Source organism: Rhinolophus ferrumequinum, chromosome 21 (assembly GCF_004115265.2).
Source record: "Rhinolophus ferrumequinum isolate MPI-CBG mRhiFer1 chromosome 21, mRhiFer1_v1.p, whole genome shotgun sequence".
Classification (NCBI taxonomy): Eukaryota; Metazoa; Chordata; class Mammalia; order Chiroptera; family Rhinolophidae; genus Rhinolophus; species Rhinolophus ferrumequinum.
In genome coordinates, this window is record NC_046304.1 from 22,337,051 (window position 1) to 22,407,886 (window position 70,836).

Below are 70,836 nucleotides of genomic sequence, written 5' to 3' on the forward strand. Positions count from 1 at the left end.
TCAGCCCTGGTCCCCAAACATTCAAGAGTGTATCTTAAAATCCCCGTTGATGCCGTGGAGTCATAAAGGCCAAGAATAGACATACTGGATAGTCTGTTAAGTCTCAGAAGATCCTCTGTGCCGGGAAACTATTAGAGATGGAGTAGGGAATGACGATGTGCTGAGCCACAGGTCCCCAAGCCCAAACAGAACCTGTTCATGCTCTTCTTGTTATGACATATCAAGTAACCCTCCTTGAAATCATTTACATTCCAGAGGGGACTACAATCACTTATCCTTGCAACATGAACTTATGGACGCAAAACATTGGAGAGGCTGGGACTTCTGTGAGAATGAAAACCCTGCCCGAACCAGGGACCACACAAGGAGGCCCGATGCATAACTGGGCACGTGGACTGCATCTGTGGGTTCTGGTTTCAAGTCTTTACTAACTCGTCCAAGTGACTCTGGGTGAATTATGTTCCCACCCTGTGCCTCAGTTTTCATATCTGTAAGTGAGGCATTTGAACGAGGTTAATGGCTCCCAAACTGGGAGCATGGTTAAAAATCCCCCGGACGACTTCAAACACAGAAAATGCGCAGCACCATCTCCACAGCTTCTGAGTCATCCTGTCGGAGTGGGTGGAGGCATAGCTTATTGATATTGCCCAGGGCATCCTGATGCTACAGGCGCATCAGGGATCAAAGCATGGAACAATCTGGGGTGTCCGTGTTGTCGTTTTCTGCCTGCTTCTTGTCTTCTAACTTGGAATTGCATAATGCTTTGGTTCTGAAACACCCACTCACCAGCTCTCCACTACCGATGACAAATCGTTTTGCCTCTCTAATTTTTTTCTCTCATTTGTAAAGGGAAAGGGTTAAATAAATTAATTGCAAATGTCTCTTCCAATGCAGCCTGTGATTTTCCAATGCAGCCATTGAGGATGCTTGGGACAGAGCTGAAAAACAAAAGCAAGTATCCATATCCCTTGCATGCTCTCCCACCTCAGCACATTCCTTGAAAACCACTGTAAGAGGGACTCCAGGTCTAGTTCCACAGCAGGGTACCCATTTCCTGCCTTCCATTTACACATAGTTGTGTCTGACCTCCAGCTCCCCTTCGCAGACATTGAGCCATAGGCGAGTTGTCAAAACTACTTTAGAAAACAGCTCATTGGGAAGACACCAAAGAGAAAAGAGAGAGAAAAAGCAGAATGACCACTTCCTTGAACAACACAGCCAGGCGCCTGGCCTAAAGTTTCGTTTTAACGTTTTCTGTCAGGATTTCTTGAATTCAGTTTTTAAAAAAAACTGGAGAGGGAAATTGCGTAATCAACGTGACTTAACAACTGAGATCTCTGAGCTCCTTGCAGAAGTATCACAGAATTGTACACCTGAAACCTATGTAACTTTACTAACAATTGTCACCCCAATAAACATTAATTAAAAAAAAAAAAAAAACAACTAGGACCCTGGTGCCCCTTGGCATGTCCTCATTGGGATCTCACCCCATTCCTTCTGAGGCCCCACAACATTCTACTCTTCCTGGCAGGATCCCAGCACCTCCATTCTTTTCTGTTTCTGAGACACTCTTTGTCTTTCTTCATCTACACACAGACATTCCCGGAAGTCTATCCCTACCACATATCTTCGCTTGGAAGCAGTTTTCGGGAGAACTTTTACAAGAGACCAAGAACTATACGCTGGGTCTCTTCCTAGTGCTAGTTCGAGACAGCATACCCACCTTATGGATAACAGCTAGCTTATTGATCACTTACCATATGCTACTTACTCTGCAAAGCAAGTTATCAGTACCGGATGGTATTTGCAATAAACCCCATTTCCACATTCAAGAAGTAAAGAATAGGTAAGGAATTTGAAGTGTGAAGAAGTTCCATAACTTGTGCCTTCTCTGACATAAATATTAACTTGTGTTCCCAGTATCCAAATTCAGGCTTTCAACGACCATGATATTCTGGTCTCCTCGGGCTGACAGTTAAGAACACGTCGCTGCCCCTTCCTGCCATCCTAGCCTCTCTGGTCACTGATTAGATCTTTTGCAGGATCTAAATCATAGATGAATAAAGTTACAGAAGAGCTTAAATGTTATTTAACCCAGAAATATTACAGTAACTATAACACGTAGGTTGTACCACCTCTTATTACTGTACCGATGGCAGATATCACTAATAAATCACAGCGTTGCGTTCCATAACCTAAGGTAAGACCTCACGTTGCTTTGTTTTTTCCAACAAAACTTCCTAGTCATCGGTCATTAATTCTACATATTAGAATGGCTAAAACCCAAAACACCGATAATAGCAAATGCTGGCGACGATGTGGAGCCACAGGAATTCTCATTCATTTCTGGTGGGAATGCAAAATGGCACAGTCATTTGGAAGTCCATTTGGCAACTTCTTACGAAGCTCAACATAGTCTTACTACATGATCCAGCAATCACACCCTTAGGTATTTACCCAAACGAGTTGAAAACCTATGTCCACACAAAAGCCTGCACGTGAATGTTTACAGCAGCTTTATTTGTAATTGCCCCAAACTGCAAACAACTAAGATATCCCTTAATAGATGAATGGATAAACAAACTGTGGTACATAGAGTAGAATATTATTCAGCAATAAAAAATAAAATGAGCTATCAAACCATGAAAAGACATGGAGGAAACTTAAACGCATATCTTCCAATGAAAGAAGCCAGTCTGGAAATGCTACATACTGTATAATTCCATCTATATGACATTCTGTGAAGGCAAACCTATAGAGACAAGTGAAAAGATGAGTAGCATCCCAAGATTTGGTGGGGAGGGAAGAAAGGATGAATAATTGGAACACAGGAGATTTTTAGGGCAGTAAACGGTCTAGATGATACAGTAATGGTGGTAGACACACGAGGAGAGGGGAGCAGATAAGGTCAGTGGTTTGCAAACCTAGTTTCTTCCCTTTATGCCCCCATCCCCTGCCCCACTGTGTGAGAATGAAGAGAGTTGGGAGACCATTCTCAAACAGACCTGTTCTATCTGAATCTGCATAAAATATTGGGCTTCTCCATACGATTTCACTTGGAAAGAAACTTGAGTGTCTCAATAAACTATTTGGAAAACACCACCTTATAAGAACAGCATGTGCTGTCCAGTTCTTATGCTCCGTGACATAAAATTCCAGGGCACTACGACCTGACGACACCTGATTCTACCATTCTGCCAAGGTTCTATCAAACTACCTGTGTGGGTTTCAAAGGAGCCTGACAAGTTTAGGATGTCAGGGACCTGAGTCTGATAGAGAGTACAGGTAAAGCCCTATCTCAGGCCTCCGGGGCGCTGGGGAGGGTCAAGCCTTTGATTCTTCACTCCACTATGACCGCAGCTTTCATTCTTCCTTTCTGGCAGATCATTTCCCATTTCAAAGAAACAATAGCCCTTAATAGCCTAACGAGGTCACTTCTTGCACTCCGCTGGGCACAGCCACATACACTTCCACCTCTCCACCTCATAGTCTAAGCAAATAATAGAAAATGACACAGCTTCCTCCTCTCGGTGTTTGGAAATCACTCTCAGGATCTGGTGCCTACTCAGCACGTTCAGAGTCTTACTTCATCCTTTGTTGATAACCCTGCCCATGCTCTCTGCACCCTATAAAAGGCAGGCAGAACAGCCAGAGCAGTCAGAGAGCAGAAAGGTGCTGGCCAATCTAGAAACCTCCAACTCCCGCTGAAGCTCACGTCCTCAGCCTCCAGCATGAAGGTCTCCGCTGCCCTTCTGTGTCTGCTGCTCACAGCAGCCACCCTCAGCATCCAGGTGCTGGCTCAGCCAGGTAAGCTCCCTCTCTTCCTAAGGCTCGACATTTTGATGATTGCGGGTACTAACATCCCAGCGTGAGTTACCCCTTGCTTGCTGCATAGCCTCTATGACAAAGATGGAGAAAAGGAAACCAAGAGGGGAAATGAGAAGAGCCATCACGTCCCAGCTAGACAGAGGCAGAGTCTTAGTATTATTAATAGATGCGCAGGCCACTGTGGCCAGTCCCCACGACCTTTCCTCATCTCAGCTTTGGGACAGTAAATACAGCCAGGACCCCAACAACCCTCACGTTGTTTGGGAGAAGGGCACAGAAAGAAGGACCATATCTCATTGTGAATGTGAAGGACATTTCAGGAACTAGTAATTTAGGGAAAGAAACTATTACTTGAGGTTTCAAATGTTGGATTATGGTCAGTGTCGGTTTCAAAACAGTTGCTGTGTCGGGAGTTTAAGGACCGAGAAACATCTCAGCATGTGACGTTCTGGCTCTAAAGCCATGGGGACAAGTCACTGGGAAGCAAGTTCTGAGAACGTATCTTCTCAGTGTCAGAAATTTTGGACCAGAAGACCCTTCTAATGACACTACAGGATTAGACTTGTTACTCAAGATTTCTCCTTCCCCAGTCAATAATGAGGGGCCCCATAGTTCAATAGAGGAAACTGACCCACAGTTTATCTGTGGGAACTGGACTAAGGCACTGATCTTGGGCGTGATGGACCCGAGTTAGAACTCAAGTATTTGCTTTTTGTCTCCTACCTTCTCCTCCTTCCCTTACAAATGCATGTTACAGCACTTCCTAACTGTCTTATTCTTTGGAAAATGTTTTTTCAGATTCAGTGTCCATCCCAATCACCTGCTGCTTCACTGTGGTCAATCAGAAGGTTCACATCCAGAAGCTGAAGAGCTACACAAGAGTCACCAACACCCGGTGTCCTCAGGAAGCTGTGATGTGAGTGAACCATGCCCTGGAGCCCTCAACCAAAAGTTCTGAGTTCTATCCAAGGGAAAGACGTCAGGATTCACGTCCAAATGAGTCAGATAAATATACCATCTAATCCAAAGGGGCCTTTTCCCCCATAGAGAACCTCAGCCTATAAGAAAGAATCCATAGTCCCTCCAGGCTCCCCTGCTAGAAACTTGGTCAGATCATCTACGTTCCTTCAGCCAGGTGCCTGAAGGGCGTCCCCCCACCAAGGACAGCAAGAGTGAGCTTCCTTTTGAGGCCACTTCCTCCCATCCTTCCCCTTCCTTTGGTCCCGATCCAGGCCCCTCCCCCAAGGAGCAAGGACAGATCAGGTTTGGGGGCCAATGGGCTCGTGCTCCTGGGCAAAACCCTCAAGGTGCTCCATCTAATTGCTCTCTCTCCTGCACAGCTTCGTGACCAAACTGGACAGGCAGATCTGTGCTGACCCCAGGCAGAAATGGGTCCAGAGTTCCATGAAGCACCTGGACCAAAAATCCAAAACCCGGAAGCCTTGAACATATGCTGAGAGACAGTCAGAGCCTGAAGAAAACCTTATTTATTTTCCCTCAACCTTCCCCAGATGCAGAGTATTATTTTCTTATAATGTACAAAAAGAAGCACTTTGGTTTAATAATTTAAAGCTTAATATTTCTTACGTGATATCTAATTATATTTAAGTTATTGATGTTTTGACTTTACCTGCCATAAAACCTAATGAATGTGAAATGCAAAACCTGGTGTTGTGTTTCCTTTCCTGTGAGCTGAGTTCACGGCAACATGTCACTGTTCTCCCTTCTACCTGCCTGTAGTATTGTGGTCCTTTCATGGATCATCAGAGTAAAACACTTCCGTATTTACAGGAAATCAGTGTTTTTGTAAATATATGCTATGTAGTGTTGTTGTTGACATTAATGTTATTACATAACTATGGAATTTTCAAATAAAAATATATATGATTTTAAACTACCTGGTCTTACTTCTTATGGGATGACATTTAGCTGGGAGGGAGGAATGGTGCCACCGGGTGGCAATTTGTGGTATAGGGGCCATCCTCTGAGAAGTCTTTTGGACTCACCTGAGGATTGGGGTACCTGGCAGGATCAGACCAGGCTGGTCCAGCCCTTCGGCTCTAGTTCCTAACATCCCCTTCCCATTGAATCTTGATTCTCAGATCTTTTCTTACCACCTAACTTTGCCCAGTCTCTCTCGTGATCTCTTGCAACAGTCTCCAACCCTCCCCGTATCACTCCAAGTTTTCTCCATCTAATTAATTCTCCAATCCAGAGAAATACCCCAGGAGTGAAACCCAACCAAAGAGTAAAACTAGAGGTCCACTTAAGGCTTTCCACTGAAGATGAGTCTTCAACAGGACTGGTCTTGGGGATGGGTGGCCTGCGATCGGTAACGGAAAGGGTTCTTCAGAGCTGGTACAGGAGAGAGAGAAGGGGAGTGGGCCAGAGGAGGGAATCCCATTTGTCCGAGTTCTGGAAAGACAGAGGAGTTTGGGTTTTTACCAATAAAGGTTGGAGCCAGATTGTCGGGACTCTTGAGTTTCAGATTGGGAAGTCAGTGGGTAACAGGGATGCACTAAAAGTTTTGAGAGAGGGGAGAAGGAAAGTGTCACATTCAGAAGCATCAGGAAGAATACCCTGGCATCTGAGTACAGGCTAGAGCGGGGAAAGGCCTGAGAGCAGACCATCGCAATGGTGCAGAAGGGATGACAGTGTTCTGAAGCAGGGCTGTAGCAGGGTGGCGTTAGGAAGAACAGGCCCGACAGAGTGACATGCTAAATGTTGTAGAAGGAGGAGAATAACTGACCCAGGAAATAGACCCTTCTCTTATAATCTTGCAAAACAACAGGGTATTTAGAGGGCTGGCACGCTTGAGACACAAAATGAATTTATCTCCATGACTCTATCCCCCGCCCCAATTCCAAGAACTGGAAAGCCTCCATTTGAAGCCATGAGACTTCCTTTCCCTAATAGCCTTTTAAGATCAAAATTCCCTTGTATGTCATAAACACAGCTGGCTCCTCTTTCAGACACGAGGCCCACTACACTGAGGCACAAGGACCAGACGCCTCACTAAGGAAAGGAGGATTACTCTCTTGCTGACCCAGCTCCCCCGGAGCCTGTCATTGGTGATCGTGTGAAGATTCCGCCATTCCAGTGCACCTGGAAGTATGGCAAGACCAGCAACGTGGCTTCTGATCCTAGTTAGAACTGACCCTGATTCCCTGTTTCACTTAGGACAAGTCAATATCTTTCTCTGGCATCAAGATGCCCGTACATAAGTGGAGCTAGTATTGTGTCACAGGCAGGAAGTGAGGGGATTTGGCAGACAGCCTCACAAGCTCCCTCCAGCTCTAGGAGCCACATCTTTTAAACTTGGCCATGTCTGTTCACTAGTAGTGTAGGGTGAGGAAGTAAACTGCATAGAATTAAAACGTTCAAGTCAGGCAGGTGCCCCATCTCTTGGCAAATACCTGTAAGTCAGATGCATCACCTGTCTAGAGATGAGCTTTCCATTAAAGTCTGAAGTAGCACATCCAAACCCCAAGAGCCACACGGTAGCTAGTAAGTGTCAGCCTGGTAAGAGGTGCATTTCCCAGCCACAAAGACTCCATCTAATTCTAACCTCTTTCTTCCACAGTCTCAAGGTCAAGTTGTCTATAGAGAGCTGGGTCCAAGGTTTCATGAAGTACCTGAACCACAAACCCCAAAGTCCAAAGGCATGAAGGCTCACCCTAAACTGCCACCAGGGCACAGCACAAGACACAACCCATTTGTTTCCCCCAAGCTTTGCCCAGCTAGCTGCACTCTGGGATGATGCTGTTACATTTTACATCACAATGAACTCAATGACATTAAACATAATGTCCTAAGTGATAAGTCATCTTATTTAAGTTATTGATGTTTTATGTGTCCTAACTTGAATACTAGTGTTTTGAAAATCCACCTCCTTACATTAACTGGTTTATAAATGTGAGCTCTTATTCACTCCCTGGTCAACTGTGAGCAAAGAACCAGGGAGGTCACTTGAGCGGACAGCCATCGTCTTGGGCTCACCTCTGATTTCACCCTCTGTTGATAGTTTACTGCAGGCTATGACTCACTAATCTTTCAACATCTGTGTCTCCTCACTTTTTTCTGTCCACAGGCTCCTCCTGTGAGTGCCATGGCTCAGCTGGCACATTTGCCTGAGGCTCAGAAGTGTGGGGGAGGAAACACTCTAGGTGACAACCTTCCACCAAGGAAGGGTGGGGGTAGATGTTTAAAGGCTTCTGCCACCCTTCCTTCCAGTGGTTGATTCCGAGAGTCATTCTGTAGCTATCGCAGATAGTCCCAGGGTTCCCCTTGCCCAAATGCTGACTTTGATTATAGATGCTTGTGTTAGTTTCTCTTCCTTCCCCATGTCATTCTACTGCCTCCTCATTCCTGATCCCTGGAGTCACTTCCCAAATGAACTATTCTCACACAGGTCCTTGTCTCAGGCTCTGTCTTACTGATTGTTTTGTACAGTCTATATTCGTTCTCCTTCCCATGGTCAATGTCTGGATCTCAATGGGCAAGTTCCCTGGACCAGAGCCAGGGATTCAGCTGGGCATTTGGTGGTATCTTCATCAGGGCTGGGCTGGGAACAGGAGCAGAAACTTGCCAAGTGTGTTCTTTCGAGCCAGGGCTGTGGTCATACCCAGAATGCATACTTCAACTGGGGTCCAACAGGGCAGCTCACAAGTGAGGGCCAACAGGACTGAGACTGGACTAGCCACATAGCTAAGAGAATGGTGAGATAAAAAGGGATTCAGCAAATAAGTAAATCCATTGAAGATAATAAAAGCCAAGTCACTTACAGTTGAAGTTTCCATAGAAAAACAGAATGTTGGAAAGGTAGAAAAAAATCCTGTTGGTCTGTAATTGGAGGTATTGGTGTGAACTCAAGGTTTCACAGGTAGATAGATAGGTAAGGAGGTAGGTAGGCAGAGAGCTAGGTAGATAGACAGATAGATAGATTATTGATGGATAGAAATTCACACGGATCATAGGACATGCATATGGTGAGCATATATTCAACCACCAAATGCTTTTCCAAATACCAAATATTTTCCAAAGCTGTTGCACCAATTTATATTTACTCCCACCAGCAATTTTTGAGTTCTTCCACATTTGGTATTGCAACACTTCATACTGTTATTCTTTTAAAGTTATCTATTCTGATTATAATTCCAAATAATCTACAAGTTTAAACTTGTACTTATGACAAATGAGGTTGAGCATTTATTTAATGTTTGTTGAATATCTTCTTTTATGAAGTTCCAATCCATGGCTTTAGACCATTTTTTAGATTGTTTAATTTAGCTTTTTGTTCATTTTCAGATGTCTGTGTTTTCATTATGAATTACCATGTTTCCCCGAAAATAAGACCTAGCCGGACAATCAGCTCTAATGCATCTTTTGGAGCAAAAATTAATATAAGACCCAGTCTTATATAACATAAGACTGGGTATAATATAATATAATACTGGGTCTTATATTAATTTTTGCTCCAAAAGATGCATTAGAGCTGATTGTCCGGCTAGGTCTTATTTTCGGGGAAACACGGTAACAGAGGTATTTTCTATATTCAGAATAGGAATCTTTTGTCAGGTATGTGAATTGAAATATCTTCTCATAATCTGTGAGTTTCCTTTTAACTTCCTTAAAAATGCCTTTTGATGAAAATAGCTTTTTAATTTTGAGATAGTTTATTAATATGTACCTTTATGGTTAATGTTTTTGTTTTATGTTTAAGAAAACTTTGTTTAACCAGATGTCATGAAGACATTTTCTTACGTTAGCTTCCAGAGATATTATCATGATTTCTTCTTTAATCCATGAGTTATTCAGATGTACATGGTTTAATTTTCATGCTGTGGGGTATTTTCTACTAATCATTTTGTTAATTGGTTTTAATTTAATTCTAAGTGGTTAGAGAACATATTGTATATATTTTCAAACCTTTTATATTTGTTGATACTTGCTTTATAGTTCATAATATAGTCAATTTGATATATATGTATACATTCATACATACATATTTCACATTTCTCCAGAGAAACAGAACAATAAAATTTCTATTTCTATGGAATTGTCTCATGCAGTTATAGAGGCTGACAAGTACCAAGATCTGCAGAGTGAGTTGACAAGCTGAAGATCCAGGAAAGCCGATAGAATAGTTCTAGTCCAAGTTCAAAAGCCTGAGAACCAGGAGAGTGGATAGGGTATTTCCAGGCCAGCAGTCTCAAGAACCAGGAAAAGCCAATGTTTCAGTTCCAGTGTAAAGGCAGGACAAAAGCCAATGTATGAATTCCAAGGCAGTCAGGTAGAAGAATTCTCTTACTTAGGGGAAGGTCAGTCTTTTTGTTCTATTCAGGCCTTCACCTAGTTAGATGAGGCCCATCTACATTAGGTAGGAAAATCTGCTTTACTCATTCTATTAATGTGTATGTTAATCTCATCCATAAACATTCTCACAGTAACACCCAGAATAATATTTGACCAAATATCTGGGCATCCCATGGCCTGGTCAAGTTGACAAATAAAATTAACCATTTATAGATAAATAAGTATAAATAATATGTGTATTTAATTTATATATAGATATATTCATTTGATTATTTGACTGTCTGTGAAAGTAGTCAATGCAATGAAGAAAAAAGAAGGTCTTTCAAATAAACGATGTAGGAACAACCAAATATCCAGATGGAAAAAATGCATTTCTCTGCCATATCACACTATACACAAAAAAGAATTTGACATGGATTATAGACCTAAATATAAAATCTAAAACTAGGAAACACCCATAAGAAAACATAGGAGAATATCTTTATATGGTAGGAAATAAAATGATTGTTTTAGACAGAACACAGAACACAGAACCACAAAAGAAGAAAGTATAGAGTTCTGGTCAAGATAGCAGAGTAGGTAAATATTATGGTTACCTCCTCTCATGACCACATCAAAATTTCAATGAAACTACAAAACAACCATCACTGATGATCACCTGAAATCTTGCTGAACCAAATCCCTACAACTAAGGACATACAGAAGAAGCCACCTCAAGACTGGTAGGAGGGGCAGAGGTGCAGAACGGGCTGTTCCCACACTGAGTGTGACCGTGAAAAATTAGGAACGACATCTTGGCTGTGAAGGTTCCCCCTGAAGGAACAACGGGTCCCAGCGCCACGCCAGGATCCCCTGCTCAAGGTTCCAGTACCAGCGAGAGAAGTCCCCATAAATTCTGCTTGTAAAACCAGCGGAGATTGTGGCTGGGGAGACTAAGGGCAGCTGGAGTCCCAGGTGCTCCTCTTAAAGGGGCCGTGCATGGACTGACTGACTGACGGAATCACTGGCTCTGAGCTCCAGCACTGGGGCAGCAGCTGGAGAGGCGACAGGGACATACAGTGGGTGTGTGGGGGGTGCTCAGTTGTCTGGTTACAGGACAAGGGCATTAGGAGCAGCTTTGTCTCAGCTGGAGGAGTTGGAGGAAGCCATTGTTTCTTTGTTGAACCCTCTCCCTTCCTGGTGTGCAGATGCAGATGGCTGCCATATCTGAGTCTCCATCTAGTTGGCTGACACCATTCGTTGGCCACTCCCTGGTAATTCTGAGACCCCATCCCATCCAACTTTCCAACACATCGAAGCCACTTCCAGTGGCTTTTTCATACAAACTGCCAGCCTTGGCTCATACCACAGAATTTTCTAGGGTCTCTCAAGGGTTCACAGAACCCAAACAAGCAGCATCTGTCTTGAGCATGTCCCATCCCTCTGACTGAGCAGCCCTAAGCCCAGCACTAGTGGCAGCCAGCCTTGGTTCACAACTTGGCCTCTCTATGCACCACCAATCCAGTGTGAGCAGCAGCCAACTCCGGATTGCTTTGTGGCTCATGCCAGGTGGCCCTGGGCAGGCTATAGGCTGCAACTGAACTTAGCCTGCATTGGGGCCCCTTTCAAGAGGTCCCAGGCCTGACATGCCTGGCGGCCAGCTTCAGACCCATCTGGAGCATCACCTGGCCACTTCCAGGGATGACACATCCAAAGGGCATACTGGGCAGGCAACACAGCCCTGACAAAGTGAATCCTGCTCCATAGGGTCAGCCCCTGCACAACATTTCCTCCACTGTAGTCACAGCCAGTCCTCACAACAAATGAGCCTGGGGGTCAATCCCTCCCATTGATGTGCAAAGAGAAACCAAGGCTTAACTATAACAGGAGGGCAGACACAAACCACACAAGAAAGGTTGCCAGTTCGATCCCTGCAAGGGTCACTGTGAGCTGCACCCTCCTCAAAAAAAAAAAAAAAAAAAAAAAAAAAAAAAAATCGGGGGACATAATGGATAAGAAAACAAGACCCTTACACATGAGGTCTGACAATTAAGTTCACGAACTTGTTGCAACAAAGTTGCTAACCTTTTTTGGATATCGGAGGGATTATTCATTATGAAATTGTACCAACTGGACAAACAGTTAACCAAGTTTACTATTTGGAAGTGATGAAAAGGCTGTGTGAAAAAGTTAGACGACCTGAACTTTTCACCAAAACTTCATGGCTCTTGCATGCACCAGCTCACATGGCACTCTCTGTGATGGAGTTTTTAGCCAGTAAACAAATAACTGTATTAGAACACCCTACCTACTCACCTGATCTGGCCCCCAATGATTTCTTTCTTTTCGCAAAGATAAAGGAAATATTGAAAGGAAGACATTTGAATGACATTCAGGACATCAAAGGTAATACAGTGACAGCTCTGATGGCCATTCCAGCAAAAGAGTTCCAAAATTGCTTTGAAGGGTGGACTAAGCACTGGCATCAGTGAATAGCTTCCCAAGGGGAGTACTTCAAAGGTGACCATAGTGATATTCAGCAATGAGGTATGTAGCACTTTTTCTAGGATGAGTTTGCAAACTTAATTGTCTGACCTCGTATGCTGCCTACAAGAGACTCACTTCAGATAGAAAGACACACAGAATGAAACTAAAGGGGTGGAAAAAGATACCTCATGAAAAAGGAAACAAACAAACAAAAATCTGGGGTAACAATACTTATACCAGACAAAATCAACTTTAAAACAAACACTGTAACAAGAGAGAAAGAAGGACCCAGTAATCCCACTTTTGGGTATTTATCTGAAGAAACCCAAATGCTACTTCAAGGGGACATGTGCATCCATATGTTCATTGCAGCATTGTTTACAATGGCCACGATGTGGAGGCAGCCTGGGTGTCTGTCAATGGAAGAATGGATAAAGAGTAGGTGATACATATATACAATGGAACATTACCCATAAAAAATAACGAAATCTTGCCATCTGCGACAACATGGACGGAACTAGTGGATATTGTGCTAAGTGTAGGAAATCAGACAGCAAAAGAAAAGTATCATATGATTCTGCTTATAAGTGGAATCTTAAGAACAAAATAAATAAATAAACGGAACAGAAACAAACTCATAGATACAGAGAACATTTTGATGGTTGCCAGATGGGAAGGGGGTTGGGAGTGGGTGAAAAAGGGGAAGAGATTAAGAACAGAACATAATAGCTTCAAACAAATTGATAGTTACAAAATAGTCATGGGGATGTAAAGTAAAATATAAGGAATACAATCAGTAATATGGTAATAACTATGTATAGAGCCAGGTAAGTACTAGACTAGTCAGGGGGATCACTTCATAAATTATATAAATGTCTAACCACTACGCAGTACACCTGAATTTAATATAAAATAATATAAAATGTCAACTGTAATTGAAAAAATTTAAAAAGAGAGGAAAAGATAAAAGGAAATGACAGTTTCCAAGTTCCAGGTACAAAACAAATAAGTCTTGTGGCTGTAATGTACAGCATAGGGAATATAGTCAATAATATTGTGATAGTGTGGTACAGTGTCAGATGTTTGCTGGATTTATCATGGTGATCACTTCTTTAGCATAGGGAATATAAACAATAATATGGTAATAAGTATGTATAGTGCCATGTGGGTATTGTTGAATAACTATGATGTATACACCTAAAACCAATATAATATTTTATGTTAGCTATATTTTAATAAAAATTAATATATATATATATGGACTTCATCTAAATTGAAAGAATTTATTTATGAGAAGACACCATTTAGAAAGTAAAAGGACAAGCCACAGATTAAGAGAAAAATATATCATATTACACATAAAATACTTTAATCCATACTATATAAAGAATTGCTACAAATTAGTAAGAAAAAAGGAAAGAATCCAATTAGAATTGGGGAAAAAACTACCTTGAACAGATATTTCACAAAAGAATATATCAAAATACACTATAAACATATAAAAAGGAGCTCATAATAGATAGATAGATAGATAGATAGATAGATAGATAGATAGATAGATAGATAGATAGATAGATAGATAGGATTGGCAGATAGAAATAGACACATGAATCATGGAATATGATCACAATAATGCTTCTAGAAGATAACATAAGGGAAATGCAATTGAATACAACATGAAATACTACTACAAACCCACCAAAATGGTTAAAATTGAAAAGAATAATAAAGGCAAGTGTTGGTGGGAAAGTAGAGCCAATGAAGCTCTGATACACTGCTGGTGGGAAGTTTGGAAAACTGTCTAGCAGTCTCTAATGAAATTAAACATGCATATCGTATCACTCAGAAGTTACACTTCAAAGTAAATATTTACGACAAATTAATCCATAAAGACACACAGAAAAACTGAACAATGTTCATAACAACTCTGTTCACAATAGCTCCAAACTGGAAGCGTTCCCAATGTCTATCAATAGAAGAATGGATAAACAAACTGTGGTGTATTTACACAATGAAATGTTACTTAGTAATAAATACAGCAAACCACTGCTATACTTGGTTTAAAAGCATTGCACAAGACATTAAGGGCAAGACTTCAGATTCAAAAGAAAGCATACCACGTGATTCCATTTATATGAATTTGAAGACTAGGTAATCAATGGTGACAGAAGCCAAAATAGTCAGAAGTCAACATAGTGATTACCTCTAGGGAATGAAGCAGTTGACTGGGAAACGATACAAAAGAATTTTCAGGGATGATGAAAATGTCAGTCTTGATGTGAGTGGTGGCTGTGTGTATACAGATTAAAAGTTAATCAAGCTATACTTTTAAGATTTGTGAATTTTATTGTAAGTGTAATATAAGTAGATTAAAATAAATTTGAAAATGTTTTGATAGCCTGAAATCATTCATACTATTGATCCAGCAACTCAACTTCCATGTCTATGATGTAAAGAGTGATGCTGATAAAGATTTATTACATACATGACAACATTACTTAGAATCCCAGTGAAATAGACTAAATGTCCAAAAGCAAGCTTTGGTCTAGATAAATTATGGTGCTTCCATGTAATGGATAACTCTCCAGCCATTAAGAAATTAAGTTATTGAAGGATATATATGACTTTGACATAACATTAATGAATAAATCTGAGACTAACCAGTAGCTAGCAATTCCTAAAATTTTCACATGGAAAGAAAAGACTGACGTGTGTGTGTGTGTGTGTGTTTATTTCTTAATGCTGAGTGTGCAAATGGGGTATAATATCTTTATGCTTTTTAAGAAATATTTTCCAAGAATTCCAAGTCAGCATATATTATTGTTTTTAAAAATATATAAAAATGTCTACAAAACTGCTGCGTGAACAGAAAAACTTCCGTTTCTTGGTTCACAGCTCCACCATGTGCCAAATACAAGGTTTTCCTGTCTGCATTTTCTGTTTAATTATGGGAAGAGGTAGCCCCAGGCATTCATCCTGAGAGTTTCCCCAAAAGAAAGAGCAGCTGAAGCTAGAAACTGTAATAAGGACCTAAATTGGCAATAAAGCAACTGGTAAGATGCCAAGATCCCAAAGGGTGGGGAGACTGCTCTCCTCAGTTTGCCTGGGACAACCTGGTTCACCCCTGTCTGGTTTGGAAGATAAGTTATATGACAATTATCCTACAGGAGAGGGCCCCTAAGTCTTCTTAGGCCCCTCAATCATTGGTAAATATTTATTTTTTTACTGCATGCTGGTCCAGACAATGCTCAGAAAGATGACTCCATTTCCTAGGACACATTTCCTAGGACACAAGTAGTAGGACTTGCCCTGGAAAGTCATCTACTGTCCATTTGAGAGCAAGATATGGGCCCCTGTGAAATCTGTATAACCTGAGAAGGCTTCATTGTTGAGATACAATTTAAGCCAGGCTTCAGATTATTCCTGTTTGGGCCAGAGGGAAAGAGGAATGTTGCACGTGGATGGGATATTATAAGCAAAGACAGAGATAGGACAGTAGGAGGTATCAAAGAAGAAGCAAAGCAGTCTTGCAATGTTTATGGGGGAGGTGGATGGACTTTCCTCCTCTTGTAACAATGGCAATATTCTCTTCCTCTGCAGGCTTATCTTTCTCTGGAGAGACCTGGTCTGAGGAGCAGAGAACTCCAGTCAGTGCTGGCTCCCTCCCGTTCTCATCAGCCGCTCCAGCAGTTGGATATCTGTTCTATAAAGTGTAAAGTTTGCCCTCTGCCAATATTCCTTAGAGACTTAAACTCTAAGTGAAATGGGATGGACAGGGAGAAGTGTAAGTCCAGTTTTGATCTGATATATATCAGGGCTTCCCAACAAGTTATTCCTTGAGCATAGACTTCAGACTTCTGAAAACCATCACACTGCATAGTGAAGATGGCAGGCACTAAGATTGCCCAGGACTCTGGTGGCAGATTGCAGGACACTTGGGTGCTAAGACTCTACAGCAACATAATGATTCTAAAATCACAGCATTCTATAGTTCTATGAGACTTCTGTTGTATAAAGTTCATTGATATGGAAAAAAGCTGGCTGAACTTCTGCCCTGGACATAACTGAGTACCAGGTATAGGACCTCTATAAGTTCCCACACAGACTAGTGGGCCAGGATGGATTTTTAGGTCTCCACAGAGTATCATTTATTTAGGGCCATTATCAAATGATACCAGAGGGAGATCCAAGATGGCGGAGTAGATAAACACTGTGCCTGCTCCCTTCCATAAAGAAACTAAAATTGCAACTGAATTATAGAACAATCAACCTGGAGAACCATCTGAAGTCTGGCTGAACAGAAATTTTATAACTAAGGATATAAAAAGAAGACTGGTAGGAGAGGCGGAGATGCAGAACTGGCTAACCCCAAATCTCCATGTGGCCGTTGAGAACCAGGAGGGTTATCTCACCTTGGGGGTTCCCCCAGAGGAGAGAGGGATCCCAGACCCACACTGGCCTCCCCAGTCCAGAGTATTGGTGCCAGGAAGAGGAGCTCCCACAACATCTGGTTGTAAAAAACTGAGGATTCCAACCATCTGACCATCCAGGCGGGATGGAAGGCGGTCGGAAACCCAGTGTCCTCTTAAAGAGCCAGCGCAAAGACTCTCTCATTTCCATGCACTCACCTTGAGCATCCGTGGAGGGACAATAACTCAGGAGTTGTTGGAGACATATGGAGGGAAGACTGAGTTTTGAGGCTTTGAGAGGAGGGCTGGAGGACAGTCAGCTTTTTCCCTGTGAAGCGTCTTCTTCCCAGGAAGACCGCAGGCTGGCGCGATCTTTTTGTGTTGAGCCCGCCCACTACGCTTACGGCCAAATCTCTATCTGATTGGTCTGGTAAGCTCCTCAGCTCCACCCTGCTGACTCACTGGGGCCCCGCCCCACCCAACTCCCCCAACTCTGGAGGCACTTTCTTTGCAAGTAGCCAGCCCAGCCCACATTACACTCTTTCTTGGAAAACTATCAGAGTCCAACAGACCATGGATTGGCGAAACTGGCCTCGGTGTGCTCTGAGTCTTTTGCCAAGTAGCTTCAGGCTCACCACTGGCACCAAATCAGAATTTACGTTAACCTGGTAACCACAACTCTTCCCACTCTACTGACTCCCTGAGATCCTGCTTCACCCAACTTGCACACGACACAAGGCTTTATCAGTGGTGGAACCTTAAGGAGCTGGCAGGTGGCAGCAGGCCTTGCAGCGTCCTGGCTTTTTGCAGAGCTACCCCAGGCCCGGTACTGGTCGCAGACATCCTCGGTTGGCAGCGAGGCCACTCCCACATGCCTCCAGGGTTAGCACAGGCAATGAACAATCACAGATCACTTTGTAGCTCTTACTAGGTAGTCCCTGGACGGTCACAGGTAGTAGGTGACCTGGGCCTGCACCAGAGCCCCTAGCAAGAGGCCTCAGAACCAACATACTTGGAGGTTGGCTTCAGATCACAGCAGAGCACTGCCCAATTAGCCCCAAAGGCACCAGCGCTTGTTGTAAGGCTCTGCAGTAAGCCCCCTACACAGCAGCCTGTAAGCTATGGACATGGCCAAACCCCACAGCCAAACAGCCTGAGGGTCAATCCCACCCGCTGACATGCCAATAGCAACCAAGACACAACTATAACAGGAGAGGATACACAACCCCCACAAGGGACACTCCTGGAGAACCCAGGGCAGATGACCAGAGAAATTGTGCCACTGGGCCCCACAGGGCACCTACTACATAAGGTCACCTGGCCAAGCCTGGGAAACATAGCAGCTCTACCTAATACGTAGAAACACATAGAGAGGCAGCCAAAATGAGGAAACAAAGAAATACATCCCAAATGAAAGAACAGGAGAAAAATCCAGGAAAAGAACTAAACAAAATGGAGGCAAGTAACCTACAAGAAACAGAGTTTAAAACAATGGTTATAAGGATGCTCAAGGAACTTAGTAAGAACTTCAACAAAGAGATAGCAAGTAAAAAAAAAGGACATAGGAACCGTAAAAAAAGAACCAGTCAGAAGTGAACAATACAATAACTGAAATGAAGGGTGCACTAGAAGTAATCACCAGCAGGCTAGATAAAGCAGAGGATCAGATCAGTGATTTCGAAGAAAACATAGAATAAAATACACAATCAAAACAGCAAAAAGAATAGAACATCCAAAAAAATAAGAATAAATGGAGAGACCTCTGGGACAACATCAAGCATTACAACATTTGCGTCATAGGGGTACCAGAAGGAGAAGAGACAAAGCAAGGGATTGAGAACCTATTTGAAGAAATAATAACTGAAACTCCCCTAACCTGGAAAAGGAAATAGACATAAGAGCCCAGGAAGTGCAGAGAGTCCCAAACAAGATGAACCCAAACAGGCCCACACCAAGACACATTGTAATTAGAATGATAAAGTTAAAAGACAAAGGAAGAACCCTAAAAGCAACAAGAAAAAGGCAACTAGTAACTTATAAGGGAGCCCCACACAAGATTGTCAGCTGATTTCTCAACAGAAACTTTACAGGCCAGAAGGGATTGGCACAAAATATCCAATGTAATAAAAATGATGAAAAGTAAGGACCCACAACCAAGATTACTCTATCCAGCAAAGCTATCATTTAGAATTGAGGGACAGACAAACAACTTCCCAGACAAGAAAAAGTTAAAGGAGTTCATCACCAGCAAAACACTACCATAAGGAATTTTAGAGTCTTTTTTTTTAAGACCAGAAGAGTGGGGAAGGTCAAAATTATGATCAATAACTGGCAACAGCTACATATCAGCAATTACTTTCAATGTAAATGTATTAAATGCTCCACTCAAAAGACATAGGAGGTCTGAACGGATGAAAAAACAAGACCCTTGTATATGCTGCCTACAAGAGAATCACTTCAGATTGAAAGACACACACTGACTGAAAGTAAAGGGATGGAAAAAGATATTTCATGAAAAAAAAAAAAGATGGGGTGGCCATAATGTACCAGACAAAAACAGACTTTAAATCAAAGGCTATAACAAGAGACCCAGTAATCCCACTTCAGGGTATTTATCTGAAGAAACCCAAATGCTACTTTGAGGGGATGTGTGTATCCATACGTTCATTGCAGCGTTATTTACAGTGGCCAAGATGTGGAGGCAGCCTGGGTGTCTCTCAATGGAAGAATGGATAAAGAGGAGGTGGTACATATGTACAATGGAATATTGCTCGGCCAGGGAAGGGAATGGGTTCCTGCCATCTGTGGCAGCATGGATGGACCTGAAGGGAATTGTGCTGAGTGGAGTATATCAGACAGAGAAAGACAGATGCAATGAGATTTTGCTTATACGTGGAATCTGAAGAACAAAATAAACAAACAAAACAGAAACAAACTCATAGATACAGAGAACATTTTGATGGTTGCCAGATGAGAGGCGGGGGGTTGGGGATGAGTGAAAAAAGGGAAGGGATTAAGAAGTACAAATTCGTTGTTACATAGTAATTATGGGGATGTACGGTATAGCATAAGGAATGTAGTCAATAATATTGTAATAACTATATGTGGTGTCAGATGGGTACTAGATTTGTTGGGATGATAAATGGGAGGGGTTGGAGAGCAGGGTGTAAAAGGTAAAGGGATTAAGAAGTACAAATCGTAGTTACAAAGTAGTTATGGGGATGTAATGCACAGGGAATATAGTCAATAAGATGGTAGTAACTATGTATAGTGCCAGGTGGATACTAGACTAGTCAGGGGGATCACTTCTTAAATTATGTAATGTCTAACCACTATGCTATATGCCTGAAATTTATATAAAGTAATATGGAATGTCAACTGTAACTGAAAATTTTTAAAAGTGGGGAGAGTAAAAGGGAATAAGAGGTCAAAATTTCCAGGTATAAAACAAATAAGTCATGGGGATGTAATGTACATGGGGAATATAGTCAGTAATATTGTGATCGTATGGTATGGTGTCAGATGGGTGCTGGACTTATCACGGTGACTACTTTTTTAGGTATATAAATGTTGAAAACTATGGTACACCCCTGAAACTAATATAATGTTGAATGTTAGCTATATTTTAATTTAACAAAAAAAATAAGCAATCCCAGAAGGTCTGTATTTTTCCCCACTGCAGGGTTACCCTGGTTACATGGCAGCAGGCACCTCTGGGAAAGGCTTAGGGGACGATTTACAGTATAAATCTGGGGGCTTCCAGATTTACAAAAATATTGCAAGGGCATATTTCTACTACAAAATTACTCATTTTCATCTGAAATTCAAATTTAACCAGGTGTCCTGTATTTCGTCTGGCAACACGGCTTTGAAGGGCACTTCCGGAATGGGACCTGGTCTCCCTACCCATTCAGGGTCTTCAGGTCTGGGAACTGGCTTAGATGTGATTATCAGGTAGGAGGCCACGAAGCTCTTCTGTAGAGACTCACGTCAGGTTTCTGCCCATGAAAGCTAGAAGCCAAGCAGCACCTTAGCAAGCATCCCCTCTATTTCATATCTAGAGATCCCATAATCTTTGCCATAGAGCCCTGCTGGCCAGAGCACTCTGATTACCACTCCACCTCTGGGGCTTCTTGGGGTCCCAGTGCTCACCTTGCCTCTGCTGCTTAAGAAGCACCACCCTCCAGCCCCTGCCTTCCCCCTGCCCTCAGATCCCATTCCTCGCACTGAGATGCAAACCCAGCTCCAATAGAGCCGTGGTTCTCCCAACAGGGCCCCCACACCTGCAAGAGCATCACCCGGGGACGACAGCATCACCTGGGGATAGTTAGAAATGGGAATCCCTGGCACTGGGCTGAGCTCTTCCCATGCATTATTTCATTCGACTCTCACAACATCACAATGAGGTGATAATTAGCCATCAGTTCGTCTTAGAGGCTCAGAGTGGTAAGCGATTTGTTTCAAATTACACACTCAGTAAATGGTGGATGTCGGACTTTGAAACCATGTCTGGCTGACTCCAGGTGCCAGACTCCTACACACACTCTCCCATGAGACATTGGGTCCTGATGGAAGGACACACAGGAGTCCTTACAGCGGGAAGGGTTTGAATGTCCCCTCCCCCACTCAATTCGGAGGAAAGTGTGGGACGTGTGTGGGAGTGGATTTTAAGTGGAGAATAACATACAAGGATCCATCAGCCAGTTCATTAACATGGGCATACTTGCCCAGAAGTCAGAATTCCATGTGTTAGCACAACACCTGGGAGTGACGTGAATGTTCAACTGGATCGGCTGATTGGAGTCTAGACTGGCTCATCGCCAGTGAAGTGACATCCTGGAACTTCCCTGGGATGTTGGCAAGAAGTCTAAAGACTCACGGAAGCAGATCTATCATGTGCAAGGTGCTCGGCTGTCCCCTAACTGCACTCCCAGGGAAGAACTGGGGACACCTCCTGTCTTGAGGCACTGTGAGATGCTTTGATGTGGTCAGGAGAGGTCGCCAGTATCCTTAAGAGCTCTCTGGCGGCTACTCACTATAGATCAGACAAGGCTGTGGGGTAGCTGTAATTCCATGGTTCTCAAACTTTAGCGCAGATAAAAATCACCTGGAGGACTGGTAAAACAGTCTGTCATCTAACTCCTGGTGATAATTTAAGTAATAACGATGCCAACATAGGTCATTACTGCGTTCCTTAAACATATGAGCGCCTCACTTCTAGAATCCCATTTGGGAGATGTATTTCCAGGAACTGCTTCTGGCACGCAAACCTATGTGTCAGGGTCCCAGAAAGAAATAGAGCATGCTTAAATTCGAGTGATTTGAGGAGGGTTTGATGAAGATGCTATTTACCAAAATGTGGGCTTCAGTACTCCGAGGTTAATCACAGGGTTGTGACCACCCCTAGAGCTGAAGGGGAAAGGACAGGACATGGTTCCCCAAAACTGGAAAGGGTCATGGAGAGAGTCATGGAAAGGGCCACCTAGCGAGAAGTGGAAACCATTGGTTGAGGACTCCATCCAGGCTGAGGCACAGGGTGGAGACAGCAGAGAAATAAGTTCTTCACCTAAACTCTTCTCCCTCTCTCCAGTGCCCTTAGGGACTCCCCAGTGTCCGAACCCAACCCAGAGCCGGAGGATCTGCAATCCCATTAATATGATCCACAAAGGTTGGCTTCCCAGGCCACGCAAGATGGAAAAGAATGCAATGTGTGTCTGGAGGGACAAGCTTGCAATCTTCTTTTCCTCTGCGGTTGTTGACAAGTTTTTGTGTCAAAGTAATGTGAGACTCATAACACAAGTTAAAGAGTGCATACTCTTTTGATATTCTCTGGAAAAAAATTGTGTAAGATTGGAATTATTATTAGTTCCTGAAATGCTTTGGAGGAACCAGCTGTTAAAGCCCTTGCAGTCTGGAGGATATTTTGTGGGACGATTTTCACTTACCGATGCAATTTCTTTAATAGTTGTGGAATTACTTTTCTTTTTCTTTTTTCTCTTGCAATCTGTTAAGTTATGTGTTTTTTTTTTTTTTTGGAATTCATCCATTTCATCTAAATCATATTTATTGGCATAAGTTCTTATTTTCTTCTTGGTGTCTGCAGGCTCTGTGGTGATGCCCTCTCCTTCTATTCCTGCCGTTGGCTATTTGTGCCTTTTCCCCCATTTTTTCATGGTCAGTCTCCAGAGAGCTTTAGCTTCATTATAGGCTTGTCAGAAAATCAACTTTGGGTTCTATCAATGTTTTCTCATATATACTCTTCAATTTCACTCATCTTGGCTCTTCATTTTCTGTCTTTTACTCTCCCTGGGTTTATTTGCTGGAGTGGAAAGACTTGCAAGAATGGAAAGCAGAAGGGAGAGTATTCCAGGCAGGCACAAAAAGTAAGCAATATCTGGGAACCAGGAGTGAGCGTGCAAATGGGAACCTGAGGTAAATGGCCTCGCCATGTTTTCTACAGGAGTTCAGCTCTGTTCCCTCCCTCCCACCATTCCTTGCAGGGCTTTCCTCCCAGCTCCTGGCTCAGGCACACACCTCCCCTCCCATCCACAATTCTAGAAACTCAATATGTGTTGTCATTCCTGAAAACAAGGGGCCTCGACACATCAGTGGTTTTCAAATCCTTCAGGGCCCAAGGTGCAGAAGAGGACACCAATATGTGATACGAGGAGCCCCTGTCACCACAAGCTGGCTTTGATTTGTCTCAAATGTGGGACTTCCACATATAACGTGGCTTGGAAAAAGACTTCTGCAGCTAAATGGAAGTTTGAAACCGCCTTGGTGGTTATGTGTGAAGAGACTAGCTTTCTCTTCCAATGTCACTACTCACTTCCCATGGGACTTCGGTCAGGTTATTTCATCTCTCTGGCCCTCAGTGATCTCCCCTGTAAGTGGGCATGGTGATAGTGGTACGTGCAGACCTTGCCAGGACTAAATACATGACGCGTGTAAAGCCCTGACACAGTGCTCTTTCTCTACCGGAGTTATTTTTCATTTTGGACAGGGCAAGACTACGGAAAATCTTTTTGGATCACTTCCTATGGTGAGTGGCAGCACATCTGTGTCCTTCCCTGTGGTCAGGGAGGCTGGAAGGAAACAGTGCATACCCTGCCCTAGCCCGCAGCTTCCCTCTTGCATTTCTTGGAAAACTCTGGCAGCCCAGCCATCATTGGGTCATCCGATTCAGGAACCCCTTTCATCTTAACTTCACCATGACCCTGCCCAGGCAGCTTCCACCTTCTCTGTTTCCTATAAAAGGCAGGCAGAGCGGCCAGAGAAGCAGAGAGGTGGAGACAAGCCCAGACACCAACAACTCCCACCTGGAGCTCACGTCCTCACCCTCCACCATGAAGGTCTCCGCTGCCCTTCTGTGCCTGCTGCTCACTGTGGCCACCTTCAGCACCCAGGTGCTGGCTCAGCCAGGTAAGGCCCCTCCCTCCTTCTCTCCCTCTCTCTCTTTCCCTCTGTTTTTCTCTCCTTCTAGGAAGCCCTAAGCCAAAGTGCCCCACTTCCCAGCCTATCAGAGTAGCCAAGGGTCTTCAGAGCTTCATTTTAACGTCTAATTTTAAAGACAGAATGCAGATGCCCATGTTGGGGACAAGAGAAGTCCCATCCCTCCCCTCGGCCATCGCAGAGCCAGAATAAAACCCAAGCTGCCCATTCCAAATCCAGGGCCTTTGCTTTGGCCCCAGGTGATCCTCCCAAACTCTGCAGATTGGGGGCCATATCCAGGACCTGCCACATCCGGCTCCCCCAGTCAGCAGTGATGCGTTCCCACCACTCAGCCGAGAGAACTGACTTCAGATTTTTAGCCATATGTTCCAGGTCTCATCTGCCTCGGGGCTGAGGGCAGGAGCATTGGACCTGGGGTGGGTAAGACCCACTTCTACCTCTCGGCTTTCCTTCTCCTCCAGACACTTCCTGCTGCAGTCAATCTGAGAGAAACCGAGCAGCTCCTAAAGGGCTTTTTCTTTGTGACTTTATTTCTAGTTGCCCTCAATGTCCTGTCCAGCACTTGCTGTTTCACATTTAACAATAAGAAGATCGCGTTGCAGAAGCTGAAGAGCTATCGAAACACCAGCAGCCAGTGTACCCAGAAAGCTGTCATGTGAGTAGAAAAACACTGTTTACCTCCACTCCACCTCACCTCACCCCCAGCCCATTCTTCATAGCTCCCGATCCAAACTTCTGCCCCAGTAGACAGACCTCAGACTAATTTAGGAATCTTATAGTCAGAGGATAAGATCTAACCGGACTATGTAATCCACATCAATTTATTATTATATCAAAAACAGGCCCAGAGAGAGCCAGTAACGCCCCCACAGCCTGCTCCTTGAATGGGCACCATTCAAGGTGGCTTTAGTGGGTGCCAGGCCAGATTCCCCCAGGGTGGCAAAAACAGCAGCTACTTCCAGAGGCCCCTTCTTTCCACACCCTCGCTCCCTCCTGGAAGGAGAACGGGATCTCTTGGGGAAAACCCTCAAGTATTTCATCTAACTGTGCTAGCACTCCTTCCTCCACAGCTTCAGAACCAAACTGGCCAAGAGCATCTGTGCCAATCCAAAGGAGAAGTGGGTCCAGAATTACATGAAACATCTGGATCAAATATCTCCCACCCCGAGGACTTGAACTCTTCCAGTCACACTAAGACCAAGCCAGAGTATGAGAAACCACTATTCTCCTCTCGCCTTCCAGTCTATACCCTGGACGAATTTTACTGTAATTTTCAAATAAGGTGCTTTCTGTTTTGCAATGTAAAATGTACTATGTTTTAAGTAATATTTCATATTATTTGAATTGTTGCTGGTTGGGTTATTTTGACTATTGGTAATCTTTTAAAAAAACAAAACAAAACAAAAATCCAGAGCCTTGAGCCAGTTGGTTCCTGTCATGAGCCCCAGTTCCTTGTTCTGTCAGCTGCAGGCAGGGTCCCTCTCCTGCCTAACTCCCCAGGGCTTGTTAGCGTGCCGGTAAGAATCAGGGGACACTGGGCTACTGGATTCTAAGGAGGAAAGCGCCTTGTGAGTGCCAGGTGTTGCTAAGTATGTCATCATGAAAAGATGAATGCAATCGTAGGACTGCTGACTTTTTGCAGAAAATACATTTTGCTTTAACTCACTAACAGCAGAGTTTTCTTCAAGGGGTAACTCCCAACCAATAGGGGACGCTCTGAGGTGCAGGTGGGTGGCAGAGGGTGCTAGAGGAATGCACATGTAGCAGCCCTGGCCATGGCTAGCCCAGGCTTATTTGAGTGTCAGGGAGAGCCTGGTGTACCTGCCCAGGACATTCTAGAACAATGACTCTAGTCCCAGCATCAGCTTCTCACTGGTACCCCTGCCCCAGTGCCTCCCCACTGGGAGCAGTCCTCCATCCTGCAGTAATACACACATTATGTGCGCCGGACCCCCAGGGGAAAGCCAGATGACCCAGTCCTAGTTAGCACTGGACTTGACAGAGAAGATGGGACAAGATCAACCTTGGATGGAAAAGAGGGCAGAGGGGAGGAATATCCCCAGGTGGTCAGAGTTTGGTTCCAGAATGGAAAAGTTAGAGAAGTTTAGAAAGGAAGGTAGTGGTGTGGTTATAGAGGAATTGCAGTGTTAAGGTGGGAAGTTTGGAGTTAGTTCTGACGGCAGGACGATGATGCCCAAGGCTTTGGAGCCATGGAGAGGGCAGGAGCGTGCCAGGAAGTGTAGCCTGTGGCCATGGGAAAGACAATTGGCAAAGGAGAACTGCCAACTGCACTGGTCCAGGCAAGAGGAAATGGGGTGAAACGGGACACTTTTGGGGTCAGAGGGGAAGAGGTATTTTAAGAAGAATAGGCCAGATGTGTGACATGTTGAATGTTGGAGAAGGAAGGAGAAGCCCTGAGACACAGGACATGAGACCTTCTCCCCTACAGCTACCAAGCTGGGCTTTCAAGGGGTGCCAATGCCAAGATTCAGAACTGACAGCCCTCCCTTGCTATTCTCCCAAGAGTCAACATTACACAAGTTGGATCTATGTCCACGGAGGAGTCTCCTGCTTTTCCAAGCCTGCCTCCCTCCAGTTAAGCTGTGTTGGCATCTCTATTGGCCCTGGATCCAATCATGCCGGACACTCACCAGAACACTCTCCAAGGAAAAGGCCCTGCCAACCCACTCTGCAGGGTCTGTCTCGTGGAGAGAGGGTTCCTGCGCCCTGCTGTGTCAGGCACTTGGCAACTTGGGACCCAGGAAAGAGTTTTGTCCTGCAAGGCAGGAGCCCTGGGCTCTAATGCCAGATCTAACTCTGACTTGCTATGTATCCTCAGGCCTCTCCATGTCTGTCTTCAGCCCTCAGTCACCTCATCTATAAAATGGGGCTAGCAACATCTTATAGGCAGGTGACCTCACAAGATCCCCTCCAGCTAGAGCAGTTGTGACTTGGATAACATCAGCTCCTGAACCCTCTGGGTGGGACAGGGAGGGAGAGCGTCCTGCAACCAAATGTAGACCCAGGCCTGGGCACCAGCTTGCTGCTACACTGTACCTTCCCCCCACTGCCAAACCTGGAAGCAGAGAATCTACATTACAGCACGAATCAGCGCTTACTTCCCCAGGACAAAAATAGTCAACTGAGAGGTGTGAGTCATTTATTGTACCCTATTGAGAAGAAGTCAGTTCCCTTGGCACCAGGTCCAACACGTTTTCCCACTTTCCCCTCCTCAGCCCCTGGACCCCGCCCATCAATGCCAATCAAGCTTGTACCCTGAAATCCCTGAGGGGTCAAAGAGGTACAGGAAGGCAGGAATTAAAGATTTTATGATTTAAATCATAAAACATAGCTTATCAAGACCCACCAGATTCTCCATGACCCAGCAAAGTTGGAGCAGAAGGACTGGTATGGGTTTGGGGATCGGGGGGCCAGCTAAAGTCATGTGGTCTCTGGAGTCCAAGGTAGAAAGGGGTCTGATCATATTTTCGCTGGTCCGCAGAGGTCTATACCTTCTAAACTATCTTCAACCCATTTGTCTTTCTTCAAGGCACAGATCCGTGCGCCACTTTTCATGTTGAATCTGTGGGCAAAGAACAAAGGAAACACTGAGTCACCCCCTGCATGCCATGCACAAGTCCCATGTCACTTTCCTTGCTGCTGACTGTCCCTAAATTGTTCTCTCTGTAAAACATGAAGTCACTCTATCAGACCTGTGGCTTGCATACCAGGAAGCACACCCAAGCTTCAGGGAGAGTTTATTAAATTGCGTTTCCTGGACCTGTTTCCCTGAGTTTATGATTTGGTGTATCAGAGTAGGGCTGAAGACTGAAAACATTCTGAGGATTTGCTAGCATGGAAAATTCCCCTCAACGGGGCCTCTTTGCTCTATCTTTTCATGTATCTGTGTGCATCTGGGACACCAGTCATTCTTTGGATCTAGAGAGATCTGTTTCTTTTCTGATCTGTCCACCTCCGAAACTTGACTATTGTCTAAACTATAGACCAGTTATGCCTTTTATTATCTAGGTGGTCTTAGAAAAATCTCTCCACCTCCCTGATCCTCAGTTTTCATGATAATGAAAATGTGCCCCCCAAGAGGGTTAGCCAAGATAATATACATGACAGTGCCTTATAGACACTGAGTGTAAGCCATCTCCGTCAAGCTTCGTTATAACCCTATGATGCAGCGCTGTTTACTCCGCTTCACAGATAAGGAGTGCAAAGGAGTACCAGCACAATGCAGTACAGAAGAGTTAGGCACCTGCCCAGAGTCGCCCAAGACTACAGGTTGGCAAATCTACAGGCAGAAACTAATCATGACCCTCTCACTCTTTTTACTATGCAGTAATGCCTAGAGCTTTTAAGCAATTCCTTCCTCTGGGCATAAAATATTAGGATATAATGCTCGGCGCCTTGGAGCTCCAAGAAACACGAGTCAGGGCAGGAACACAGGTGCAGCTACTGGCACCAGCTAAGAAGCGCGGAGCTCCCCCTAGCGCCCACACTTGGCTCTGCACCCAGGTTTTGGTGGCTTCACTGTCCGGGTTTAGAAACCTTATTCTGGTGGGACATTGCCATCTAGCGTTCGCTATGCTAATTTTAGGTGAACTGGTCCCCACTCTCTGGAGGAAGAAGTCAGGGATTGAACAGGGGAAGACACTCACATTACACCATTGCTGTGGGAGCAGGAGGAACTGGGGTATTTGTAACAGTGGATTTTCTTCAGGGGAATCTTTTTCTTCGCAAATGCAAAGCAACAATGGGAGGTCGACACATGCACTAGAAGAGAAGCACAAAAATGGTTTATATCCATTTCTCAACCTGGACTTTGTTCCTTTCTTTCAGGATGGTTTTAAAAGCAACAACAGGGCGGCCAGGTGGCTCAGGTGGTTAGAGCGCAGGGCTCATAACACCAAGGTCGCGGGTTCGATTCCCACATGGGCCAGTGAGCTGCGCCCTCCACAGCTAGATTGAAAACAACGACTTGACTTGGAGCTGATGGGTCCTGGAAAAACACACTATTCCTCAACAGAAAAAAATAATAATAATAAAAACAACAACAAAACCCTTCCAGGACAGGCCCAGGCTTTGGGACCACATCCAGAGGGCCCTAGTGCAGTGCTGTCTCATCAGCTACCTAGTTCTGTATTTACGCAAAGAGTCAGGACCCTGGGGTTCAGATCCTAGCTCCCCACAAACCAGCTGGTGGCTTTGGTCAAAAATGAACCCTCACCTGGGCTCCAGACTTCCCATCTGTAAAATAAGACTTTTTAGACTGATTTATATTATAGCGTCTCTTCCGGTTCTGCCATCCTACCACTAGTGTGTGGTTCTGCCTGAGTATTGGGGTCCAAGGGCTCTGGATGCCATACCCCGGGGGGTGGTGAGTCTGACACATGCAAGACAACTATGGTCTGAAAAGCTGGGGAAGGATGAGAAACTGTTCAAGGAGTTCAAACTGACAAAATGACAAGGAAAGCACTTCAGGAACTAGCCGCCTCCCCAATGCACTCTCCAGAATGCCCTCCTCCCCTCTCAGCTCTGTCCTGACCCCCAACTCCCGATCTGCACCCCCTCCCACACTCCACCCTCTAAAGACTTGCATTCCAACCCTGGCTCCTTCCTCTCGGTTTTACTGTTTACAAAGCCCCCTTTCACGTGTTTGGTGTCAGGTCAGTATTCTGTCAGCAGCTTCAGAAGGTAGACATTATCAATTCCACTTTACTGATGGAGAAACCAGAGTCTGAGAGGTAAAGTGACTTGCCTAAGCTTAGCCAATTGGAACGGCCCCGGGTCCTGACTTCGGACTCTACCCATTATCTGTTACTCTGTGGAGACAAGACACAGTCCCCTTTCTGGACTTCAGAGCTCCCAGCTTGGCCTGACAACTTCACAGCTCCCCTCCATCAGTCTGCAGGGGCTGGGTGATGCAGGGTCTCCTTTTGCTGGAGCTAGCGGCTCAGCCGTGTGTGTTTGCCCAGACTCATGGTTCTCCTGCTGGCCCTCTGCCCCCACCCCATCCAAGTCCTCCACGTCTCCTCTTCAGGAAGAATTCATCCCGGAGCAGGAGAGATGGAGGCAGTGAGTCCACGATGAGCCCTGTCCCCTAGCCCCAGAGCGCCTGACTGCATTTCTACCCTCCCCAGGGAGAAGCAAAGGGACGCCAGCCACACTCACAGCTCCTGCTGTCCACAGCCTGCAGACACATCCCTGCCACCAGCAGGCACACCAGGGCCATGGTGATGAGCTTCATCGCGGGCGTTCTGCCTCAGGACTTCCTCGAGTGGTCTTGATGAGTCTGGTGAAGCTGAGAGCAGTCCCTTGGCCCATCTTGTAGGGCCCAGAGCTTTAAAAGGAATGGTATGGGGTTTCCCGGACCCTGGTGCAGAGGTGGGGAAGTCACCAGAAGAGGTGGTTGGTTACTCACATCCAGTGACCACATGGAAAACGCCTCTCCTTCCCTCACCGGGTGGGGAGGGGTATGCAGGTATGTGGAAACTCCACACACCCTAACCCCAAGTGCAGCAGCAGATAAGGATCTTGAAGAAATGAGTAGAAGCTGTAAGCAGGGCAGAAAGGTGAGAGGGAGTGGACTATTTGTAGCTTCTCTGATCCCACATCTTCCATCGAGGGATGCAACCACTGTTCCTAGAACATGGCAAAGCTGAAGAGCCTGGACCAGGACGGAGACACACCTGTGTTTGAATGCCCGCTCTGCAAATTAGCAGTTGCCTAATCGCATCCAAGTCACATATCCACAGCAAAGTGGAAATAGTAACGTGTATGGTATGCACGAAGAAAGCCTCACAGATATGCAATAAGAATTAAATAAGATCTGCTGTGTCAAGTGTCGGGCCCAGATATTTCCAATCTCACCTTTTTCAATGAACTCAACACTTTCCAACAACTTCCTCTGTTCTAGGCCCTTGGTTTGCGCCAGAGAAGAAAATGAGACGCCATGACCGACCTCCAGCCACTGTCCAGATACCCGAGTAAAGGCCGTCCAGTGTAATGACAGCAGTAGACGTGCCATGTGGAAGGTACCGAGGACTGAGAGCTTCCCAAAGGCAACAGACAGGCCTCCCAGGGGGATGTCCTCAAGCCGAGTCTCTTGCAGAGAGCTGGATGGAAAGGGCCATGCCAGCAGAGGGAGGCGCTTGTGTACAGACAGTGTGGCATGAAGGAGCACATTCATTCAGAGATGCCAGATAGAGCTGGGGTGTGGAGTGTCAGTCAGGAGAGTAACAGGAGTGAGGAAATGACTGGGAAGAGATGTGACCATACAGCTACAGGGTGGCCAGGTCACGAAGCCACTGGGTGCAGTGCTTGCAATAAGTAGTAGCATGTAGTAGGCGCTCAAGAAAGAGTAGCTGGGCTGAATCTGTGTATTAAAATCATGAGGCCACTGTGCGTTATGTAATCATAGAGCGTTGGCGAGGCTGATCTATTTTGAGTGTGTCCTCTCTTGCTCACAAACCTGCAATGGCTTCCCATTGTCAAGTGGATGAAGTCCAAGCTGTTCACCTGGATAGGCATGGCTCCTCATGTTATAACTCCATGGATTCCTGCACATTTGAATACTTGCAATGCCCTGAACGTGGCACATGTTTTCCTAGCTCCAGGATTTTGCTTCTGCTGCAGGACCCTCCTCACTGTCTTCCTTTGAACTTTCTGCCCATTTCCAATGCCTTTGTCTCCTTCAAGACCCTTCCACTATTCCCAGCAGATAGGCATTCAGCCTCATTTGAAGTGCCCCCTGCGCCTGGACCTCCCCCATGAAGGTAGGTTTTAGATCGCTGCAACCCCTCCGCTCTGTGTATTCTTCAGACGAACACCTGGGCGGGAGTCCTGGTGTGTCCGAGTTCAAAGGGCCTGGAATACCATCTGCAATAGTGGCTCTTAATGTTTCCTGGGAGAGTTTTTGAAAAAATGCCTTGGCCTCATTTCAGAAACAGAATCAAAACATATGTGCTTGTGAGGTCTGACAATTAAGTTCGCGAACTTATTGCATGATACCTTTTTTGATATCAGAGGGATTATTCATTATGAATTTGTACCAACTGGACAAACAGTTAACCAAGTTTACTATTTGGAAGCGCTGAAAGGCTGTGTGAAAAAGTTAGACGACCTGAACTTTTTGCCAACAATTCACGGCTCTTGATCATGACAATGCACCAGTTCACGTGGCACTGTCTGTGAGGAAGTTTTTAGCCAGTAAACAAATAACTGTATTGGAACACCCTCCCTACTTACCTGACCTGGCCCCATTGACTTCTTTACCAAAAGATAAATGAAATATTGAAAGGAGGACATTTGGATGACATTCAGGATATCAAGGGTAGTACGACAATAGCTCTAATGGCCATTCCAGGAAAAGAGTTCCAAAATTGCTTTGAAGTGTGGACTAGGCGCTGGCATTGGTATAGCTTCCCAAGGGGAGTACTTCAAAGGTGACCATAGTGATATTCAGCAATGAGGTATGCAGCACTTTTTCTAGGATGAGTTCACAAACTTAATTGTCTGACCTCGTGTACGTGTTGGAGAAAACAACTCCAGGTAATTCAGGTCCCAGGAGATAAGAATCACGTAACCAGTATATTCCCCTCAAATTATAGATGGGATAAAAGGAGTCTCAGAAAGAGGAATGTGACTTCCCAAGGTCACACTGAAAATTCATTGCAGAGATGGGATTACGGACAGTCAGGTCACGTTGCCATCTGACCTCCACGTCTGTCAAGTCCCGTTCATCCCACCGGCTGCTGCTGCCTGCCACCCAAAAAGTACTTGAAGTAGTAAAAATAACTAACCCACTGTTGTTGCTCTCCTAATCTCTTTATCCTTGCCGATTGATACTTTTTTATTCCTTTACTGTCAGTGTAGTGGGGTTTCAGGAAAGAAAGAAGGTAAAAATATGTGGTCAATCTGCTGAATGTCACCGTCAGTCTTTTTGACTCACTTGGGACACGGAGAGGGAAGACATGGCCAACCAGGAAATTCTTTACTCTTTCCCTCCTCTTGGGGATGCAGCCCGGCCCACTCAAGAAGGGGACGGGGCTGCCCCTCCAGCAATTCACTTCCCTTCCTCCCCTCACTGTGGTCACTGTGAACCCAGGACTGGAAAAGAGGGAATGGAAAGATTAGTCATGACTTCCCTTTCCTGGCTTCCGCGGCACCAGGAAGGAACTGACTGGAGGTGCCTATCACACAGAAACCCAATGTTCCACATACCTGGCTCACCAACCCCAGCCTGGCCTCTTCTTCTCTAGGCCTTGGCACAAACGTAAGGGCCGAGTAATAACTCAATAAAATATGTGTGGGCTTGAATGAGATGGGTCAGAATGGCACAGGACAGATGGATAGGCAAGAAATGCTCTCAGCATAAACACTGAGCCAGTTATTCGTATGAACAACTCTTTTCTTAGAAGTTTGAAATCCAGGAAGTGCCTATAGAAAGGTTTTCTTATTAGTCATCTTTTAAGAAATAGGTACCTACCTCTGGAGCAGGCCCCCGCTGCCTCTTACAAACACAAGTCCAGACCCCACGGCCAGCACGCGAACACCTTGGGATTCAAAACACTTTCTCCTGTTTTCCAGTGCCTCTTACACTCTGCCTGGGTTCTCTCGTCCCCTATTTTTTCTGGAACATTAAGCACTTTTTTTTTTTTTAAAGAGGCCTCTTTTATCTAGTTCTCAGTAACAATGTAAAGGAGGCACCAAGAATCTCTCATGGCAACAGCAAACCTTAGGGTACCCAAAGAAAGTCACAGCGTGACAGTGTGTCCACTTTTCAATGTGTGTCCACAGCCATTGAGCTGCTGAGCTGGCTGGCAACAGCTTGGCCCACGGTGCTCCACTTACACACGAAGTGGCCAACCGAGCTCTGGCCACATGGCACCATCACTGTTCGGCACACACGGGGGAATGTGCCCTTCTGCCTGGCATGCTCATTCCAGCCTTACTGTGCTAACCTCCTGTAGATTGTCATCTGAGCACCGGGGTGAACCGAACTTACTCCTCATAGCAAGACCTCGAGCTCTCTTGCTCGGTGAGGTGCGTGGTAGCTCACACCCCTTCCTCTCAGTAGGCCTGCAGGGAATGAAGACAAGGGACGGGGCCAGGCTTCCCAAGATCCTGTTTACTAGGCTCAGGCCTAAGATCTTGACCCTGTTGGCCTTAAGCAATCCTTTGCTCAGGACAGGGTTGTGGCCAGATTTGCGGTTTGGAATGAGGGCTTGTGTTCGAGGCTGCAGGACAATGAATGAATGGAAGAAGGCAATCATATTTAGGTTTGAAAGAGTCTGGGAGAGGGTAAGAGGAGTGGGGGGTGGGAGATGAGGGTAAGGGGGATCAACTATGTGGTGATGGAAGGAGAACTGACTCCGGGTGGTGAACACACAATGGGATTTATAGATGATGTAATACAGAATTGTACACCTGAAATCTATGTAATTTCACTAACAATTGTCACCCCAATAAATTTAAAAAGAAAGAAAGAAAGAAAGAAAGAAAGAAAGAAAGAAAGAAAGAAAGAAAGAAAGAAAGAAAGAAAGAAGAGAAAGAAAGGAAGGAAGGAAGGAAGGAAGGAAGGAAGGAAGGAAGGAAGGAAGGAAGGAAGAAAGAAAGAAAGAAAGAAAGAAAGAAAGAAAGAAAGAAAGAAAGAAAGAAAGAAAGAAAGAAAGAAAGAAAGAAAGAAAGAAAGAAAGAAAGAAAAAGAAAGAAAGAGTCTGGGAAAGGTGGCAGGTGAGGAGGTGGGCTTTTCTAGTGGAAAGAGACTGAAAATCTGGATGTGGGGTCTCTGGGCTCTGCAGTTCATTTTCTGTGAGACCTTGGGCAGGTCACTTTCATTCTCTGGGCCTCAATTTCTTCACCTAAAACGAGGGAAAGTTGGCCTAAATCAGTAACTCTTTCCTTGGAAATGGGATTCATACTAGGCTCATTTGGGAAGGTTTTACCAAAAGATAAGTGTTTGAGCCCCACTCTGGAACTGCATCTTCTGAGTCCAGGGCCGTTGGAGTATCTTGAAACGTCTCCCCAGATAGTCCAATCCCACCACTTCAGCCATCAAAAGCCCCTAGCCTGGATGGCCGGCCACTGACACCTTCTCTCGTCTGGCATCAATGACTCGCTGGGTCTCCAAGGGGGGCAACCCATGCCCACCAGCCACACCCTAAACAGCCCCCTCGTCCATCCCTGCTGGACCTGGCCTCGCAGATCAGGCCTGTTATGCTGAGGGAGCTGCTGGGGAGGTCGCCCTCCCTTCCTGATGAGGATCAAAGGCCATAGGGCTGATCCCAGGCCCTGAGGCATTTAGATCCCAGCCACCTGAGGAGCCGCGGGCCACATTTAAAATGCTCCCATCTGAAATTTAGAAAGTACCAGGAAATCAGTGGCTCCAAGAAACCTGGTAGGTAGAACAGGGTCTTGGATTCCGAATGTTCTGCGGGCTGTTTTGTGATTCTTGAGTTGTTTGACCCTGAATCTAAAATATCCACCTTGCAAAGTCCCTTTGAGTATTCAAGGACTTGGTGTGGGTCAGGTGGGTGTCATACACAGCCTGGCACTCAGGACTCCAGCCTTTTCGTCCTCTCCCCCACCCCCCCCCCACCAACCTCTCTCCCAGCCCCAATCCCCACAGAGCAGGAAAAGCCCAGAGGTGAGCCATTGCAATTTACAGCTAAGGAGCAGGAGGTCCAGAGCAGACAAGTGAGCTGTATCATGGGGACCAGTGGCAGTGCCCTGAAGACAGCACGACCTCTGTATTCCCAGGCTGGGCTCTTCCTCTGTGATTTTCTGGCTTTGTGCTCATGTCCGGCGAGCTGGGCTGTGGCCAGAGAGAGAAGGAGGGCGTGATCGGGCCCCCTGGAATGCTGGAAAGCCCTGCAGGATTCCTGTAGCCACCTGGCGGTCAGGGCACGGTGCCAACTTTGCAGGAAATAGTGGAGAAAACTCGCCCCAGCATTTCTACCCTGCAGAGAGGAAGTGGCAGCAATTTGACTGCAAAATATGCCTACCAAAACCCAACAAGGCCCCCACGATTCAGGTAATACACCCACGGTTTGCTGGGAAAGTCCCCTCAGGAGCCCTTCTCTCCCTGGGGAGGCAGGTGGACAGCCTGGGTCCCACCACAGCCCATAACCCATTTCCCCGTACATTCTGTACCCACAGCCCAGGGAGCCCAGGCTGGCTTGGGCAAGGGTGCCCTTCTGTCGGTGTCCCTCAGGCCTGGCTCCCAGGCTCAGCTCGGAGCTGGCCCACCCCCGGAGAGTGCACCGTCGCCAGAGTTGGCTTCCTGGGCTCTGGAATGAGCTGAACTGACCGCAGAGAGCGCACCGAGCTCACACGGCTCATCCCTCACAACCGGAATCGGGCCTGGGATAGGCTGACACGCAGAGCCTGGGCCTCCAGGACTCCTCGCCTTCACCTCTATCTTCTCGCGCAGTGGGAACATCCCTGGACATGGGATCCGACACCTACGTTTTCATCCAGGTTGCCACTTACTAGCACCTGCTCAAGACTGATCATCTTCCTGAAGCTCTGAGTCGTTGCCACTAAAACTGGGGACACGCTCCTCCATCTCAGGATTGTGGTGAGGACTAAACATGGAAGTGTGTGTGACGGCTTCCGGCTCAGCGCCTGGCTCGTCATCCCTGTTTCTGAGAGTGGTCTGTGTTTCCTCCCGCCCTGCTTGGTGTGGCAGAGGCATCTTTACAGCTGCTCCGTGGAGTTGTATTCTAACCTGGTCAGGTCCCGTTTCTCCACTGTGGCGGGCTCGCCGAGCTTTCTCAGAGCTGTGTGTTTCAGGAGCCAAGTTCAGAGCAGAAGTCAAGGCTGTGGTCTGTTAGACTTAGCCAAAGTCTGCACTCGCGAGGTTCCACCAGCCCTGTAACCCTGACTTACTCACATAATGTTCAGGGTCCAGTGCAAAATGAAAATGAGGGGCTCCTTGTTCAAAAACTAAGAATTTCAAGAGCACGGCAGCAGAGATTGTACAAGTCACATACCACGAAGGCTGCCCTGCCCCTATCGATCCTCCCGCCACGTTTCTGCTTTATGGTGGACAGGCAACCATCAGTTTGTGGTCACACAACAGCCTAGACGTCTGTCCCCACATGCCTTTCCCTAGGAAAGGAAGGATTTGTGGAACTGTGCCTGTCTGGGATTGAGTTTGTTACACCTTGTGTCTCTCCGCCCGGTCTTCAGATGAAGGGTTTGCAGTCAAAGACGGGTAAGATTTCTCATGGGAGAAACCACCTAAACCAGACGGGATCCCGTTGAGACCCCCGATGAGCTGTATGAAGATTGATGGGAAGAGGCTTTGTCATTCCTTCCCCCTGCTTGAGAAAAGCAGCTGCTGACTCTTGCCTCTCCCTCTCACCTAATTGTGAGAGTGGACCATTAGAGCGATAAGATCAAGCTCTTTCTGCTCAGCTCAAGGCGTTGTTTTACCTCAAGAGACTTTCCCCACCCCAGGGAGGTACATACCACACCTTAGTCATCATGGGACTGGATGCCTCGGCTGTTTTGGGACAAATAATTGGATTTTGAGATCATTCTTTCTATGTGGTGTAAGAGTTTCACAGACCACGCCTTAAATCCTTAAATCATGTGACTTCTTTGTCTAAAATCAATAAATACCGACAGTCGGCCCGATTCGGGGCCCCAGTCTCTGATACTGTGGGTCCCCTGGTCCTCTGTAATTTAACTGGATTGAGTCTCTGTCTCTTTTTTATAGCTTAACCCAAAGCCGCCCCTTCTCGCCTCCCGACAGCCTTTGGTGCGCAGGACGCGACTTCAGTTTACTCTTTAGAATCTCCCTCTCTCCACTCTGGGTCTCCTAGCCCTGGTTTCGAAGGTGTCTTTCCAAAGTCCCACCATTACGGTTTTATCATGCCAAAGTCCTAACATAAGACTTTTCCCACAGGAGCCAGAGGATGCATTTCACTTACCACAAACATTTCTCCAAGTGACACACCAACCTTCATGTCACCCCCCACCCCCAGCCCGAGTCAGCAGCAGGCTCAAAGACCAGAGCTGCGGCCAGCCAGTCACGTCTAAGACGGCAGAGAAGGGATTGTGGAGAAGGGGAAGATATTAAAAAGAGACGTTCTTTCTGCAGATGTAGGTCCATCCTGCCCTGCTGTTTCTACCTGGAACTTGTCTCAACCAAGGAGTTCTCCTACCACCCAGATATGAGGTGATTCAGTCCGATGGAACATGTTTGGCACCCAGGATAGGTCAAGTTAAGGAATTAAAGGAATTGGTCACCACCCTGCTCTGCCATTGCCTCCACCCACCTTCAGCGGATATCCAGGTGTTATCACCTTCGCCTTCAGCAGGTGTGTTATTAGACAGATAAAGCACGTAGATTCCAATAAGCACCCACATAGTCTCTCCCGTCTTGCACACAATCACACCAGGAAAAATAAATAGGTAACTTGGTTTTGTTCTCCTTCTACCATTCTCGAGCTCTATCTACATAAGTGTCCTCATCTATAAGTTACGTGTTCTAATCTGTCTGTCCCCTGATTAGGTGGTTGGAGGTCACAAACCTCATAGGAGACAGCACAGCTAGGTGGAGTAGGTGTTCAGCAAAGGTCACGGTTACCAACATTTCCAGCCCTCTCCCACTGCCTCCTTTCGCTTCTGTCCCTTCCCAGCCAAACTGAAATACTGCACCTCATTCTCTCCAGTTCCTTCCTGCCCACAATTTCAATATACTGCGTACCAGCCTCTGTCTCTACCACATCACAAAAACTGCAGTGGCTAAAGTCGCCGGTGGGTGACCTCCTTGTTGCTAAATCCAAGGCACCCATGGGTGTCGTCTTGCCTGACCTCTCAGCACCCTTGACCCTGTTGACCCTTGCTTCTGGAAACACCCTCTCACCGGGGCTTGAATGACAGGTGCCCTTCCTGGTTTTCCTCCAACCTTAGAAGGTCAGACAATTAAGTTCAAAAACTCATCCTAGAAGAAGTGCTACATACCTCACTGCTGAATATCACTATGGTCAACTTCAAAGTACTCCCCTTGGGAAGCTATGCACCGACGCCAGCGCCTAGTCCACCCTTCAAAGCAATCTTGGAACTCTTTCTGGAATGGCCATCAGAGCTGTCATCCTATTACACTTGATGTCCTGAATGGCATCCAAATGTCTTCCTTTCAATATTTCCTTTATCTTCAGGTAAAGAAAGAAGTCATTGGGGGCCAGATCAGGTGAATAGAGAGGGTGTTCCAATACAGTTATTTGTTTACTGGCTAAAAACTCCCTCACAGACAATGCCGTGTGAGCTGGTGCATTGTCGTGATGCAAGAGCCATGAATTGTTAGCGAAAAGTTCAGGTCGTCTAACTTTTTCATGCAGCCTTTTCAGCATTTCCAAATAGTCAACTTGGTTAACTCTGCAGTTGGTACAAATTCATAATGAATAATCCCTCTGATATTAAAAAAATGTTAGAAACATCATTGCAACAAGTTTGCGAACTTAATTGTCAGACCCCGTGTGTCTTTGACTTCTGAGGCATGGTTAGAGGCTCCCTATCCTCCATTCATCCCTTAATCTTCACGTTCTCCTATCCCACCATGGAATAACAGGGTTTAACAGCTAATGTTACTGTGTGCTAGGCACTACTCTAAGTCCTTCTCGTGTGTGAACTTGTCTAATCTTCCTCATAGCACTGGAAGCATTGTTATTATCCCCCATTTTACAGATGAGGAAACAGAGGCCATAGAAGTTATCCAAGTTATCCAAGATTACTCAGCTAGAGTTGGCTATTAGCTGGCTCAGCTAGTCATCAGGGAGGTGGGATTCCAGGGTAGACAGTCTCGCTCCAATTCTGAACCAGCACTCGGCACTATCTCTAGGCAGAGACTTGCCCCCTGGGTGCTGCCCAAACACCTTAGCTTATCCTGCAGCATTCCTCCTGATCTGGCTACAACACACCACTTACAATCCCATATACACATTCTGTGCACTTACACTAGATTCCATGCCTTTCTGCAGACACACCCTGGTCTGCACACATGATCCTTTGTGTAAGAGGATAACCTCCTCCACCAGTTTCATCATATTTATGAGCTTTTACTCTTGTCCCAAATCACCTCCTCTGTGAGGCCTTCTCCCTTCCTCCCAAACCCCACTCTTTTCTGGGTCCAGGTGCTGTGTTCTTCCCTCTGTGCGTACTCAGGCTACCAGCCTCATTGGTCCATGGCCAAGCCTGCCTTCTCGTCTAGACTCTGAGCTCCTGGCCTAACACAATGCATGTGATACTGCTGATAAATGTGTAGGCGAGCTAATCAGCTGACCCATATTGAAATAGAACTTGAGGTCTTATCCTCATCTGCCTGGTGTTTTAATAACCTAAGCGTGAAAACTAAGTCTTCACACTCTGGTCCCCGCATGCTTTCATGTGCAGACAATGAGACACACGTGTCAACTCCCAATTCCTAGGCTGTGAGGCCTCCTCAGACAGTCCCAACCCCTCAGGCCATTGCTCTGGTCTGCACAGCCATCCAGGCGTCTGAAAATCCTGCCTTTTCCACAATGTCTCATCCCAACCATGAGTTTTACATTCTCCCATAATATTCAGGTTATTACATGTGGCCCAACAGTTACAACTTGACCACCGAGTCATGTCCCACATAGAAAGGACTGTCTCCAAACAGGAAGCAGTGTCTGCCAGTTACAACAATGGTCCCCCAGATTTTCCCAGCTGGCTGTGGCTTCCTTGGACCCTTACACCCATGCGCTAATTTGAGTCTCACAACAAGGAATAAAATAATTAGCAGAAATCTATTTTACAGATGAGGACATTAAGGCTCAGAGATTAACACCACACACAGGCCTCCCCTCAAATTCCCTGAGCAAAGAGTTGGGCCCTATGGGTCCAAGGAGCCCCCAGACAAGTCCCGTGTTGAAGCAGGTCCATGCCAGGTGAACACGGGATGGACCATGTCCCCCTAAGAAATGAATTTTCTCCAAAGAGCATTTCTTTCTAGTCTCCACATCTGTATTTCCCAGGGCAGGTCTTTGTCATCACCTCACCTGTATAAATAAGCAGTCTGGCTTTACTAATAGCCAGGCTATAAATGCAGTCTGGCTTTACTAATTCAAGTACATCAGTGGAAAGGCAAGTTGCATTTAAGACTGCTATTGAATAAATGTGGTTCTCTAACTTTCGACGGTATATAATTTCTTCTAACTATTACTGGGTTGAAGGTACTTAGAAGATATGTTTTCATGGAGAGTTTATCAGGATCAGTAATTAGCAGAACAATTGTGATCACTTGAAAGCAGTTGGAAGCAGATTAAACCCACTAAAGAGAATCATCACTCAAAAAAACACAATAGCAGTATCCATTTACATGCCAACAATTGCTGTGCCAATTAGAAAGGCATGTACTCAAACAGCTACTGTAAATCTTAGTCTTGATGCAGTATTTGACATCTCTCCCAGCAAAATCACCCACTTACTAAGTGAAGAAATATTTAAAGAATGCCTCCCTAGCACTCTCCAGTGTGCTGGGAACAAAAAGACACAAAGCATTTGCCCTAGAGCTCACACACTGGGGAAAAGACATCATTTTCAAGCTAATTACACAAACAAGATAACATTTCAAATAGGATTAAGTCAGTGAAAACCATAACAAAGGGATCTGACTAGTAGGAGGATTAAAGAGTTGGTATTTGAGCTGAGACCTGAATGACAAGCAGATATGAAGATGGAAGGGTAGAGTAGTCCAGGCAGAGAGAATAGTGAGTGCAAAGGCCTAATGGACATCTCAGCTTACAGGGAAAGTAGTTTACTTGGTAGGTGCAGGAAAAATGAGTCAAACCAAGATGGGGAAGGACTTTACTAAAGGATATGTTATCAAGCCAGCTCCATTGTGGGTGACTGGAACTGCATCTCCCAGAGACACTTGGGGAAACGTTGAAGAGCACACACCAGAGCCATCGTCTCAGGAGTGAGAGAGCTGGGGTATTGGTACTGCAGTTCATGTCAGTCATTGGTGAGGGCTGCTCCCTGGCACTTCTGTCCCACCCTGCTCATGGGTAGGGTGGTTTCCATGGCTAAAGTCAGTTGATGGAAGGCCTATGTGAGAGATGTGAGCTGGGTATTTGCATCATCTACTACATGCAGAGACCAGCCGGGAGTGTTCCAGAAAGAAAGTCAGCGAGGGTGGCATGTAAAACTTGTAGGGGGACAAGAGTAGGCAATGGAGTCTGTGATGAAGGCGGGGACCAGCTGATGTGAAGCCTGGTAGGTCATGATGAGTTTGAACGTTATTCTAAGTGCATTGGGAAGACAACTGAGAAATTTAGTCAGGGATAAGAACTGACTTAAAAAATATATATATGTATATAACATTACTCTCTCAGTTCTGTGGAGAAGAGTGTTTTTTTGTTTGTTTGTTATTTTTTGTTGTTTTTTTGGTTTTGTTTGTTTGTTTGTTTTTTGTTTTGTTTTTTTGAGAGCAAGAGAGAATGTAGGAGGGCCAATCAGGAGGCAACAGCAGAAGACCAGGCAAGAGATGATGGTGGCTTCCACTGGCATGGGGGTGGGACAAAGTGGATGGACTCAGGTGTGCGGTGGCAGGACCGAAGGATGGGTCAGTTGTGGGGGAAAGTAGAGGAAACATGAAGCCTTGGTTTGGGTGTCAGCTTTGAGATAGAGGGTTACAACAGAAGCAGGCTGGGCTGTGTCATTCAATAACTGTGTAACTTGAGTCAGTCATTCCTGCCATCTGTGCTGCATTTTCCTCACTTGCGAAATAAGGGAGTAGAACTAACAGCTCTCTAAGAACACATAAGTTTCATAGTCTATGACTTAAAAGCAATAAAAACAATCTCTTTCTTAAAGTTTCAGTTCTTTTTAATAATGTCATAAACCCATATGAACCACCACTCAAAACAAAAGCTAGCACCTTAACAAGAATCTACTTCTAACCATATTTTCTGCCTGATTCCTCCATCCCAAGTTAACCAACATCCTAAATGCCCTTGCTTCCTTTTTCTATATTTTTAATCTCTCTGTTTTCTAAAATGTGTTATTTTTTTTTAACTTTACTAAAAGGGTATCATACTGTTTCTAACTGTAGGGACTTGCTTTTTTGTCCAATAGTAGTTTGTTAATATACATCCACTTTTGTAGCGTATAATATTCCATTGGTTAAGTATACCACTATTTGCTCAACCAGTCTCTCAATGGGCCTGAGTTTTTCTCCAGATATTTGTCATTGTAAACCAAGGGCAGCTATGAACATTTCAGTATCAGCAAAACTTCTATCAGGCATATATAATGCCTTGAAATTGTCGGTTTAGGATAGTCACTATTATGAGATAGTTCCAATCATTTTCCAAAGCAGCTACATGAAAACACCAGCAATGCATAGGAAAGCATGTAGAGCTACAGTCTCTCCAACGCTCGGTATTCTCTGAGTTTTCACTTTTTTTCTAACCAAATTATTTTGAATTGAGTTCTCTTTCTGATCTGTATTTGCAGTTCCCTGACCAGTAATGAGGCTAAGTACTTCTTCACCGGTCTCTCAGCCATAAGTGTTTCCCCTTCTGTGAAACGTCTGTTCCTGTGTGTGTGTGTGTGTGTGTGTGTGTGTGTGTGTGTGTGTGTGTGTTTTCGGCCATTTTTCTTCTGTGTATTTGTCTTTCTTATCAACATCATCAGCCTGCTTCCTTCCTGTAGAATGCTGGGGTTCAAGATCATTTTGTGCCCTGAGAAGTCAGCCTTATTTAATCCAGACTGGAGTGCTTTGGGCAATATAACTCTCTCAAACACTTTTCTCAAGTGTCATGTAGCTAAACTCACCATTCACTTTGAGACATGCCCCTGCCCCTTCTCTGGATATAATTTCAAGTACTTTGACACTAGCAGGCTTTATGCCATCCAGTTTCTTTCCCATGAGTCATTTTGTCCAACTAATAGGATTCCTTGGGACTATCTTTATCTCCTCAGAAATCTTCACAAAGTGAGTGAAGATCGTGCCCTTGGTTTGGTCTTGACCTGTAGGCTAAGTGTTCTTAGCCTTTAGTTTCGATCTTTGCCCCTAAAGTTATGCGCTATTTTGAGAATATTTTATAGGCTGCAGAGATTGGAAATGAGAGATAATTGTTCCTCTCAATCCTGCAAATCCCAGCATATCCAGACTTGTTGTGTTCCCTTTCAGTGTGTATGCTTGCACATGAGATACTTATCTGTTGTCATCACTTTCTTGTACCTTATGAGATGCAGTTAGTAACAACTAACTCACGCCAGCGACATTCTGGTTCAAAACTTTTTCTCCCAATGCCAGAAATTCAATAGGTGTATGTTCTGCCTTCCAAATTATCACGTAACAGTTTTACCAAATGTTTCACTATTGCATTACACCGGTTGCCGTTTTTTTCCAGCCCCCTATAATAATTTCCTTGCTGTCTGCCACTCAGCTCCAAAGCCAAAACGACACATTTTATTCTTTCGTTAGCACAGCACTCCACTTCAAGCTACTAGTTTCCATACTGGTCAGCTTTTGCTGCAATAAACAACCCCAAACTCTCAGTGGCTTATAACAAGAAACATTTCTTTTTGGCTCTCAAGTCAGCAGGTCAACTGCATCTCTGCCCAAAGCTGTGGGTCAGTTCTTGGTCCCATGTCTTCGGACTTCTGGGCCCAGACTAAAGAAACAGCTCTCGTTTAGGACATGTCATTCTTCTGACAGAGGGTCCAAGACAAAGAGGATTGGCAGACACTTGCAATGCTTTTAAAACGTCTGCTGGGCTATGGTACAGCATATCTGCTCACGTTCCATTGTCTCCAGAAAGTTACATGGCCAAGCCCAAAGCCAATGATGTGGAGAAATATATTCTGAATCATTTTAAACAAGAATATAGTCTCCCTATTTAAAAAAAAAAAAAAGAATATAGTCTCCCACAGAAGAAGCTCTTGATACATTCCTGTACCAATCCTTTGTTAGTATGTGTATCGCAATATATTCTCCAATTTGTAGCTTATCTTCAAGTTGTCGGGTTTTTTTAAAGAAAGAAAACTCATAATTTTAATACAGAAAAATTTATCAGTCTTTTCTAGGCAATGTTTTAGTGTCTTGCTTAAGAAATCTTTTTTTTCCCCAAAGTTTAAAAAATACTTCTACTAGGGTTTTCCATTAAAATTTTTAAAGACTGATTTTAAACATTTAACCATCTAGAGTTGATTTTTGTATATGGTGTAATGTAAGGATTCAATTTAATCTTTTCTTCCATATGGATTGCCATTTTCCAGGCTTAATTTTTGAACAATCTCTCCTTTCCCCGTTGAATCACATGCCACAGTTTCATAATATATGCAGTTGTTTCTGGGCTTTCTTGTATCATTCCATTGGTCAACTTTTCTATCACTACATTTAATACTTATATAACTCATAACATTCATAGTATCTAGGAAAGTAAGTTTTCCTTCTCTGTTTTTTTGCTTGTTGTTTGTTTTTCAGCCGGATGTATTCTGAATATTTTTCACCCTATTACTCTTCTGTATACACTTTGGAGCCATCTTATCAAGTGCTAGGAAAAACTCTGGCACCACACTATGCTCTTCACACATACAAGCTCACTGAACCCTCACAATTACCCAGAGAAGGTCCGTATTATTTTCCCCAACCTACAGATGAAGAAACTGAACTGCACAGAGATGCTGGCGCATAGCTACAAAGCAGTAGCTCCCAGATTCAAACCCAGGCCTGTCTGACTGCAGAACCCCTGGAGTCCCCACATCACACGGTTTTGGGTTGGATGTGCTTATCTAAGAGATGCTGAATCATACCTGCCCTCTGGTTACCACAAGAAAGGGGATGTTGGCAAAAGCCTCATCAAACACCTGGTATTTCCTCTCCCTCTTCTGCGGGCTCCCAGCACCCAGCTCGCTCAGGCAGCACAGTGGACACATAATAAGCATGAGATCACACAGCCTAGACCATCTGCAGAGTCACTAGCTGAAGTGCATGCTGTCCCTTTGCTGAGGATTCCTGGTGACAGCAGAAACCATGCAGGCAGGCTACATCTGAGGCAGTTCATTCTCACTGATCAAACAAACAAGCAGGGGCCTGATACCTAGAGATGGTTCATATTTGACAAAGAAGTCAGGCTGTCGGTCTCCACAATACAGGAGTGGTGTGTGTGTGTGTGTGTGTGTGTGTGTGCACGCGCGCGCGCGTGTGTGTGTGTGTTTCTGTGTCTGTGTGTTGGTATACACATCAGAGCAAACTTTACCTTACCAGTATCTGGGCTGTCCCTTTTATACACATTTGATTCCTTAGTCCTTGAAAGAGGAGAAGGTAATCTTATTACTCTCTCTTGGAGTCAATGAAACAAAGAGGGTTAAATGACTTGCCAACTCACTCCAATTCTCTGTGCCCTTAATCAGTGGGAGTAATATTTATATTTAAGGTACTTGATTAACAAGGTTATTTTGACCAAGGCAATATAATATATGTAGAGCAGTGGCTCTCAATTCTGGGGAAGCAAATACCTGAGAACTTGTTAGACATGCAAATTCTTGGGCCCCACCCCAGACCTACCAGAGTCTTAAGTCTGGGGGTAAGGCCCAGTAATCTCTGCATTAACAATCCCCCTCAGCCCTCGCAGAGAAGGCTGGTGCTCCTAAAGGTTGAAAATCACTGATGAGGAGAACCCACCACAGAACCTGACAGGAGAACTCCTCAATGAGTACTAACACTTTTGGCCAAAGGTCACAGAGCTACTTCATGGCAAGTCAAGGACTCGGTCTCTGGCCCTGTGATTGATTCTAGACAACTTTTTCCTACCTCCTAGAAGAGAGATCTGCATATCTGGGAAGCTTAGTTATAAGTCAGATATTGGTGTGAAGTACAGATTACCTGGAAATACTCGAGTTTAGGGCTTGGAAAAATAACAGAGCAGAACCTTAGGCATGGAAAGCCCCATAGTCACTTCATCGTTTGTCATTTAAGACTCTTGTGAAAGTCATTAAGAAGTAAAAATTGTCAGTTATTAAAAAAAAAAAAAGTCATGGGGATGTAAAGTACAGCATAGGGAATATACCCAATAATATTGTAATAATTATGCATGGTGCCAGATGGGTACTAGACTTGTCGGGTGATCATTCTGTAAGGTATATAAATGTCTAGTCACTATGCCGTACACCTGAAACTCATATAATATTGTATATCAACTATAATTGAAAAATAAATTTTATTTGTGTTTATTTATTTATTTAAAATGTTTATTAAAAACACAGTTAACATACAATACTACATGAGTTTCAGGGGTGCATCATAGTTGTTCAACATTGACAGACCTACAGCAGTGATCACCATGATAAGTCCAGCACCCATCTGACACTGTACCATGCTATCACAGTATTACTGACTATATTCCCCATGCTGTACGTTACATCTCCATGACTTACTTGTTTTATACCTAGAAATTTGGACCACTTATTGTTCTTCATCTTCCCCCCCTTTCGATTTTTCAATTACAGTTGACATTCAATATTATTTTATATTAATTTCAGGTGTACAGCCTAGTGGTTAGACATTTACATAATTTAAGAAATGATCCCCCTGACTAGTCTAGTACCCACCTGGCACTATACATAGTTATTACCATATCACTGACTATATTCCCGTGCTTTACTTTATTATGTCCCCATGACTATTTTGTAGCTACCAATTTGTACTTCTTAATTCCTTCACCATTTTCACCCAACCCCTCCCATCTTCCACCCTAGCAAATCTAGTACCCATCTGACATCATACATAGTTATTACAATATTATTCACTATATTCTTTATGCTATACCCTACATCTCCATGACTACGTTGTAACAACAAATTGGTACTTCTTAGTCCCTTCCCCTTTTTTTATCCACACCTCCCAACCTCCCTCCCATCTGGCAACCATCAAAATGTTCTCTCTATCTATGAGTTTGTTTCTGATTTGTTTGTTTATTTTGTTCTTTACATTCCACATATAAGTGAATCACATTGCATCTGTCTTTCTCTGTCTGACCTACTCCACTCAGCACAGTACCCTCCAGGCCCATCCCTGCCGCCACAGATGGCAAGAACCCATTCCCTTCCCTGGCTGAGCAATATTTCACTGTATATATGTTCCACCTCCTCTTGTACCACCCAGCCATTCTTTCATTGACAGACACCCAGGCTGCCTCCACATCTTGGCCATTGTAAACAATAGTGTAATGAACATATGGATGCACACATTCCCTCAAAGTAGCATTTTGGGTTTCTTTGGATAAGTACCCAGAAGTGGGATTACTGGGTCCTTCTTTGTTTCTTGTTATAGCCTTTGTTTTAAAGTCTGTTTTGTGTAGTATAAGTATGATGGCTACCCCAGCTTTTTTTCCCCCCTCCATTTTCATGAAATATCTTTTTCCATCTCTTTACTTTCCATCTGTGTGTGTCCTTCGACCTGAATTGAGTCTCTTGTAGGCAGCATGTGTAAGGGCTTTGCTTTCTCATCCTTTCAGCCTCCCTATGTCTTTTGATTGGAGCTTTTAATCCATTTACATTGAAAGTAATTGTTGATAGATATGTAGCTATTGCCATTTTATTATTCATAATTTTGATCTCTCCCCACCCCACCCCCCACCCCCCAGCCTTAAACAAGTCCCTCTAACATTCTTTGTAATATTGGTTTGGTGGTGATAAACTCCTACAGCTTTTTCTTGTCTGGGAAGTTTATCTGTCCTTTGATTTTAAATGATAGCCTTGCTGGGTAGAGTACTCTTAGTTGCAGATCTTTGCATTTTACCACTTTGAATATTTTGTGCCAATCCCTTCTGGCCTGCAAAGTTTCTGTTGAGAAATCAGCTGACAATCTTATGTGAGCTTCCTTATAAGTTACTAGTTGCCTTTCTCTTGTTCCATTTAAGATTCTTTCTTTGTCTTTAATCTTTGCCATTCTAGTTATAATGCATCTTGGTGTGGGCCTCTTTGGGTTCATCTTGTTTGGGACTCTTTGCACTTCCTGGGCTTATATGTCTATTTCCTTTGCCAGGTTAGGAAAGTTTTCAGTTATTATTTCTTCAAGGACGTTCTCAATCCCTTGCTTTGTCTCTTTTCCTTCTGGTATCCCTATGATGCAAATGTGTTATGCTTGATGTTTTCCCAGAGGTCTCTTAATCTATCCTCATTTTTTTGGGTGCTTTTTTCTTTTTGCTGTTCTGATTGGGTGTTTTCTGCTACCTTGTCTTCCAAATCACTGAATTGATCCTCTCCTCTTCTAGTCTTTTGGTGATTCCTTCTAGTGCATTTTTTCATTTCAGTTATTGTGTTCTTCATTTCTGACTGGTTCTTTTTTATGGTTTCTATGTCTTCTTTTGTGCTTACTATCTTTTTGTTGGAGTTCTCACTGAGTTCCTTGAGCACTTGAGCATCCTTATAACCATTGTTTTGAACTCTGTCTCTGGTAGGTTGCTTGTCTCCATTTTATTTAGTTTTTTTTTCTGAAGTTTCCTTCTGTTCTTTTATTTGGGACGTTTTTCTTTGTTTCTCCATTTTGGCTGCCTCCCTGTGTTTGTTTCTATCTCTTAGGTAGATCTGCTATGTCTCCCAGTCTTAGCCAGGAGACCTTACATAGTAGGTGCCATGGCACAGTCACCCTGGTCACCTGCACCAGGTGCTCCAGGAATGTCCCTTGTGGGGTTGTGTGTGCCCTCCTGTTATAGTTGAACTTCGATTGCTATTGGCAGTTCAGTGGGTAGGATTGACCCTCAGGCTGTTTGGCTGTGGGGTTTGGCCATGTCCATAGCTTACAGGCTGCTGTGGGGGAGACTTACCCCAATGAGTGGGATTCACCCCAGCAGGCTCTGGTGCCTGTTGAGACCACCCTTTGTGTATGCCATTTGTGGGGCTAATTGGGCAGTGCTCTGCTGTGGTCTGAAGCCAACCTTCAGGTATGTTGGTTCTGGGGCTTTTGCGGAGGGGCTTCAGTGCAGGTGTAGGTCACCCACTACCTGTGACTAGGTGGGGACTACCTGGTAGGAGCTACATAGTGATCCATGGTTTTTCATTGCCTGTGCTTAACCTGGAGGCACGTGGCAGAGGCACGTGGGAAAGGAGAACAGAGGATAGCTACCACCAATACCGGGCCTGGGGTAGCTCTGTAAAAAGCCAGGATGTCCTGAGGCCTGCTGACACCTGCTGACTACCTTAAAGTTCAGCCACTGAAAAAGGCTTGTGCAGTATGCAAGTTGGGTGACGGCAGGGTCTCAGGGAGTCTTTAGAGTAGGAAAAGTTGTGGTCACCAGATTAATGTAGATTGTGGTTTGGTGCCAGTGCTGATACTGGAGCTACTCAGGAAAAGTCTCAGAGCACACTGAGGCCAGTTGTCACCTGCCTGTGGCCTGTGGACTCCAATAGTTTTCCAAGAAACTGCAATTCGGGAAGTGCTGGCTGCTCTTGAAGAAAGTGCCTCCAGTGGTACTTGAGTTGGGTGGGGTGGGGGTCCCAGTGAGTTAGCAGGATGGAATCTGGTGCTCACCCGACCAATCAGATTTAGATTTGGCCGTATGCATAGGGGGCAAGCTCAACACATTAAAGATGGCGGCTGCTTGCCCAGTTGCACTGGAGAAGCACCCCACACAGGAAAAATGGCAACTGTCCTCCAGCACTGGCTTTAAAGCCACACAGCTCAGTTGGCTCCCAGGATGTCTCTGTATCTGAGTATATGACTATCTCTGTGTGGGTACCGGTTTCCATGTTTATGCCTCAAACAACACACATGTTGTGGAGTATGGACATCTGGGGCTGTGTTGCAGACTCTGTGTTTCTGAGCATGCAGTCCTTAGAATATGTTTATGTGTATGTGCGAATACATCGTATTGTAGGATCATGGATGCAAGGTGATGAACGAAACAAACTCAGACCATCTGTGCCTTCTTGTTGACCATCCCTTTCTTGCACAGCTCCACTAACAGGGAACAGATACCTACGTTCCAAACAATGAAACATTTAAATGTGTTGGGGCCATTTTACCAGGAAAAAGCGGACAGATCATTACAAGGAAAAGACTGGCTGTACTATTCATGCAGACAGTAGATAAATCCTCAGTGGGATGGGACTTTGAAAACCCTTTATCTATCAGGTGAGTGACACTGGGCAGGCCACAGACCACTGTTCCCATCATCTCCCCTAGGCTTCAGTTCTCTGAGTCTAAAGTGGGAATTAGAAGAAAAGGTGCCTGTGACAGTTAAATAAGGTAATGCCCATAGCCCCTTGCCCACAGAAGGTGCTCAGGAGATGTGGTCCCTTGTTGGAAAACTAGTGGAGGAGATCCAGGCCTTAGTCCTGGGACTTCAGAGTCTTCTCAGACCCGGAAATAGCAACGAAGGCTCCTGATCATGAGGGTTGCCATATGTCTTTCCAAAATTCTGTCTTGACCAAAGCTAAAGCCTCACACACCATTGTGAAAGATATGCAATTTGGGGATGGACAAAACTCTTCACACCATGGGATCCACAGGGGAAAGATAGTCGAAGGTCCTTATGGGGTAAGGGGAGTTAGAAATCACTGGGACAAATCTGCTGTCAAATTGTTTAAAAACCAAGAGAATTTCTCTCACCCACACACACTTGTTTAAACAGCTCTTACAGGGAACTCCAGACTGTGAAACAGTTGGGAATGCCAAGGCAGAGGATGAGTGGACTGCCCTCCTCCTCCCTGGAGTCTGAGGAGGAGCTCCTGGGGTGCTTCCACACACCCTGAGTGCCCCAGGTGCATCTAGGTGACCTGCTGAATCCCTGTCAACACCGCCCTTCTCTAAGGCTGAGCCACAGTTTCCGAGCAGTAACAGACCAGCTAACATTTATTGAGAGCTTCCTATATGCCAGGTTGTGGGCTTAGTTCCTTGTATACCTTACCTCATTTTACTCTCTTGTATTCTCCAGGAGGAAGATCCTAAAAATACTATTAGGGTACGCGTTCGACAGGTGAGGAATTTATGGCCCAGTACAAGGATATTGGGCATTGTAAGAAACGTGCCCAAGTTCATTCAGCTTGTACGTTATGGAGCTGAGAAGCAAACCAGAATCTGTGTTTTTAACCCTGTTCTGTAAAGCCTATTATGAGAGTTAAGAGTCATCTTTTCGATTTAACATTCCCAATTCCCTATCAATAGACCTTGTGACACCTTTTTTATTTTTGGTATTTTGTTTTGTTTGGGGGTTTTAAAATATTTGCTTAAGACCTTGTGATTCTTTACATTTCTTTTTATTTATCAATTACCGCTGATATACAGTATTACATCAGTTTTAGGCACAAACATAATGATTAGAATAGAGGTATGGAAGTGGCACCAAATTATCCTCGTCTCTTACCTAAAACCCTCTGTGATCAGGACAGAAGGGCAGAACACAGAGATACTGCCTGACCTGACAACCAAGTCATTGGTTTTGACAGCATCCATGGCTGATTGTAAAGGCTGCTTCACCGGCAATCTTCTGATTGCATCAGCAGACAACTTCTGGAGACAGTTGTCTGATGACAAAACAAGATGGGGATGAAAGCAGGGAGTGGCATCTGATTCCTCTTGGGGCTTTACAATACCACCTTATTTAAAAGTCACAACACTCCAAAGAGGTGGCTGCGATTATCCCCAATCTGAGGCCCAGAGAAAATTTGCTTGAGAATTTGAAAAGAGATACCCCAGCTCAGAAGGGACAAAGTCTGGATTTGAACTCAGCACTCTCAGTACTCTCTGACCTTCTATCACACTATGCTAGATTTGGTGGCCTCTGGGGGGTCGTGGGTCCTTGTTCTGGGTTCCTTCTTAGCCTGCTTCCATCACAACCCTGTTACCGAGCCCTGACAATACTTGTCATCTCACCTGCTGGCCAGGCGTCCGTGACAGCAGAGCGTGGGGTCAGAGAGGATCCTTGTTGACGGGAATGAGGAGCCCACTCCAAGTGTACAACCCAGAGCTCCGAGGAGCTGAGAAGCCCTCCCCCGGCCACTGGACTCCAGGCATTGAATCGAGGCCCTCGGTTCTGAGAACCCCTTTGGCCCCTGAAGAGTCACACTTCCTCCCTCCCACACGTGGTAGCCCTCTTGGTCTCTGGGAAATCCCAGGGTACCTTTTGTGTTCAAAGTGGGTGCTCACGAGCCAAATTTTCCCCGAAAGTTGAGTGAGTGAGGCAACATTCAAATTCTCCCAGCTGTAAGAACTCTTGTCTTTCCGTCTGCTTCCGGACAAAAATATCACGCGGGAGAGTGTGTTTAAAAGCCTGGAATCGGGAGCCAGCCACACATGGGTTCGAGCCCTGGCTGCGCCACTTGCTGGCTATCTGATTTGGGGCAAATTCCTTAACCTCCCTGAGCCCCTAAGAGGAAACAATTACTAACCAATCGTGACCCTGCAGCGATGTTGTGAGAGTCAAGTAAGATAACGCATGGAAAGTACTTAGCGCAGTGCCAGGCTCAGAGTGGGCACTCAGCGAGAGTGGGGGCTTGAAACTGAACCCTGCCCTCTGTCAGAGGCACTGAGCGGTCGGCAAAGGAGCCGGGAGCAGCTCACCTGGGTCGGGGACGGGGACAGGAAGGAGACCAAGAAAAGCCCAATGCTGAGTCAGAGGGAGCTGGAGAGGGGACAGTGATTCAGACAGATGAGCCCATTCGAAGAATCTGCTGAATATTAACCACAGGAAGCAGATAGGAGCTTAGGTAGAAGGGCCTTTCCATAGTGGAAAACCACGGGCAGTGTGCTAGGGACGGGGATAGGACAGCCAGGGTGGGCAGGGAGAGGGAGGAGATTACTATTCAGGCTAAAAACCACAGAGGGAACCCATGGGACCCAGCCTCTCCCACGGCCCATGGAGCAAGGTCACCAAGGCTGAAAAGAGCAAACTGCTTGGGACCCAGGATGGCTCCTGCTTTGACCCCAGCAGAAAGTCCCCTGTGCTTTAATCCCAGACCCTTCCCCCATGGTCTGAGACTTTGCAGAAGCCTAGAAAGAGAAGGAAGGAACTCGAGTTGACCAAGCCTCTTCTGTGCCCAGGGCCAGATTATATGAAGCTTTATCTCTGGATGTCTCTCTTGCCTCAACACAACCCAACAATGAAGGAAGTAGCACCTGAATTGCATAGCTGAGGAGCCCACAGTGAGAGAGACCTCATCCGCCAGAGAGTAGCAGAGCAGGCATTCAAATCCAGACGCATTGCACTCTCTAATCCATGCTTTTTCTTCCAGGCAGATAGTACCATCCTTAGGCACTGGGCTGTTCATATCAAATTCAAGTTTGCTCTTCCGCCATACTAGATGTACGACCAGACAAGTCACTCATCTCTCTGGGCTTCCGTTTTCCTAGCTATAAACCAAAGAAAGTAGTAGTACCTATTGTATAGGGTGTTTTGAGGACTGAAGGAGCTAGAGCCAAGCCTGACACAATGTCAGCCCTGGATTTGTGACAGCTGTGAGCTTGTATTCTTCTTAAGAAAAACCACTGCTCAGGAGAGTGGAAGAAAGCACAGCTGGCTGTCCCCACCCATGGAAGCTGTAGTGGAGAGAATGTTGGGCTTGGCATCTAAAGACCTGAGTTTGGAGCCCAACTCTATACCTAACCAGGGCTGTGTAACCTTGGACAAGTCACTAAACCTCTGAGCCTCAGTGTCCTCATGTCTAGAACGAGGAGAATAATGGTACCAACTGCACAGGGTGCAGGTGAGACACCGTGTATACAACAGCACCTCGCATGGCTCAGAGCGGAGGCAGGGACTGGAATTCCCCTGGGGCCAAAGGGGCTGATCAGCTGTGGGCAGTGTGAAGGAGAGGAGAGGGGATGTGAAGGAAGCTTCTGATGCCCAGAAAGATCCAAACTCCTACTGCAAAACCAAGGTGGGCATTTCCCCAGCCACAAAGAGACTGTGGTGCAGACAGAGCAAAGATGAATGTTGCAGACATTACGGGGCTGGGGTCTTTACCAGACCTTGACCGGGTCGTTCAATCACCTTCTGCTTGAGATGGCCACCAAGGAGTTGACCTCCCACAGAGACCTTTTAGCTGTGTAACCCGGGGGGCGTTGCTCACCCACTCTGTTCCTTCTCTTTTGGGTGTCCACAGTAGGCGAAAGTGAAGTTCACAAGGCTCCTGGGTAGGAGGGATGACGAAGAGATATAAGCCACTGGAAAGGAAAGAGGTAGAAGATCTCAGCAAAGAACCGCCCAGTGGGGCATTCAGTGATGTCTCCCTGCCTTTAGCCCTGGCTAGGGGGTAGGGCAGGAGGACTTCACAAGAAGGTATGATTGAGAAGAACCAAGCCACAGAGACCAAAAATAGCAAGAGTGTCAGGCAGGGGAACCCTTTGTGGTTGCAGCTCTGCCTCCACCTAACAGCACAGAGGGAGCAGAGCTGCTGCAGGGAAAGGTGGGTGTGGACAGCTGCTCCTCGGTCCTCTTTTCCCTCCCAGCTCACACCAGGTAGAAGTGGAACCAGCATTAGCTGGGGATAAGTGGGGCATGAAAGATCTGGGATAATATTCCAGTTGTGTTTCTTTCCAGCTGCGTAGCTGTAGGTAAAACTTAACCTTCCTGAGCCTTCACTTTCTCATCTCTGAAATGGGACGATAATACCTACCTCACTGAGTAGTTGGGAGGAGGAGATACAGCTACACGAATAGTACCTACTGGTATATCCCAGGGTGCATGTTATTTCAGCACCCTTCACAACAGCCCTGCCGCATGGATGCTTTCAACCCCATTTACCAAGAAGGGAACAGTTCAGAGAGGTTAAGTGATTTGTCCAAGACACAACTGGTAAAAAGCAAGCTGGATGTCAGACCCCAGGTCCACGGGGCTCTCTTCATGCTTTAGAGCCTGGCATAACTGAGACGTAGTGATTCATTCTCCCCTCCGAAGGCCCTCTCCCTCGGTCCCTACTCCATCCTCAGTGGCTGCCCCACCTCTGGGCTCGCTCCTTGGCCTTGGTCTGGGACCTGGGATCCCTGGTGCAGACGCTTGCCCCAGAGGCTGCCAACAGAGAAGCCCAGGATTGTGATCTACTTAGTCTTGACCCCACCTGCTGCTGGCTAGTGGTACCTCAATCTGTCCCCCCGCACGCCCATGCTGGTGACAGGTACTCAGGGATGTAATTTAGCAGGAGAAAATGGATGACCCAGAATTAACTGTATTCCTATCTATGATCTTCAGCCCGGGTCTCTTTCAAGCTGGCTTCTTCTGTCTGCTGTTGTGCTAAAGTGTGAGATTATGGTAAAGGGGTGAACCCCGAAAGGATGGGGCTGAAGGTGCTGAATCCAGTGGCACATCAGGAAAGTTCATTCCAGGAATCATGCATGACGCTGACCCTCCCCTGGAGCAAGCAAGCAGCCGCTGGGCTTTGCCCCTGAGTCGTTGCCCTCCCCAGACAGCATGTTGGGAGGATGCTTTGCAATGTAGGAGGAAAGGGAATGGACTTTCCCACCCCTGCTGTATACCAGGAGCTGCAATAAGAGCTTGACATGAGTATCTCCATCTCAGCAACCCCGAAGAGCAGGCATGATATTCCCCCAGGAAAAAGACAAAACCGAGGCTCAGAGAAGTTTGTCAAAGGCCACCCACAGGCAAGGCTGTCTGACTTCAATGCCAACACTCTTTCCTTTACACGAGGACTGCAGTGAATCCATCTGATCCATCTGGTTACCATGGGAAGCCAGTGCTGTCAGACCAGCCAGACAAGAGTAAGCAGAAGCCCACCGAGTGATTTTCTTCATTGTCAGACCTTTCTCTAGACCTCAGTTTCCATTCTATCTTGAGCCACAACATGTCTGTACCCACGAGTTATCTATTTCACAAATGGTTTACTGAACACTCACTACCTCCAAGGCCCTGTTCTAGAAGCTGGGCCAGCGTAGAACATGAAGAAGAACAAGAGCCTGACCTCAGAGAACACAGTGGAGAAGATAGGTGCAAGGCAAACCGTGACCATGTTCTCAAGGGAGGTGCCAACGAAATGCCGTGAGGAGTTCAGAGGACACAGATGGAAAGGGCAAGACACCCAGGTCAGGCATCTGATCCAGAGCTACGATCATCATAGTTAGAAGAGATCTTAGAGATGGTCTAATTCAAACTTCTTTTCCAGATGAGGAAACTGACACCTGGGGGAAAAGAGTCATTTGCATAAAACTGCAGGTAACTTACTGGCATCAGCCGAGCCAGGTGAGGACGCAGGATTCCTGACTCCTCAGGCCCTTCCCGGGAACTATCGCAATTCCATTCACGACCTTGACCTTGACCAAGACTCGCGGGTGACCTAATAAATGGAGCCCAAGTAGCTCAGGACGAGTCCATTGTCATAACCAGAAGAACTCAATACCCTCAACAGGCCAATACCTTCTGTATCAGGGAAGATTTGACTCAGCTGCACAAAGAAATCCAAACCATTCCCAAAGGGGCTGGACTAGGAGGCCAGGGGTCTGAGTTCTAATTCTGGCTTAGCTCATCACTCACTTACACCTTCACTGAATTACACCCTGTCTTTGGGGTGAGAGAGAGTATATTTCAGTCCAGAGAAATATGTCAAAAAAACCCACAAAATTTAACCCAGTAAACTTGAAAATCTAACGTTCTTTATTAAGCAACAGGGCCACATCCCATCTATTAGGTTATTGCAAAAGTAATCGCAGTTTCAATGCTTAAAATAATTGCAAAAACCTCAATTACTTTTGCACCCACGTACAACTACAGGAGTGTTCCAAGGGGTTGTACAAAATGGAAAGTTTTTATAGGAAGAAGAATTGGGCAAGGATGCTATTAACAAAAGAAAAGACAGGATTTTTTTTTAGCCCAGGACATTATCTTTTGCTGGAGGGAAGGGGAGAGGGCCCATTGACAGATTACCTTGTAGTTGCTTAACCAGAAAATTCCAGACTGGTTGATTAAGATTACATTTCTGGTGAAGGCGGAAACAGCAATTAGGTGGGATATGAAAACTTGGCTTAGTATCATGGGCATTAGCACAAGTGATGCCATTTGGGGCCTGTGGTTTTCTCTTTAACAAGGACACCATGAAAATTAAAGGGAGAACATCCCAAAACGTCCAAGGCCCAAAGAGGTACGTTATCATACTTTGAACAGTCAAGAAAGCTTTAGCTACAGCCCCAGATTGGAAACAACCTAAATAAGCGTTAATTGGGAACTGGTCAAGCATGGGCTACCTCTAAACGGTGGAATGTTCTGCCGCTGTTAAGAAGGAGGCCACTTTCTGTGTGATTATATGGAACAAAATCCAAACTACGTGACGTACTATGAGCAAGGGATAAACCCGAGTGCACAACATGAAACTACGTGTGTGAAATCATATGCGTGCAGAGTTGTATATTCACTTGTGTGTGTGTAAAATTCCTCCAGAAGACATGCATCTGTCTCCAAGGAGAGGAACTGGTGACGGTCCAAGCTTTTCGCATTTTTCACCAGGAAGGGTCTACAGTAAGAGATACAAAAGGGAGAATTTAGTGACAAGTATTTAATCATGGGCCCAGAGAGTTTCTTTCTCTAGACCCTAATGGTCCCTTTAATAAAGGTGAGACACTTGATAAACCAGCTGAGGCTCTCCACCTGGTTCAGCCCTGTTCATAGTCATTGTCACCACTGTCATGGGGGGTCTCTGGTCCTGCTTCCCGCAAGAACGCAGGATACAGTGAGGCCAAAAAGGAACACCCACGGAGCCATAGATAGGGGAGTCATACCATTATATCCTCGCTGGCGGCTGGGTTGGAGACACAGGAAGCAGGAGCCACACGATCCACAATCTGCCGTCTGTTTCTCTGTCAACCAACCAACCTCACTTGCTAACTGCAATCTGCGCTTGCTAGCCTAGCCACAGCAGTTCTATCCGTGGCCAATGGCTCACTGGTTACAGCTGATGGCCAACTAGTCACAGCTGATGGCCATCTACTACCCGAGCCAGCACCTTTCCACGTGAGGCCGAGAGCCTGGAAACGGCTCTCTGGGACTCTGTCCCCACACCGCTGTCCTCAGATTCCAGGTCTGGCCAGAGTCCATGACTCAGCTCCCTTCTGACGTGGCCCTTGTGAGGAAAAGACTCCAGATGCTGAAGAGAAGGAAAGAACCTGAGAAGGAGACCCTGAGTCTTGTTGAGTTGGACTCCTCCTCCTGGGATTCAATAGTAAGCTGCCCGTCCAGCTTACTATTCCTCTCATGGAATGAATCCTTTCCTCCAGCAGGCAAGATACTTCATAGCCATGTGACCATAAGCAGCAGCTCTGGGCTCACAGCCACAAGCTCAGCTACCTGCAAGAAAATGATCACTTACTCTCAAGTCCATTAGAAAATCCCCAGGGTGTGGCAGCAGCGCAAGCGTCCTTGGCCTAGCGGGAGTCACATGCCTGTTTCTGCACCAATCAGCGTGCCTAGAGGAGCAGGTCCCTCCATCATTTCCAGCTCAGGTATAACCTCCTCTGAGAAGCCTTCCCAAATCCTCCCGATTAAGCTCTTACTGTTCTGAGGATCACTCTCTCCTCACAGCACTTGTCTGAGCTCCACTTTTGCATGTGTTTGTGCGATTATTTGGTTAAAGTCTGTCTCCCCCACTAAATAGAAGCTCCATGAGTGCAAGTACCAGAATGGTTTTGCTCGCGTTGTATCCATAGCACTTGGCACACAACTGGCAGGTAATGGAAACGGGGTTCAAAAGCATAATGACACATATTATGGTATGGATGCTTTCAGTCCTGGCTACATTTTCCCCGTTGACTATTGAGAAAACAAGAAAATTCCCTGAAAGTTTTTTTTTTTTTGGCAACATGCATTCTCTCACAAATAGTTTGGTCCTGGTTACCCAGTCACTTATTCAACAAATATGGATTGAACACCACTACATTCCAGACCCTGTTCTGAGTGTTGGGAAACAGCAATGAGCAACAGAGAGCGAAACCCCCTTCCTAGTTGGGGAGACTGACCAGAGCCAAATGACTATGGGAAGGGTGGGAGGAGGGCTGCAATTTGGAAACGGGTGGTCAGACAAGGCCTCACGAAGAAGCGATATTTAACCAATGCCGTCATGGAGATGAAGAAGTGAACCAGATGGACTTCCAAGGAAAAAGCATTCCAGGCAGAAAAACTGACCAGTGCCAAGGCCCTGAGCCAGAAGCATGTCTGGAAGAACTGTAAGAAGCCAGTGTGCCCGGAATGGGTGAGACAGAGAAGTCCAGTGTCCAGGCCAGGGAGGACACAGAGCAGATCTCTGCAGAGACTGGGAGGCCGCTGATTTTTATTCTGAGTACGTTAGAATTTTTGAGCAAAAGAGTGATGGGATCTACATTGTGTGTTAAACAGAAGTCTTTCAGCTGCATTAGTGGGCAAGGACCGAAGTAAGGATATCAGTTAAGAAGTTATGGCATAAGCCGGGTGAGAGACAACGCTGTCTTGAACTAACATGTGGTGGAGATGATCAATGTAGTCAGGGTCGGATGTATTTTGAAGTTAGAGTCAACAGGACGTGCTGATGGCTGGAACGTTGGTTGTCAGAGGAATAGAGGATTCAAGGATGACTCCCAGGATTTTTAGCTGAGCAACTCAAAAAGAAAAAAAAAAAAGGAATTATCATGAACTGAAATAAGCAAGAATGCAGGCAAAACCTGGTTAAATGGGGGATGGGGAGATGGCAGGGAGGGGTGTCAGGAGTTTGGTTTTGATTAAGCCGTGCTTGTCATACCTCTTCCACATCTGACAGAAGGTATCTAGCATGATACACAAGTAGATGGAGGTCTCTGGACTTCAGGGGAGATGACATTCAAGGAAGATAACATTTGGGAGTCATAGGTTTAACCCACCTATGAAAGTGCCAATATTCGACCATTTTGATCTACAAAATGGGGATTTGTGCGTATGGGTCAGACTAGAGACAGTTGTTAAAGCCGTAGCATTGGATCAGCTCACCAAGGATGTCGGCATATAAGAGACAAGGTCCATTGACATCCCTGGCCTTCTCCACTGTTAAAATGCTAGGAAGGTGAGGAGCAACCAGGAAAGGACACCAAGAGGACACAGTGGGGTAGGGGTGGGGCAATACGAAACCAGGAAAACATGTTATCCTGGAAGCCAAGGGAAGAAAATAGTTCAGGAAAGAGGGAGTGAGCACCGGAGTCAAATGCCTCTGAGAAGTCAAGGTGAATGAGAACTCAGAAATGACCAGTGGATGTCGCATTGCTCACTGGGGAGCCTGATGAGAGTTATTAAGATGGATTCAAGAGAGAACGGAAGAAAGGAACCGGACACAGTGAGTATGGACAACTATTTACAGAGTTTACCTTTTCCTTAATACCAGGAAGGGCTACTATATTTGAGTCTTTGAAAATAGTCAAGGGACTGAGAACAGAATACTTGTAATCATACTATATACGTACGAGCAAAATTCAGATAATTAACTTCTAATTCCTCCTCACCAGCAATTAGTGAGCCTCTTAGCTAAGAAAAACTTTTTTTCTACGTGTAGAGCTCACCCAGATCCTTCTTCTCTGTCACCCAAAACCTAATGAAACTTGAATACTAGTCTGCGCTGGGAAGGTCACTTCCATGTATCAACATGTTTACTATTCATTACAAAGATTTATCAGTCTTTCATTGTGCAGTTGTTCAAAGTCCCAATTTTAAGCAGAGCCCTTACTACCTGTATTTCTCAAGAGGGTTGCTTGTCTCCAGGAGGCTTGCAAAATATCTGCTATTATCTGGAAAGACTCCCGTGGTCCCACAGCTCTCTCTGGGAGCTTAGTAACGACACCAAGGCCTTCATACTTCAAGTACCATGCCCTTTCCACTGTGAAACACTGATGGCTTTTGAACCATTCTTTGCGATCTTTGGGGAGGTAGCACCTGCAATGTATTTGACATGTCTTCCTATAGAATACTCTGTGTTCCAACCTTGCCTTCCCCGAATCTCCAGATCAATCATGGCCGCTAGCAGGTGAAATGGAATTTTTACAACCACAGGAAATGATAATTACTTAAACCATTTCATCTTGGAAGAACAAGGGACTCAATCACCCCAGAGAGACAGACGTGGTCCAAAAAAATATGTTAGATTCCTGCCCCAAATACTGCCCACTGGGGCTGATAAAATTCGTCCTGTCAATAGTGGAATGTGCAGACTGATAAAAAACACATGTAATCAGTATCAGGGCTGTTTGTTTGCTTGGGGTTTTTTTTTTAAAGGTCATTGTTTAAAGGGTAGCCCCCTGTGGGAAAGAATGCATGAGAATTCTGTTGAATTTTTCAAGCCTGTGACATTTAGGCATCAAATGATATTTGAAAGTTCTCTCTCTTGGCTTCTGTCTCTAGCTTTGTCCCTTTCTCTCTTCTCTCTCTGCCTCCCTCAGATACTTTATAAGGGGGGAAAAAGGAGTATTTAAATAATATATGATTTTTAAGAATTATACATGATATTAACATTTTTAAGTTATACAGGAGACCTGAGAGTTAATAAATTCCTCTTGTAGCCTTCCTGGACAGGTTTGTTGTTGCTTTGTGGACCAGGCTGAAGGATAATTCTAACTCACCGGCCACTTACAGAGATTCAGTGATGTGTAGTGGGAAAAGCTCAGAAAAAGGTCTATTTCCTAGCTCCACCGTGATTGGCTAGGAGCTCTTAGTTTAGCCTCACTTGTGCTTCCTTGCCCCTACATTCATACCTATAAAATAAATATAATAATACCTGGTGTCTTAACTAAGACACTTTTGATTGTAAGTGACAGAGGAGCCAATTCCATTTTTCATGTAGCACAGTGCTTGGCAAATAGCTGATGCTCCATAAATATGTGTTAAATGAGTGAATAAGCGTCTTAAGAAAATAGGAAGGGTATCAGACGAATCCTGGGACACCTCATAGCATCAAAGATAAACCCGGACATCAGAGCCTCAGGAAGATCAGGAATCACGGGCAGCTGGTGGTGATCTCAGAAGGTGTTCATGGCAGAGGGAGGGCAAAGACTGACTGTGCCGGTTCCTCCGACCATAACTTTCCCGCACCCCTGGCAATGCTGGAGGTGCAGCACATGTTTGTGTGTAGTTAAATGATGCAGGCCCCATAGAATGGGTTATGTGAGATGTCAAAAGCTAAAAGGGATGGAAAATAGAAGTGTCTTTTCAGGTTCAGTTCCAATCAAGATTCAGAACAAGCACAGTTGCTAATCCTTTCCCCAAATCATCTCCAAAGGAACCCAACGGAATTAGGAAAGAAAGACTGAAAAAGATGAAAAACTATTGGGGGCTGGGTATTGTTTTGAACTGGAGTGGAAGGTGGAAGGTGATGGTAGTTTTGGCCTGGGCAGGAGGCAGCCCAGCCCAGCGGTGGAAATATAAAAGAGGGGGAAATAGTAGAAATTCTCTCCTTACTTCTTCCCAGTCACAGCTTTGGGAAAAAATCCATGGAGACTCAAACTTCTGGTCCAGGTATCCTCAGCAGTAAAATCAGAACACTGTAGGAATCCTGTATGTAGGAGAGTCTGAGGCAAGCAGATGGAGTCACGAGCCTCTGGCGGTGACTTCCTCTCTTGCTCTATTTGAACCTCCATGGCTGTGAAATTACAGTGTAAGGAGTATGTCCTCCTAAAGCTGCCTCTCCCTGGGCAGCAAAGGGTTAAGACCGCACCTGAGGGTTGTTTTTTCTGATGGTTTCTGGTGCTTGGGACTCGCACCCTAAGACCCACCTAAGACTCACTGAGCTTATTAAAATGGAAACAGATGGGGTCTGGCCTCTCACCACAAGCATTGCCCGAAGGAGTTAACAATATTCCCAGGAAAAATGAACTCACCCACCAAAAGAACCACGCAGGAGCACAAACCGTTCAGTAGAAAACAGAGTTGTTTTCGTGGGACCAGAGGCCAAGATTGGATGCGGGGCTGGAATCCCAGCATGTCAGGAAGGAGGGGAAAGAAAGCTGGTACTGTTACTGAGCAAATACCTTATGCCAGTTGCTGGATAAGCTGCTACTTGAGCCACTTGCCTAATGCTTACCTCTATCCTTCAAACTTGTACTACCACTTTACACGTGACCCTGAGGCTCAGAGTGGCCGAGTGGCTTGTTGAAGGATGCCCAGTTTGCAAATAGCACCGCTGGGATTTTAACCCAGGCCTGAGCTCTTGAGGGTCCAAGTCACCTCCTAGTTGTGTGAACTTGGCCAAGTCACACAACTTCTCTAACTTCAACTCCCTCTTCTGCAGAACAGGGATAAGAATTGCACCTAACGCATCAGGTTGAGGTGAGGATACAGTGAATTTAGAAGAGCTCCTGTCACTTGCATAGCGCTCAATAAAGATTGTTCCCTATTTTCATTATCTTCAGCTGTCTGCTCCTTGTAATGCTATGTTCTTTTGGTAAAAATGTGACAAATCTCTCTTCTTGTTTAAATAACAACCAGTTGGGATAGTTACTCCTGCCTCTCGAAAAGGACAAGGCCGCCCACAAGGTCTAAAAGGGAAGAAACAGAATGAGTTCTAAAATCAAACCCTAATTCTTAGCGGGGGGCTCAAAGTGAGAGAGTGAGCCCTTGCTTAGGAAAAGAGACCCCTCCAAGTGCCCAGAAGGACACAGGCATTATCACAGAAAGGGTCTTCTTCCTAAATTCTACTTATCCAGAAAAGATCACAGGCAAAGACTGAAATAATAAGCATTGAAGAGTGCTTTCTTAACTAATGAATACCAATACAGTGAAATACTATGAAACCCTCAGAACTTACTGATACAAAGGCATTAAAAGACAGAGAGAAAGAGAGAGAGAGAGAGAGAGAGAGAGAGAGAGAGAGAGAGAGAGAGAGAGAGAGGAGAGAGAGACTTATGAAATGATCAAGTACAAAAGGACAAAACAAAACGGAGGGCAGACCATGAAGCAACTCTGGGAAAATAAGGCTCTGCAAGGGAAAATAACCATCTCTGCAAGACAGCTCATCTCCCGCCCTTGTCAGAGGTGTGGCTCCCTCCCCTCCGCAGGCTGGGAGCTCCAGAAGTGCACGCAGTTTGCCTTTCTCATCTCTGGCCCTGGGTTTGGCCAGAGCAGCACTGAGGAAAAGATGGGCAAAAAGACAAGGATTTCCAAGTCTTCCATGACTGCTCCCCACGATGCGGAGTTAGCACGAAGGTACCCGGGCCACACAATGGCAATCACACATCTGTGGCTTTGCGGGGTAGAAATGTCATTTTAGCCACAGACTCTGTCATCTGTGATTGATACCTGATGATTGATAGGAGCCGAAACTTGGAAGGAAGGAAAAAGATCATACCAGAGAAGATATCAGAAATAAACATGACGAAATATTCCTCAAGAGCCTGGAAATTATGCTGGGCGCACAGCATTGCCAAATTAAACATTGAATAAATATTTGCTAAATGGATGGCTGAATTATGATTATTTCCTGAATCCACACAATTTTGGCTTAGTAATCCTACAGGCATATCAAAATCCACATGCCCCAAACTCAATTCATCATCTTCCCCTCACTCCTCAAACCATCTCCACGCCCTGTCCTGCATCCCCTCTTACAGGTGAAGAAGGCTTACCCAACCAGAACCTAACTGTCACCCTTAACGCCTTCCTCTCTCTCACCAGCCCCATCTCCCCAGTCATCGAGTCCCTGGCAATTCTCTCTGTCAAGTATTATTAAACCCTTCTGTCTCTTCTCCACCCTGGAGGCCACTATGGAGGTTAAGAGGCAACAGAGTGACCGAGACCAGAGGCTCAGGAGCCAGACTGTCTGGACCACCACACGCCAACTTTGTGCCCTTTGGGACATCACTCAGCCCCTGGACCCTCAGTTTTGTCACCTGTAAAATGGAGGAAATAACAGTACCCACCTAAGAGGATAACTATGAGAATGAGACGGGGCAAGGAGGTCTCTTTCCACCTGACTTCGGATCCTCTCGATTAGTTTTCCTGTTTCAAGTCCTGATCCCTTCTTCCCAGAGCAGTCAGACGACCTAGACTGAAATGGAAGTTTGGTCTGTCACTCATGCGGTCTAATAGAAACAGCCCGCTTTGGGGAGTCGTAAAATCCTAGATTCAGATTCCTGTGTTCCCATGAAAGCCAGCTACGCACTTCGATTCTCTCACATCCTCAGTTTCCTCCTTCCCAAACACCACCCGACATGGCTGCGTTTCTCCCCCACGGCCCCTCCAGTCTCCGGTGACCCAGGTGACTCAGGGTCTCAAGCACGCCTTCCCACAGGCTCTTCCTGCTGCCCGATCTACCTAGGATCTCATTCCTAAAGGCTTGGCTCCTCTCCCAGGGCCGCCTTGGCTGGCCTCTCCGATTAGAGCTGAGTCTCCCTCTTGGTTCTCCTCTGTGCCTTGTTTATTGATATTTTTCTTCCCTCTTCTTACTCGTGTGTATATCTCTTCCTCCGGTCAGAACCCATGACACAGTCACTGTGCGTACTCATCTCAGGATACCCGGACCTAACACCGTCCTCAGTCTGAATGAGATAGTCAGCATATATTTCTTGATGATTATTTTGACAGCACCTACTATTAGGTGTGTCTTCTCAATTTAAAAAATATTCTGAATATAGATTTTATGGTTTAGGACTTATTCCATAACTTTCCAAAGGATCGGTCACCTCTGTCATGCTGCTGTACCTGTGCCCATCTCTGTGGCTATTTGGCTGCACAATGAGATTTGAACTTAAGATTCAAGTAGGTACGTCACAGAGAAGAAAGTAAGGTCTGACTTATGACAAGCCTCTATCATACCAGGACCCAGAAAGCATCACCCAGGCACAGATGGTATGACCCATACCTACATTCTTACCTAGGAAGATGAGTGTGGACAGGGATATTGGAAGCCAGTGTCTGGAAAGAAAGGAACTGAGTAAACTTGTGAGTTAGCTATGCCTCCCTTGGTATATGGGACAGGAACCCTGCTCAAGCCAGCTTACACATGAAGGGAAAATAACATACATGCATAAGAGTATCTCTTGGAAACCAAGAGCAGAAAAGCAACTGGGTCTTGGGACAACAGGAAGCAAGGATTTGAATGAATGCTGGGCTTTCGTCTTCTCTTTGGCCTTCAACCTTCTCTCTCTAAAGACCAGCTTCTTCCTCTTGCTACTACTTCACAGCATAGAAAATCAGGTGTCAGCGAACTTGTTGCTTCATAGGTAAGAATCCAGACAATGAAAGGGAGGCTGCGTAACTCTCTTGGCTCCAAATATAAAAGTCCCAAGAAAAGAACGCGTTGACCCAGCCAGAGTTGAGTGTTGACTCACAGACCAATCAACTGTTTCCAGGGGCTTGAGTCCCATTGTGACCTAGCTGCTCCCACCATGGACGGAAGAGAGGGTCAAGATTATCAAAAGTGAAGTCGACCAAGACCCAGTAAGTCTCAGGGGAGAGAATCAGCATAGAAATAGGTCTCAGCAGCAAAAGACAGAAAGGTGACTGTGCTACCTGCATAATGAGCATGAAGAGAATTTGTCAAACATTCAGATTCCAGGGCCCCAGCTCTCCACGAGTCTGATTCAGTAAGTCTGGGCTTCAGCCAGGGCATCTGTGGTTTAAAAAAGCATCCAGGTAATTCTGACGCATTGCCAGATTTGGAATGCACTGGCTTAGCTTGTGCTTCAAATTCAATTTTATGTCTCTGTTTTAATCATTCCTGTTTGGGGGTTTATTACTCTTCCCACTTTCCTTTCTTGATAATTTGTACCCCTTCTGGGTTATTTAAGTAGAGACTTAATTCCTGGTTTTTCTTCGTCCTCACTAATAGAGGCCATCACGAGCAATACTTTTTCCTGTAAGTACCAGCATGGCAGCATCCCATAAATTTATATGACATGCTGTGTTTATATCTTTGTTCCTTAAATACTCAGTTCCGAATTGCTTCCCTCTCTGTGGCTTTATTTAGGAGTGCTAACTTCTATGTGACTGGATAACCCCTTCTTGTTTGTGAGATTTATTTCTAATTTCATTGAACTGCAGCTTTAGGATATGGAAGGCAAAATGTTTCTGTCTTTTCTTATTGAGTAAGTGTCTTTGTTTCCTAGTAAATGATATATTTCATGAAGAATCTATCCAAGATTCTTTGTGTTGCAAGTTCAAGATTTGGGTGTTGCTACACTGTACCACACCCCCATCAAACAACCATCCTTAATATGTTTAAAAATGTAGCAGGCAGGGGTGTGGGCACTCTACTGAAGGGAGGAGGGGCAGCGGTGGGCCAAGCATCCCTACCGGTTCCTTCCGAAGGGCGGCACTGGCTAGGGGGCGGGGCGGAAGGTCAGACAGCCAGGACAGTGTTTTCAGTTCTGCCTCCAATCACCCATTCCTCTCTCCCCTCCCAGCCTCTCATCCCATTCGGAAGAGGAAGGAACAAAAGGTTCCAGACCCCTGGCTCTGACAGGGCGGACCGGAGCCTGGGACCAGGTTAGATAAAGGAGGATGTTTTCTTAGTGTGGATTACTGTCTTTGGTAAGAGTATGTCATCCATCTTGCCATGCACTGCACCAATTGTGAACAGACTGCTGGGATGGAAGAAATCAGCTGGTAGATGGATCTGAGGAAGTAGGCGGAGGACAGCAGAATGGACAGGGAGAATGATGTGCGACAGGAGTTTGGTGAAGAAGTGAAAGAAAACAGGATGATTAGGATGAGTTTGAGAAAGCCGTCACCACTCCAAACTGTAATAGTAAATGTGTCACCATACCAAGCACTTGCTCTGACATGTGGGGACGGAGCACACTGAATACGATAGATTAGTGGGATACAACAGGCCTTTACAGCTTCTTAGAACAAACCAGGCTTCTTGACGATCGTCTTTCGGTTGGTATCTCATCAAAAAGGATTGGCACATGTTGTACGCTGTTGATTATGGCGCTGGCCTGATCTTCGGAGTCATCATGAACTCAAAGCAACTGAAAACTGCGAATATGCTTTTAATCTTAAAAAGGATGAAATACTCGGTCGTATAAACCCTTACTACTACCAGACAGTTGAGACACTAGTGTTGCCTCCAGTATTAACGCTATGGCACACAGGACTACCACCTCGGCATGATTGTACCCACTTTACTCCAGAAAACACTAACTTCCCAGGGGGAATTGAGCTACAGAGTAATTACATCCCAGAAACGCCACCTCCCGGGTGTGTCAGCAAAGATGGAGAAACAAGTAATCAACAGTTGAACCAAAGAATGGATACAAGATCTCGGGCAAAACTGTCTCTAACTACTCTTTCCCCTGCTAATCATAGTTTGGATTTACACCCAGTAGTTACTCAGAACCTTCATTTTGGTGCTCAGTAGCATAGTATGAATTAAACCAGAGAGTTGGAGAGACCACCTTCTATGCATCACCGCCCTCCCTCACTGTAGACAGCTTCAGAGATCCATTAAATTCAGAGAGGTTCTGCTTAGGTTTACTCTCGAACGTCCATTGAAATGCTACCGTAGAAATGACAAGAAGACATATAGGAAGAGGTGTGCACTTATATTACATAGGTAGGGAAGCTTTTGCCGAGTGCCTAAGTGACAGTGCAATCTTTGTGCAGAGCCCCAAATGCAATCAGAGATACAGCTGGCACCCTGCAACAGTGTGTAAAATGCCACCAGGCTGTGCTCTGAAGATCTACAACAACCGGGAATTTGCTGCTCTTCTGGCTCAGTCTGTTGTTAATTGGGGTTTTGAAGCTGTGTACCTGCTAGCTAGAATGTGCACCATACGAACGAATCTTGTGAAAGGGTGAGGAGCAGAATACTGAAGGCAGATGGTAACAAGCACTCTTTGCTGGATTGGACTTCATCCGAACGGACCTCTCCTGTAGTTGGACAAAGTATGAACGCAGATGGGATCCCCTTCAGTGCATTGCTCGAGCATGCCATAAAGCTTTGTCACCAACCGAGTGCCATCAAAAGACTTAATGTAACAACTCTTCTGTCATAGTATTTGTGTGCGGTCCCACGGACTGTTGACCATCCAAAAACTCAAGCTAGACTATAGCACTCAAGACCTCATCAACTAAAGCACCTTGTGGAGTCAGTTTCCTATATTAGAACATTAGATGGAAAAATGAGGGTCTAGAAATACTCTCCTGGATAGGAGGAGATTTTAAAGACTTACGGATGTCTTGCTGGGCATATAACTGAGTGTCCCAAAGGTTTATTAATAACAGTAGCAGTTATGTATGCAGGTAATGTATCAATGATCCAGTATCACAGTATTGTGTTGTTTATATACATTTTTAGTTTGCATGAAATAACAAGTGTGTGTGTGTGTGTGTGCGTGCGTGTGTGTGTGTGTGTGTGTGTGTGTGTGTGCTGTTTCTTGATTTAGGCAAGGCTTTATAAAGTTATGGCACCTGTTCTGTTATTCCCACTTCTCCATCATTTTTATGTG

At 45.4% G+C, this 70,836-nt stretch overlaps 3 protein-coding genes and 1 pseudogene across 3 annotated transcripts; 3 read left to right on the forward strand and 1 right to left on the reverse strand.

Moving 5' to 3' along the window:
* The first annotated feature begins 3,673 nt into the window (after positions 1-3,673).
* On the forward strand, positions 3,674-5,655 carry LOC117013620 (C-C motif chemokine 8). The gene is made up of 3 exons (XM_033090936.1): positions 3,674-3,807; positions 4,627-4,744; positions 5,169-5,655. The coding sequence occupies exons 1-3, from the start codon at positions 3,732-3,734 to the stop codon at positions 5,272-5,274; spliced, it is 300 nt and encodes a 99-aa protein (XP_032946827.1). The 5' UTR covers positions 3,674-3,731; the 3' UTR covers positions 5,275-5,655.
* Positions 5,656-24,310: 18,655 nt separating this feature from the next.
* Positions 24,311-25,683, forward strand: LOC117013817 (C-C motif chemokine 13-like). Its single transcript, XM_033091303.1, has 3 exons — positions 24,311-24,440; positions 25,008-25,125; positions 25,541-25,683. Exons 1-3 carry the CDS (start codon positions 24,365-24,367, stop codon positions 25,644-25,646), a joined length of 300 nt encoding a protein of 99 aa, XP_032947194.1. The 5' UTR covers positions 24,311-24,364; the 3' UTR covers positions 25,647-25,683.
* A 2,235-nt stretch (positions 25,684-27,918) lies between these two features.
* On the reverse strand, positions 27,919-30,755 carry CCL1 (C-C motif chemokine ligand 1). Its single transcript, XM_033089192.1, has 3 exons — positions 30,651-30,755; positions 29,138-29,252; positions 27,919-28,053 (listed from the first exon to the last, which is right to left on the reverse strand). Exons 1-3 carry the CDS (start codon positions 30,724-30,726, stop codon positions 27,951-27,953), a joined length of 294 nt encoding a protein of 97 aa, XP_032945083.1. The 5' UTR covers positions 30,727-30,755; the 3' UTR covers positions 27,919-27,950.
* A 38,167-nt stretch (positions 30,756-68,922) lies between these two features.
* On the forward strand, positions 68,923-70,324 carry LOC117012923 (mothers against decapentaplegic homolog 2-like; annotated as a pseudogene).
* The last annotated feature ends 512 nt before the right edge of the window (positions 70,325-70,836 follow it).

What these genes read in the sequence shown, in the direction of transcription:
- LOC117013817 (XM_033091303.1), top strand. Translation starts at nt 24,365, where the DNA reads ATGAAGGTCTCCGCTGCCCTTCTGTGCCTGCTGCTCACTGTGGCCACC. An exon ending in CCAGGTGCTGGCTCAGCCAG is followed by an intron (nt 24,441 to 25,007) that starts GTAAGGCCCCTC and finishes CTTTATTTCTAG; the next exon opens with TTGCCCTCAATGTCCTGTCC. An exon ending in TGTACCCAGAAAGCTGTCAT is followed by an intron (nt 25,126 to 25,540) that starts GTGAGTAGAAAA and finishes CTTCCTCCACAG; the next exon opens with CTTCAGAACCAAACTGGCCA.
- LOC117013620 (XM_033090936.1), top strand. Translation starts at nt 3,732, where the DNA reads ATGAAGGTCTCCGCTGCCCTTCTGTGTCTGCTGCTCACAGCAGCCACC. An exon ending in CCAGGTGCTGGCTCAGCCAG is followed by an intron (nt 3,808 to 4,626) that starts GTAAGCTCCCTC and finishes ATGTTTTTTCAG; the next exon opens with ATTCAGTGTCCATCCCAATC. An exon ending in TGTCCTCAGGAAGCTGTGAT is followed by an intron (nt 4,745 to 5,168) that starts GTGAGTGAACCA and finishes TCTCCTGCACAG; the next exon opens with CTTCGTGACCAAACTGGACA.
- CCL1 (XM_033089192.1), bottom strand. Translation starts at nt 30,726, where the DNA reads ATGAAGCTCATCACCATGGCCCTGGTGTGCCTGCTGGTGGCAGGGATG. An exon ending in GGCTGTGGACAGCAGGAGCT is followed by an intron (nt 29,253 to 30,650) that starts GTGAGTGTGGCT and finishes CTTCTCTTCTAG; the next exon opens with TGCATGTGTCGACCTCCCAT. An exon ending in TCCCACAGCAATGGTGTAAT is followed by an intron (nt 28,054 to 29,137) that starts GTGAGTGTCTTC and finishes CTTTGCCCACAG; the next exon opens with ATTCAACATGAAAAGTGGCG.